General features: G+C 62.1%; 2 protein-coding genes and 1 long non-coding RNA gene across 3 annotated transcripts; 1 reads left to right on the top strand and 2 right to left on the bottom strand.

Annotated features, from left to right (window-relative positions):
- The first annotated feature begins 2,488 nt into the window (after positions 1-2,488).
- LOC123036085 lies at positions 2,489-4,479 on the top strand. The gene is made up of 3 exons (XR_006417089.1): positions 2,489-2,614; positions 3,568-3,675; positions 4,396-4,479. It is a non-coding gene; the product is annotated as an uncharacterized LOC123036085 (long non-coding RNA).
- Positions 4,480-28,314: 23,835 nt separating this feature from the next.
- On the bottom strand, positions 28,315-38,396 carry CDK5RAP1 (CDK5 regulatory subunit associated protein 1). The gene is made up of 13 exons (XM_044455635.1): positions 38,063-38,396; positions 37,848-37,951; positions 37,323-37,357; positions 36,878-36,978; positions 35,912-36,122; positions 34,939-35,059; positions 32,698-32,931; positions 32,513-32,610; positions 32,269-32,324; positions 31,350-31,480; positions 30,823-30,972; positions 29,598-29,738; positions 28,315-29,363 (listed from the first exon to the last, which is right to left on the bottom strand). Exons 1-13 carry the CDS (start codon positions 38,379-38,381, stop codon positions 29,283-29,285), a joined length of 1,782 nt encoding a protein of 593 aa, XP_044311570.1. The 5' UTR covers positions 38,382-38,396; the 3' UTR covers positions 28,315-29,282.
- A 1,729-nt stretch (positions 38,397-40,125) lies between these two features.
- Positions 40,126-58,052, bottom strand: LOC123036278 (bactericidal permeability-increasing protein-like). The gene is made up of 15 exons (XM_044455403.1): positions 57,916-58,052; positions 56,751-56,865; positions 55,787-55,915; positions 54,596-54,751; positions 53,045-53,105; positions 49,400-49,463; positions 46,555-46,646; positions 45,963-46,139; positions 45,331-45,390; positions 44,999-45,166; positions 44,810-44,877; positions 44,667-44,709; positions 43,491-43,554; positions 41,761-41,837; positions 40,126-40,778 (listed from the first exon to the last, which is right to left on the bottom strand). Exons 1-15 carry the CDS (start codon positions 58,031-58,033, stop codon positions 40,737-40,739), a joined length of 1,434 nt encoding a protein of 477 aa, XP_044311338.1. The 5' UTR covers positions 58,034-58,052; the 3' UTR covers positions 40,126-40,736.
- Positions 58,053-67,771: the final 9,719 nt, after the last annotated feature.

Raw genomic sequence — 67,771 nt, 5'->3', positions numbered from 1 at the left:
TTCCATGATGCAAATTGGTTGATGGGTGAAGCTGTAGTTTATAATGTAAATTCTGCTTCAGAGGCCTGAGCAAGTGAGAGTTTGTGGCTTAAACACTCAGCCATGAAGAACCCCTGGGACAATTCTTATTCATTTGAAATTTGGCTACATGCTCTAGATTTCCACCTGCAGTTCTATTATTTTCACATTTTAAATTTGAATGCCGAGAGTCAGATTTTTCAAAATCATGCTAAATCTTTACTGCCTTTCTTAGTATTTATTTGCACACTATTATGGTAAATCATTTTTCAGGCAGTGCCTTTTGAGCTCCCTAAATCTGGTTAATTATCTAGCCTTAGTTCTAGTGCTGATATCCTAACCAGGAGCATATAGACTTGACTTTTTCAGGAAGAATATTCAGAGCAGAAAAATGCCCCCCCCCCCGGCACCCCACCGCCTGGGTCCCCTGGGTTTCTCCAGCAGTTGCTTCTACCACGAGGCCGTACAACTGATGGCTCAGGACAACTAAGGCCATGGGGCTCCTCCATCACGGCGCTGGACCGGGGCCTTGTCCAGCACTTCTGCTCGACTGAAAGGACAGGACCCAGGGCTGCGCCCCAGAGGACACCGCGTGCCCCCCGTGGCCCCTGCGCAACGTGGTGCATTACACCAAGCCAGTCCGGGATGAAATGAATGGGGTTCCACTCATTCCATCCCCGGGGGGATGGTGGCTTTTGTACGCCAGATCAGGAATGGCTGGGAAAGGCCAGGGGGGCGCTTCAGAATGCCAGTTTATCAAGTTTGCAGCTCCCAAATGCCGGTACAAATCAGGAAGCGTGGAGGCATCACAATTTGCACTTCCTGAATGTTGCGACAACATGCACAGATTTAAAACATGTGCACAAACACTGAAGTAAGGGAGAAACACATACAAAAATGCATATAATAGGATTCCTACATTCTGTCTCAGGGGAATCACATTATATGAGGAGACATCACTAAAATGTGCATTTAGAAAAATGCATTCAAAAATCAAAATTCAGGCAGAACTTTGTAAAACAAATAGCAAACTGATACTAAAAGGCCCAGAAAGTTACCCTTGCCTTGTTAAAACTGCCCAGAGAACTTTGGCTGTGGGGCAGTATAGAGATGATGAAGATGACGATGATGATGGACAAAATGAAGTTAATGTAGGAAAAAGAAGAAAATGAGCGAAATCAATCACGGCAGATTCGTTCCCCTCCCTAGATACCAATTCAGGGATTCTGCAGAGCGGAATGACCTGGAATTATTGAGGAGAGGTTTTTATTCTTCATATGGTCTGCATAAATGTTAGAAGGATATCAGCGTAGTAAGAGCCTAAATGAATAAAGGTCCCTCTTAGTGGGACTAGTGGACCCGGGAAAGCGCTTGGAACCGGAAGCGCGGCAGGAGCCAAGGAGCGGCTCCCAGTGCCCCCCCGCCCCCCGCGCTGCCTGATCGTTTTCAAAACCAGCCCTGCAAAGCCCAGGCCGCACGGGGCGCGAAGGGAGGGGGAGCCGGGACGGCCCTCGTGAGGTGACCTGCCTCGCCGGCCGCGCTGCCCGCTCCGTTTCTCTGTGTCCGAAGCCCATGGCCTCCTTCTGTGCCCCCTCTTCTAGCACGGACAGTCCCTCCTCCACAGGCCCGGCAGCCAAGATGCATCCCCTTTTCGTCCTTGCCATGCTCTGGGGCATCTCCGTGGCCCACAGTGCCCAAGGAAATGCCAACCCGCTCGCCGTCGTGAGCTGCAGCCCAGAATTTTTCCAGCGCGGTAAGTCGACAGCGGGGTCCCCTGCCACAGGAGCCGGGGGGCAGCTGGGCTCGGCGGGGGGCGTCCTGCCCGTGACTTGCCCACTGTGCTTCTCCGCATCGCCCCAGAAGGGCTGGTCGCTGTGCCTCCAGCCCGGGTCCGCCAGCAGCTTCCGCACCTTAAGGAAGAGCTGCAGCAGAGGCATCCAAGCTGCCTTTGCCCTAAGGAGGAAGGCGCCCCCCCCGCCACGGCACGGCACGCCACGCCTGGCCACAGCCCCGGTTCCTTGCCTGCCTCTCCCACGCATCTGAAATTGTGCGGATTTGCCTGGCGGCGAATTGGCTTTCTCACCCTGTGCGCCTGCGCCCTGCCAAGGAGACAATCGGCATCCAGCCAGTGCTGGGCAGCTCCTTCCTCGGGCCCTTCCTCCGCTGGATCTGCCAGTCCTGGAGACTCCAGGCGGGCAGGGCTGGGGGGGCCCAGCAAGGCCGGGCATCCCTGCAGGGGCCACTGACGGGCCTCGCCGGGCTCAGGGGTCGGGAAGGATGCGTTCCATCCCTGCCTGCAGATGCCAGGAAGGAACCGGGTCCTTCAAGGCGGGGGCTCCGCTGCCGAGCCGCAGTGGCGCCCCGGCTCAACCCTCGCCCCGCGTGCCCCTGGCCCCCGCCCTCGGCAGACTCTAACCTGGTCCTTGGCCTGGACTGCAGTGGTCTCCAAGCGGATGGACGCCCAGATTTGGAAGCAGCACCTCCAAAAGCTGCCCCTCCATGAAACCTTGAAAGGCAGCATCAAGCCAGGCGGCCTGCTCGGGGGGATCCCCATCGTCGGAGGCCTCGTGAACAGCCTGCTGGACAGCATCTTGGGGTGAGCCCAGCCGTGTGGGGCACCGGCCTTCCCCTGGGAGGAGCTCTCAAGAAGCGCGGCCCACTGGGGGGAGGAACGGGGTGCCTTCTGGCGGAGCCTCATGGGGCACGTGCTCCTGCTCCCCCCACCCCCATTAATCACAAAGGAACGGGTGCCCTCGTGCCTATGAAGCCGTGGGGGGGAGCCTGTGGCGCCCTTGGGGTGCAGCTCCCATCCGCCGGGCTGCCAGAGAAGACTCGTGGGCTGCCGGCAGAGCGACATGTCCCCCGCCCGGCCACCCACCCGTGCGCATGGCCAGGGCCAGGCTGCTGGGCCGGAGTCTCGGCTGAGAAGGACTCAGGGGCAGAGCTGGGGCCGATCGGAGGGGAGGAGAAGAGGGGGGGCAGCGGCGTGCCGAAGGCACCCCATGGGAGGCCCCCGGCAGGCAGCAGGAGCAGTCCAGAGGGACGGGCAGGGCCGAGCACAGGGGCTGCAGAAGGAAGGGGGGGCCGGGGAGCATGAGGCGCCGTGCTGGTTGGCAGGGGCCCGAGGCTCCACCAGACGTGGCACAAGGCCCAGGCGCACTCTGAGGAGGCGCATCCTGTGGCCAGAGAAGCGGGGGAGTTGGATGCCTGGGGTGGCGGAGTCCTGGAGTTGAGGGGCCGGAGCGACCGAGGCAGCTGGGAAGGCGGCGGAAGTCGGCACAGCCCAGACAGGCCGGGCCGGGACACGAGGCTGAACACTGGCCGAGGATGCGGGGAAGGGGCGGGAAGGGGCTGGGAGGGGGCGTGAGCGGAGCAGCATCCTGCATTGGCGGAGGAAGACTGAGTGGGGGGGGGGGAATCCTGTTCTCTACTGAGTCTCCACTGGGCCTCTCCACCCTCTACAGCTCCATAAAACCCAGCCCTGGCCGTGCGCGGTTGGGGGAAGGATGGTGCCGCTCTTGACATCGGGTTTCTCTTCTTCTTGAGCAGAGTGAGAATCAAGAATGTGGAGCTCCTCAAGCTTGACATCCAGTTTGATGAAAGAGAGAAACATATTTTCATAACGATCCCGGCGGACCTGGAGGTGGAGATACACCTGTGAGTACCTTGCCGTGTTTCCTTTGAAGGGCGACCTGGGGGAATGGAAGTTCCCAGGGTTCAAAGAAGGGCAGAAGTGGAGCATCCCAGCGAGATCCAAACGGGGCCCGTGGGCCCATGCGTGCGCACTCCTGGATGCGTGCGGAGAGGAGGTGGTGCGGCGAGACCTTCCGTGGCATCCTGTGCGATCCTGGAGCTGCGCACTCAGTGGTGGCGCTAACAGGGGATGCCAGAGGGCCGGGCCAGTAGCGGCCCAGTGGGAATGGATCGGCTGCGACCACACAGCAGCACTCGCAGCCCCACCCGGCCGCCACGGTTCGTGGTCTTTCCCATGCTCTACCCGGCAGACCATCCAGCGATTTCCACACTGCCGTGGCTTCCCCCCTCCCTGCTCAGCGGTCACTTTGGCCGAAGAGTGAGATGTTGGGGGAAAGGCTTGCGTCCTCCATGGCACCTTAAGGGGAGCCGAAACTGCGTGAGCCTTGCGTTGGCTCTTGGTCACACGGACGATGCCTCTGCGGGCTCCCAGGCAAAGGGCGGGGGTTGCCCCGTGCGGAGCGCTGGAGGGGCCGAAAGGGATGGTCCGCGGCACAGGAGGGCCTCTAGCAAGGAAGTCCTTCTGCGAGGGGAGGGGCACGCGCAAAGCCGGAGTCCGAAGGAGGGTGGCGTCCCTAAAGCATGCAGAAATATTCCTTCATGCGCCTCTCTTTCCCCTTTTAGGCCACTCCACTTGGGCCGGCTTCTTCGCATCAAATTGTTCCTGGATGTCCAGGTTGGAGTCCAGCTATTCACTGACCCAAGCACTGGTTACACCAGACTGGTGCTTGGAAATTGCCGAAACAACCCCGGTCATGTGAGAGTCACCGTCCTCGACAAGTGAGTACGGTGCTTTCCCCGTCGCCCAGCCGGCCCAGCCCTTCCTCGCTGGCTCTGTGCTCAGGTGGCCGGCCATGTGCCCCTCTCGGTGACAAAGCCCACCGCTGCCTTGATGACATGGAGATATCACGCCTGAAAGCCAGAACTGAAACTGGAAAGGCACTGATAAGGCAGCACGGTTCTACAGGATATGAATCCCACACTACCAACAAAATATATCAGGGAACAGGGGCACATAAAGATAGACTAACTGCAGAGCTAGTTTAGAAACATATTCATTCATTTTATTTATTTATTTATTTAGAGTTTTTGTACGCCGTCCCATCGCTTATAATCTCAGGATGGCTCACATAAATAAACAAACATGATACAAAATAATACAAAATATAAAATAATACAAAATACAATTAAAATCCGGAAACACAGAAACAGAGCGAGCCAAAAGGGGTCTCCCAGGCCATCTAGTCTGACCCCCGGCTCTGCTCACGACATGCCCACCATGTGCATGTCCAGCCTGTCCTTGAACACCCTCACCAATGGGGCCTCAACCACCTCCCGAGGAAGCCCATTCCATGCCCTGGGGGTCCTGACCATCAGGATATTTTAAAATATCTTTCGTGCTAAAAGTTTTGGCTTCCACCTTCCTCAACATGCCAGCGTGCTAAAGCTATACTAAAAGTGCCAGTATTAGGTAAGTTCAGAACATAAGAAGGGCCCTGCTGGATCAGGCCCTGGGTCTGAGCAGCCCGGCATTCTGCACACACGGTGGCAGACCAGCTGCCCGCAGGATCCCTCCAGCCGGACGGGTGCAAGGCCTCCTCCTGCCCAAGCCCGGAGCAGCAGGTACATGCAGGCAGGCTGCTTCTGGTGGAGGGCACATGGCCAGCAAGGCTGGGAGCCACGGACACCCTCCTCCCTCGTGGATCTGCCCCACCCGTTGTCCCAGCCGCTCCTCACAGGGGAGCCTCCCCAGGCCCCCGGCCCTTCTCTTTGCCCTCCTCTGCTGTTCCTCCCACTCTCAGGCAGGGCAACCAGAATGGACACAGTATCTTGTATAACAGGATGGCATACAAAGCTTTTAAGAAAGTAATCAATGCTAAATATTCCACACCAGAAACTGGTATAAGGAGAGGTGCATTTGAGCAGTCCCCCCTCCCCAATTTCCAATTTCTGCACTGGCATTTCCATCGAGGGGTCCCCAGGACCTCTGCCCCTCGCCAGCTCCAGAGTCCAGCTGCACCATTCTGCTCCTGGACCAGTTCCACTAGCGCCATAACACTGAAAACAAATTCTTTCCTAGGCCCCTTTTAATCCTTCGGGGCTGGGCATCAGCACATGCGACAACCAAGCCAGAGTGCCTGCTGTTCTTTTAAAAAGCTATAATTTAGAAAGGAATGACTGGCCTGTTGCTGCATCGCTGCAGCCAGATTTCTCTTGCCCTGATTCCAGCACTCACGGCGTTTTTGTCCCATTAGACTCTGGCGGCAAAAGTTTTCAAAAGCTGTGACCTGAGCCCGCATCTGCAAGCTGAAGCCCAGCGCGTCTGGCTTTGCAGTGGGGCCACGCCAGATGTGGCTCTCCTCCAACCGTCTCCCTTTGTTCCAGCTCTCGACCCCTGGCCCAAGCCGTCAATAACCTTCTGCGAACGATAACGAATGTTCTGGAGAAGACGATCCCCCATCTCCTGCAGAAAGAGGTGACCATGCTGGCGTGCGGCTCGCTCGCCCGGCTTGTCCCGCAGGAGGCTGCTCGGCAAGGCGGCCCAGCTGGGTCAGGCCAGAGCCCAAGGCCGCTCCGCGTGAGGCCAGGCTGGCTCTTCCACGAAGTCTCGGGCCTGGGCTTCCTGCCATGGCTCTGGTGCTCCTCGCAGCCGTGGACCAGCTCGCACTGTGCCCGGCTCCTTCCGAGGACAGCTGCCTGCCTCGGCCGCCCTTCCTCTCGCCTGGAACTCTGGGCAGCGGCTAAGGCCAGTCCCGTTTAGGGAAGTCTCGTTGAAACGAGCTGGGCTAAAGTTAGCCAGATTCTGAAAGCAGCCCTCTGCGAGGAAAGGTGGCAGAAAATAGATCAATCAATGACTACATAAAGGAAGGGCATGGACTTTCCTGCCACTTTGACTCTGCCTCTCTCAGCCTTTCTGGACACGCTGCCAGGTGCACCGATGAGAATCATTCCCCAGTTTTGACCGCATTTCTGACCTCGTTTCTGCTGCCTGACCCTTGCAGGCTCTGATGGGTGGCGGAAGCAGAGACAACCTGCTCTTGGCTTTTCTGTTTCCAAAGGGAAATTCACTTTCCCAGCTTCTGGGCCCCCGTTTTGCACACCCCGGAGTCCGCTTGCCCCATTCATGATCAGTTCCGTGAGCAGGACTGCCACCTGACGCCTGCTCACCTGAAGTCGGCTCATTCAGCCCAAGGGGCTTCCTTCTGGAGATGAGCCCGGCGTTGCACTGCCAGTCTGCCAAACTCTTCCTGCAGTGGCGCCTTCCATCCCGCCCGGCAGAAACATTCTCGCCCTCCGGGGTCTTTCTTAGCTTGCCAAAACATCTGGGTGAACTCGGCTACTCGCCCTGCTGTCCATTTCTGACTGGCCCCCGCTAATGCTGCAGCGATGGTGTCACCCAGGCTGACCGTGGTCCTCGGGCCCGCTGAATTCCTTCGGGGATGGCCAAAACTTGTTTCTTTTTCAGCTCTGCCCACTTGCAAATGGGGTCATACAGAGCGTGCTGGACGTGTTTCAAGGTGAGCTCTGCCTGCCAGCGCGCACCTCCTTCCGCTTGTCTCCCTTCCCCTTCCCCTGGAGTTCCACCCACGGAAAGTGTCCCGGGAAGCTTTGGGTGCAACCCCAACATCTCCTGGGGCCGCAGGAATATTTGTCCCGTGGCTCTGCGGTCCTCCTCTGAGCCCAGGGCCAATGTGCATCCGAGCATCACCCAGGGATGGACGAGGGCTCGAATGCCACGCCGGCGTGGTCCCAGCCGGCTCGAGGCGGCTCTCCGGTTGCGTCCTCGCAGCGGCTCATGGGTCACCTGGCTAAAGAGAGCAGTTGGCACCAGGTCACCTAGAGCGACTCGTGCGTGGCTCAGCAAGGGTCCGAGTGGGCGCCTCCCCAGTCTAGCACCTGGTGCTCCTGACAGGCCCTGTTCTTAATCTGCTGTTCATACATTATGAGCCACGCTGAGCCCTTGGAATGGCTTCACCGAGATCTGGAATGTCTAATTAATACAGAAATAAAAACTGTGTTTTGATCACTCCCTCGCTCCACTGGGAGAAGCTGTGGCCCGCAAACCCAGCGAACTTCCTCGGGCTTTCACTGAGAGGCAGCGCAAAAGAGTATCGAACACAGAAAGCAGCAACAGGAAATGTGCATTCAAGCAGGAAGAGCAGAATTGCCCCCTTTCCTGCCAATGGCTGTTCTCTGTAACTGTCAGCATTTCTCTCCTCCGCCTTTTAAGTTTGTTTCATAACCCTCCATCATGGCACAATGTTAGTCCCACGCTAGTCTCACTGGAAGTAGAGAAATTGAAATGATGGAATTTAAGTAAGTCCCAACTGAACTAGATGTCGTTTATTTGGGTGGGTTTCCTCTAAGTGGGACTAACTGGGTAGCCCCGAATGGGAGCGAGACTTTGGGGAGGCCCCGGGCCCCCGCTTCCCCGCAGGATGTGTCCGTCACTGGAAGATGCTTTCCTTCTCCCCCAGGTGCAGTCTCGTCTGAAGCTCATGGAGAAACCATCTGCCTTTCTTCCAGCTCCTTTTCTATTCAGGAAGGAGTCATGGTACTGGGTTACCAGGTAAGTCTCCCAGTGGGAGACCTCTTGTGGGGCCAGCCCCACAGACGCTCTGGGCCCTTTGCTCTGGTGTCCACATCGCTTCCTTTGCCATGACGCGGAAGGCAGTTCCCCTTCGGGGGCTGTGCCTGGGTCGTGAAAACGCCTGTGCACGTGTGTCTGGCCTCAGTCGCACACACGAGACCCACTCTGGCTGCTTCCTCACTTTCGTGGGCCCCTTCCCACCAGCAGGACCCCCAGTCTCTGCCCTTTACATGCCAACGGTCTTTGTTAAACTCCTGGAATACTGATCGACCTTCCGAACCGCCTCGGCAGCTGAGCTAACAGTTAAAGAGGATTCGTGTCTTCAGAGCTCACTCAGCCAACACCTGCGGGGGCCTTTAGGGGAACAAACCTCCGCTTAGCTCCACTTCTTCCTCCTTTTTTGTGGGCTGGGGAGAACCCGTTTTGGGCAACCCTCTCCTGGGCAGACGGATGGGTGTTCTGACGATGCTGTGTGTCCTGGAATTTTCACTCAATGTTTCCTTTAACCGTCTCTGATGATGCCCAAACGCTTCGCCCAAACTTGGCGCTGACTTCGAGAAGTGCTGTGTAGCCCTCATGCCCTGCTCTCCTAGGCTGTGCCAGGGCAAGCAGCACCGGAACGGGCTTGGTGGAAGGATGGGATGGAGAAAATCGCGGGCTGCCTTTTCCTAACATGTTGATAGTATGTTGAGCTCCACTCAATGGCTAATGGACTCACAAGGAAATGATCAGGGCTGTAGCCACGCTTCTATCCAAGATATCCATTCTGTTTCCCATCCGCCAGCAGCTAGCCTGTGTTCTATGGCCACTGAGAACTGGGCTCTTTAAATATCCATATAAACCCCTATCGGTCTTTACATTTTACTTATTTGAAGAGTCAAGTTCACGGAACACTTTAAGCAGTTGAGAATGAAGCTTTTACTTTCTTTCACCAACCGCAAGCCAGTCCCGTTAGGGCTGTTGGCCTATCCGTCTTTACACTGGCGCTGAGTTGAATCTACATAGTTAAATTTAACTGCTGGAACTTTTAGTCTGTAAGCCAAAGGCTCTTTAATTAGCTTAAAGCTTCAGAGTTCCTTTTCCCACCTGCTTTTCAGCCACTGCCCCCCACTGAAGCGATGCCCTTTTCAGGGACAGGTGAAACATTGAGCTTATTTGCAATCAATCGATCAGAACCTCCTTATCAGGACCCTCCTCGCTCAGATCTCCTCCGCAACCAGCTCTTATCTCCAGGCTCTTCTTGTTCCTCTTAAGGAAGAGCTCTCTCTTCGCCTTCCGATCACAGCCATTAACCAGCCCATCCTTCAGATTTTGGACAAATTCTCCCGTGGCCCTGGTTGCCGTGGCTGTTGCTGCCCCCCGCCCTCTCCCCTCTGGCGAGGCACCCAACGTGGCCGAAGGCGCTCCGGCGGGGGGGGCTGAGAGCACCGGCATCTCCGCGGCCCCGATCCAGCACCCGCTCCCTCCCTCCCTCCCTGCGCGCCGGCTCCCGGGGCGCCTCCGCCGGGCGTGAGCTCCCCGCCTCTCGTTGCAGGGCAAGGTGCAGCTGCCCGGGGGGCAGGTGCGCCTGATCCAGCCCGGCCCCGACCCGCTGCCGCGCGTCCCGCTGGCCGGCTCGGCCCTGAACATGCTGCTGAGCGGCCGCCTGCTGGGCGCAGCGCTGCGCGCCTCGCTGCCGCCGCGGACCGTCTCGATCGACGCCGAGCAGGAGGTGAGCGGGCGCCCCGGTCCGGCCGGTCCGGTCCGGGACGGGCGTGCGCCCAGCGCGCCCTCGGGGGGACGGCGCCTGCGCCTGGGGGCACCGCGCCGGGCGGGCGGGCGGTGCCTCTCGCACTTCTGGGCCGCCGCCGCGCCGGCACCTGCACCTCCCGCTGGGGCTCGGCCTGCACACGGATCCGCCGCGGAGAGGAGTCCGCTCTCCGGTTGTGAGCAGGCCGCAGAGTGCTCCGAGCGCGCCCGGTCTGTAAAGACATCGTGTTGCCGGAGCCCAAGGGATCCCTGCGAGGCGTCGAGGGGTGAGGGGTGCAGAGCGGACGAGAGGGGGGAAGCCGCGCTGAGAAGAGCGGCAGCGAGTCAGACGGGGTCTCCCGGGCCATCTAGGCTGACCCCCAGCTCTGACCAGCCGGCTCTGACCAGGACATGCCCACCATGTGGCTGTCTAGTCTACACAATCAGTGCACGATTAAGCTATAGAATTTGCTGTCCAAGTCGTGGTGATGTCCGCCAGTCTGAACAGCCTTAAAAGGGGGCCCAACCAATTCCTAGTCCAAGCAAGACTCTTGATGGTGACCAGTTAGAAGGGACTGGGAGCTGCTGAGCAATAGGAGGAGATGAGGGTGCTAATTAATTAATTAATTTCTATACCACCCAACAGCTGAAGCACTCTGGGCGGTTCACAACGTATTAAAAATATAAAATATACCATTAAAACGCATTCAAACTTCATAAAATTTAACAGTACAAAATGTAAAACCGGATTTAAAACAACGTGAACATTATGATAGAATCCTAGAATAGTGGAGTTGGAAGGGGCCAGAAGGCTAGCGGGTCCAACCCCCCCCCCCCCCCGCTGTTGCAGGACACCAGTTTGCACCATCCCACTCAGATGACATCATCCCAGTCCGATAATAGGTTGAGAAGACCCTATTAAACCGCAGAAGGCCCCAGCAAACAATTAAAACCATTCCGGCAGGTGTTCCAGCCTGCGCTAAAGCTTCTCTCCATCACGCGTTCCAAAATAGCCAGGGGGACCTTTGGGGCTAAGCAGCAGGATCGGCTGCCCCAAAGACTTGGGGGGCTCGGCTGGCAGCTGCAGTTCCTCAGCGAAGGCCGTAGGATCCTTTCCAGGGAAGGTGTGCAGTTCTCTGAAGCTGTTTCTCTCTAGGTGGCCGCCTTCAGCCAGCAGATCGCGGAGGTGCCCGGCGCTACACTCCCAGCGGTCAGTAGGTTCGCTGCGCTCGCTCGGGTCTCCCAGCCCCCTCGGTCGCTCGCTGCATTTCTTGCTTCCTTATTCCGTGTGTCCCCCTGCTCCGGCTGCAGAGTTTCCGCCTGCACTGCCTGAGCCACCAGTTTTATTGTGAGCTGCCCTGGAATCAGTTGCGATGGAGAGTCGCAGATTTGTTTTGAAATAGCGGGTGGAACATTAGACCAACATTGGTCAGGAAGAGGAGGACAATCCTTGGGGCACCTATAAGGCCGCCCACTGCGAAACAGGGCAGGCTCGGAGCCCTCTTGTCAGGGCCCGAGGGCGGGCCGTGGGTGGCCAGAGGCGAGGCGAGAGCGAGAGGCACCGGCACCGGCACCAGGGCAGCGGAGCCCCAGGCAGGGCGAGGTCTGCGCACTTCGCTGCATGGCAGGCCCGGACCGCGGTCGGTCGTGGGGCAGCCGGGCCCGGGAGCCGGGAGGACAGGCAGATGCCCGGGCGGCTCAGGCAGGGCGGAGGCGCCACGCAGCAGGGGCCGGCCGGGTACAGGGGCTGAGCCTGGCCGGGTGGGAGGCATGGCAGCAAGGCACACGGACGGGCGGAGCAGGAGCTGCCGGAGGCGCGCGGGCGCAGCGGCACGCAGGGGGGCCTGTGCTGCTGAGGCCCCGCCAGGGCATGGCAGGGGACGGGGGGATGCAAGGGGCAGCGGGGGCAGGGGCCAGGCGAGGGGCAGGCGCCACGGCTCCAGCGGGGCTGCGGAGCTGAGGCCAGTCCCGGAGGGAAGACCTCGCTCTTACGCAGCTCCTCCCCCTGGACTCAGCGGACTGAGCGCTCCAGCGGGCGTGGGACTGATCCTGCAGATACAGAGCAGCCCAGATCCCGCCATCTCCCCTGTGGCCAAGGGTGGGCTCCCCACCTCTAGACGGGGGTGGGGCAGGCACAGGAACGGCCTCTGTGGGCCTGGTCTGGATCTTAAACCGGGACCCCGAAGCCAGCCCCTGCACAAGCACCGTCAGCCAGGAAGCCCCTGTTTCTGGCCAATCACAGCTCCACGGCCAAGCCCTGGGCATGTGGCAGAGCGATCCGGCACCCTGCCCAGAAGCCCCTCGCAGGAGGACCACCCGAAAGTGTGGCCGCGTGGCGCAATTCCCCAGCCGCGTGGCGCAATTCCCCAGCCGCGTGGCGCAATTCCCCAGCCGCTGTGCCGCAGGGAGACACTCCCGGGCGCCGAGCGGGCGCCTTGCACCTTGGGAGCTGGAATCGCCCGCCTCCAGCGTGGTCTCCGGTGGAGGGGCAGCCCGGGCTGCCCCTCACGCCCCCCATCCCTGCAGGGCACGGTGATCCGGGTGCTGCAGGTCAAGTACGAGGCTCCCACACTGCTCCTGGCCAAAGGGAAGATCCAGCTGCAGCAGCAGGTCGAGATTGGGGTCTACAGCAATCAGCCTCTGGGCACCCGCCAGCTCCTCCTCACCTTTGGCGCGGTGAGTATTCTCGGCTGTGGGGTGCTTGCGGCTCGGACCGCGCGCAGACTCCGGGGCCTCGGCATCGGCCCCAGACTGCCTTGGGGGTGGGCCCGCCTGTGACAGGCCCCTCCTCCACCACAGAGGAGCGGGGGGCTGCCTTCCAGACTGCCACCCCAGAATTGCCCTGAGAAAGGGGGTGCCCTGGCACTCTGGCCCTGTGGCTTCCTGTGGGTGGACGGCCGCCACGGCACGAGCAGGAGGCCGGACCGCGGGGCCCGGGGCAGCCGAGCTCCCTTCCACACCGGCTTGCCTTTGCCTCAATGCCGCAGCCTTTGCCTCGGTCTGCTCCGGCCTGCTGGGCACGCAGACCCCGGGCGTGCCTAAAGTGCCAGGAGAAGCCCCGCGCCGCGCTCGCCGAGGATCGCCAGGGGTCTCCCGTTCGCTCTCCACTGCTTGCTTTTTGGCAGGGGAAACCTGGTGCTTCATGCAAGAGCACCGGGGGATGAGACACTGCGCTTGGGACAGGGAAGTCGTACAAGTCCCAGCATCCCCCAGCCAGGCATATTTCTTTCTTTCTTAGCAATATTTGTACCCTGCCTTTACGGGATGCCCCATGACATCCCAGGACGGCTCACAACAACAGCACATTGACCTTCCCGGGCGAGCTGGGGAGCGTGGTTCCCTGCTCATGCCGGGACCCCCGTTCCACGGGCACTTGCTTGCGAACCGGGTGTCCGGGTTTGCCACTCCTGCAGGAAGGCGGGTCACCTGTCCGGGAAGGACGAGCCTCCACTTGCCTTGTTCTCATGGGTGTTTGTAATTCCTTCGCTGCTCTTAGGAAAACCGAGCTTGGAGCAGCACGGGAAAAAGGGAGGGAGGAGGCGCTGAGGGGCAGCCAAAGTGTGGCGGGAGGTAATTCACCGGAGGGAGCCGGTACCCGGGTGGACCGACCGACCCTCGATGCCTCAGTGGCGGCTGGATGCGTGTGGCCAGCCCTGGCCAGCTCCCTCGGCAGGGGTGCGGCTCGGCCTGGGGGGGCCCCCCCGCCTGCAAGCCCCCACTGCCCTTGGGGCTGCCCCTCAGCCCAAGAGGGGGACCGTGTGGAAGCAAGCAGTGCTGCCTTCCCCCTTTCTCCCCTCTTGCATCTCTTCCTGAAGAAGGGCACGTATCCGCAGGATCCCACCAAAGGTCCCCCAGAATCAGCACCATTCCTTGCGGGGGGGAGCCCGCGGGGGGGGGGGGGGTGAGTCGGGAGCGGCCCCCACCCCTTGTGACTTCCGAGTGCCAACGGAAATCTCCTTTTTCTTTTCAGAAAGTCTCTTGGCGCGCTGGTGTTTCTATTACTGATGGGAAACTGAAATTCACTCTCAGCTTCGAAGGGTAAAAAAAAAGAATAGAATTGTTTGCACCACTCCGTGGTTACAGTTTTCCTCTCTGGGCCTTTGAAGAGCAGGTGTTCATCCTGGGCTGATCTTGACGCCGAGCTCCTCCCGGCTTTCTGGATCTGTTCTGCTCCTGCGGATTCTTCACCGCGATCCACGACACCGACAGCAGCCGTGCCTTTGCCAAAAAGAGCAGCTCTGAAGTCCGTGTGTGCTTGGAGTCTGGAGGGGAAGAAAGAGGGGCTTTGCTTGAATACAAGCTGCAGGCGAAGGGGGGGGGGGCTGGGGGGCTTTCCTGGTCTCAGTTAAGAGGAAAGAAAACTCAGGGCAAACAGTCAGCCAGCATAGTCACCACTCTCAGAGGCTCCAACTTCTCCAAAGCCCTGGAGGAGGAGGAGGAGGAGGAGATCAGCCAAATGAGTCTCAGAGTGTTGGGAGCAGGTTTGGGGCCCAGCGGGCCTGGAATCCCCCACTCCCCAACCTGCAAAACGGCCTCCTTGGAAGCGTCAGTGCTGGCTGGGAGGGTCCGAGAGGCCCCTGCTGCCCCAAACCCCTCTGAGATCAGAACTTTGTAAGAGGCCTCGAAGGGAGTTTGTGGGGTCATCCTCTGACCCCGAGGGCACATGGAAAGCGCTTGGATTTGGGTCTTCTCCCCACCCCCGAGTTTAATCGCCAAAAATACCATCAGCAGTTTCCTATATTCAGAGCAAAAGTTGAGTGATCTTTTTGGGGGCTGTTTCTTGCTGATGGTGGAAATCTTCAGATTTTATATTTCTGCAGCTGTTTAGGGGAAATGGATTAATAAAACACTGGCTGTAGACTTTTAATCAAAAGGAAGGACAATAATTAGCAATGGGTTCAGGCTGCTGCCATGTTGATTTTGGCAGCGTCAAATCACAACCAGCCTGTTTATATTCCACTTCTTGGTTGCTGGTTTCCCGCTGCATCTGGCTGGGACCACTTTCGATTGATGGCCGTTACTCACTTCTTCTGAGTCTTTCAAGCATTTGGGTTCCATTCCGCTCCTTTGCACTGAATAAAGCGGCTACAGTTGGGCTTTATTTTCAACCTTTCCCCTTGCTTCCTGCCCACCCCGAGCTTTTCCTTCTGGGAGGTTTTGTATTGCACCTTTCAGGCTGCCTTTTGTTCCGAATGGCCGTTTAGGAAAGGGAAGCGTGGTGCGACATCATCTCCTGCTTTATTCTTTCTTTCTTTCTTTCCTTCCAGGTTGGAGAATCTCTCCCTGAGTTACTCTTCAATTAAAAGCTTTAATGTAAGTGCCAAGACACAGGAAAGTGGCTGGCCGGACGGCTGAGGGTCGGGAGGCCCCTCCATGGCGGCTGGGCAGCGCAACGCCATCCTTGCCGGCCAGGGGAGGCGAAGGGCCCCCCCCCCCCCCCCGGCCTTTCCTTCCTTCCCTTCCCCTCTTCTTTTTTTCCCCCCCCCCCCGCCCCCCCTCCCCCCCCGGGGGGGGGGGGGGGGAATGGTTCGGGGCACAATCCTGTTCCTGTTCAGGCGGGAAAAGGTGCTCCAGGCCATGGAGGACGCTGGGCACGCTTCTCCGCCCGATCCTGAGCGATGTGCGCCTCCTGACGAGCGCTAGGGCCGGCCGACGCAGGGGAGGGAACCCACCGCCTGGAGCCCATCAGGAGGCAGCCCCTCCCGCTTCCGCCCTCCTGCCCCCAGCCGCCCCCGTTCGGGGTTTCCCAGCTTTGGTGGCACTCCTTGCTCAGACCCATGCGCTGGGACGGCCGCGGTGAGCGCCTGAGGGGGAAACGGCCCTGTGTCGCCTGCCCGGGGCCGGGATCCCTCTGCCTTCAGCCCCGCTACCTTGCCTTGGGTCACGGCCCCCAGCGCCTCTCTGAAGCCGGCTCAGTCCTTGGGCGAAGGCGCAGCTCCCTTTCCCGGCCGAAGAGCCGCGCTCAGTGGGACGCGCGCTTGAGGGCCCCCGGAGTCCCCCTCCAGGAGCGGGGCCGCCTCCAGCCTGGGAGACGGAGAGGGCGGCGCCATCCCAGGGCCAGTGCTGCCTGAAGGACCGCACGGTGGCACTTTCCGGCCAGCAGCCGGCCTGTGCCTCATCACGCCCGGCACAGCGTCCCTCCGAAAACCTCGGCTGGCGCATGCCCGGCGTAAGGACATGAGCCAAGGGTGCCAGGCGAGCCTGGCCAGAGGCGATGCTGGGGCTCCCTGGGCCCCGACAGGCAATTGGCAGCGAGGGAAGCCGGGGCGGGGGGGGGGGCGTGCCCCTGACACCCAGCGGGGTTAAATTCACACCTGTTTGCAGAAGCCCACTTGCCTCCCTATGGGAGGTGCCTCGCCGCCTCCGAGGAGCCCTGCCCTTCTCTGCCAGCCTGTGGGCAGGCCTCTCCGGGGACGGCAGCAGCCCTTCGATAAGCCCCTGACTGAAGGATGACGTCTGACCCATCGGCTGTCCAGTCTATGCGCTGCACAAGCCGACCCAGCCGCTCCCCTCCCTTCATTTGTGTTTCAGGCTCAGTACCTGGGCAGCGCCATGTCCCACCTGGTGTCCACACACCTTTTGCCGCTGGAAAACAGTAAGCTGGGGGGGGGGGGGGGCTGGAGAGCAACATCTCCTGTGATGTGCCAACACGACAGATACAATATTCTTAGTTATTTATTTCATTTTCATACCACCTGATAGCGGAGGTTCTCTGGGCAGTTAACAAAGTTAAAAAATGAAATACACACGAGAGAATCAGTGTAAAGCAACAAAGACACAACAGCAACTGCAACTGAATCAGATACTGTTTTGGGGTGGGGGCTCTGATATCCCTGGCACTAAGGAGCCCCCACCTGCTCACCGCTTCATTGGCTGGATGCGTGTAAGGTGTGCAAAGCCGGTGAGAAAGTGCCTGCTGTGCGTGAAAGGGTGGTCGTGCCCACCAGCCCCGAGCAAAGGGCCGCAGCTTGGGAGCGCGGCTTGGTTTCGGTGGTTTTGCAGCAGTGGTGCTTGAGAAATAGTCCTCTTCTGCAGAGATGCTTGACAGTTGGAATATCGCGGATTCTGATCAAAACTGACCAGATTGGCGCCCTGTGTGATAATGTACAGACTGGAACTTAGTTAGACATGGGTGTTTGTGCTTCCCTGGATGTTCTGGTGCAATTCTCAGTCCAAAAAACATTTCGGAATCAGTTCAGAAAGGCGGGTGCTGTGAGATGTCTGTTGAGACATGTGTACGTTCGTGCGGATTAATGGCATGCGCAACTGCATGCAGAATCAAGGGAGGACACGCACAAGGGAGCCAAGCTCATGCACAGTGGCACAGACCAATGACAGGCAGGGGCAGAAAGGGTTTTGTTTCCCTTTACAAGTCATGCGAGCGTGCCCAGGACTCTTGCACTCCCAGGCGTGAACGCAAGCAGGAGCGATCGCATCTGAATTTGCAGTCACGTTTGTCTTCAACTTGTGCTTTGAAGTGCACATTTTCCAAAAAACGACACATTTTCACACTTGGCCAATGGGGAGAAGTGCATTCCTTGGGAAGAAAATGCACAGGATGTGTCCTTGTCCGGTTCACAGAGAGCCCTTCTGCCATTCCTGCAAGCGAAAACACGAGTGAACCAAAATCAGCCGTGACAGCAGGTGGATTCGCTTGTCCCTCTCCCACCCTCCCCGTTTCTCCAGGTGTCAGCTCCCAGGTGCTAAGGCGGCAGGGCAGATGAGTCTTAGGCAAGGGCCGGGGAGCATCCGCGGAGGGCCCGAGAGATGCTGTTGGTCTGAGCCCAGGCTGGGCTGGGCTGGGCAGGGCAGGGACGGCTGGCCGCCTGCCGAGCCCTCTGCTCGTAGCCTTTCCCCGTTCCCCCAACACCCAGGTGAAGCGCTGTGCGCAAGGGCAGAGCACGTGATTCCGCACACTCGTGCCCCGTGAGCAGCACCCGTGTGGAAGGAAATCGCACCTCCCGGTTTTCGGCTCGTGCAGACGTGTGCATCTTTCACCCGCAGGTTTGCTGGCTGTGGGGTTCCCCTTGCCGCTCCTGCATGGCCTTGGCCTCACCCAGCTAAACTTCACTCCTAGCCAGGTAAGGCCCGGGGAATGCGGCCAGCCAGCATCTCAGGCTTCCGGTTTGGGTGAGGAGACCCCACCTGTCTCTGCTGCGGCGGGCACTGGGGCTGCGCCAGCTGTGCAGGCCTCACAGGGGCGGCTTGTGCGCGGCTGGTGGTGCCCCGATGCTCCCCAGGCGGGAAGGCCAAGCAGCAGTGGGGGGCTTTCTCTGCCCGAGACTGTGGTGGGGCCCGACGCCCAGGCTCGGCGAGTGGCCTCGGCAGGCCCGCGGGCAACTTCACAGCTGCTCCACGTGTTCGGTGCTGCGGGGAGAAAGGGGAGGCGCGAAAGGCATCGAGGGCCTCTGCTCCGCCTGCCTGGGGAGACCCAAAGCTGCCCGCGATCGCCCCCCGCCTGCCACCCTGCCCGCTGGAGGGATGCACGGACTGCATGAAATCCACTCCCTTGCGCTGCGTGGACCGTGAGGCGCCTGCCTCGTGGGCGGGAGCAGGTGCTGCCCAAAGGGAGCACAGGCAGCTGGCCCCTCGTGGTGGACAGACCTTTGTCTGACGAGCCCGGGCGGAAGCACAAACCTCTCCCCGGCCGAAGGTTAAGACTCAGCCTGAAATCCGCTGGCCCGGAAAACGCTGGTCCGCTGCAGCGTCCGCAGGTCAGGTTGCCAGAAACCTGAACTCCCTTGAGCCCTGTGGAAAGGGGGCTGCGGCCACAGCTTCTTCCAAAGAGCTCTGGCAGCCGTAGGGGGAAAATGTTCCTCAAAGAGTTTCAGTCCTTGAGGGACGGGGGCAGCGACCCCCGTGGCACGTGTGGCACTAGCAATGCACAAGGACCTGCCCGGGGATCTTCCCAGCGGAAATTCAGTGCAAGCAAAAGCACGGGGAAGAGAAGCCGACGCAGCCGGGCGGAGCAGAGAGGGATTGGGGGGGCGTGCGACCAGAACTGACCCCCCGTCGCGTCTTGTGGCCCGCAGGACGCTCTCCTGGTGTACGATCCGCCAAACCCGGGGTCCGGCCAGGCTTCAGCGTGCGACGCAAGACCCTGACCGGGGACGAGGACTGAGCGCGCGCCGGGGGACGCTGCCGCTGCCCCCCGCCCAGGTCCTCCACCGCGCGTGTCAGTGCCCTCTGCTTCGGCCGCCTGACCCAGCACGTCCCTCGGCCTTGACCCTCTGGAGCCACACGGAGCCGAGACCCTCTGCCAGCACGAAGCCTTGACTTCCCGGCTGCCCTCCTCCTGCCCTTCCCAAGCGGCGAACGTGCCCTGGGGCCGCGGAGCCGAGCTTCCGGTGCCTCTGCCGCTCTCGCCGGGCCTGTGGGGTGCGTCCTCCTGGACCCCCGCTCTGGGAGCAAGGCTGTGCGTTCCGAGGTGCTCTGCTCGCTTCTCCGATGCCGACAATAAAGCTCCCCTTCACAACTCCGTCTGAGCTCTGCTCCCTGTCAGTTCGGCACAGGAGGGCAAGACCCTCGCTGTGGGGCTGCCCAGGCGCAAGCGGCGCAGAAATGCAGAGCAGGGGGACGTGGGCCAGAGCAGAGGAGAGAGGGGAGGCGGGGCTGTGGATTGGCAGCCTTTGCTTCAGCCTCGGGGGTCCACAGCTGGAGGGGGAGCAGCAGCACTTGCTTGGGGCGTCCCCGGGGGTCTCCGGTCCAGGGGCTGCGGAGGGGGAGACCTCCTGGCTGGAGGCGGGCTTTCGGTCCAGCTCGGGGCTCAGCTACTTGCATCCATCTGCTTCCGGCGCCCCGATGTGGGGCCCAAGCCTCCCCCCACCCTTCTCTTGGCAAAAGATTTATCAGGGATGGGTGGATGGAGGTAGGCAGGCAGGCAGGCGGGGGGGATGCTTCCCTGCGTGCCCCCCTCCCCTGCAGAGTCACCCAAATGCAGCCAGGGCTGCTGGAGGAGCCCAAGTGGCCCGGCCGCTTCTCGTGGCCAAGCGTGGCACCCAGAGCCCCTCGGGTCAGGCTGGGGCACTCGCTCGGCCTGCCACTGGGCTTGCCACAGAAGCCAGGCACGGGGCGAAGCCCTTGCATGCCCAGTGGAGGACCGCCCTCCCGACCCCCCCCCCCCCGGTGCCGGGAAAATGGCCCAGGTGGCTCTTGCAGGGATGCGGGAACTTCCCCAGCCAGCCAAGTCAGGAAACATGGGTATCGATCGGTCCAGACGTTCAAGACAGAGTCGGAAAACTCTCGTGCCTAGAGGATGAGGATGCCCACTTATTGATTAATTTGTCTGTCTATCTGTTTTTGAATTTTATGCCACCCACCAATCCAGATGGATTCTCTAGGTGGCCATTTATGTACCACTTGGTATTATCAAAAAATTTATCTTAAGTGGTTGACAGAAACAGATTAAAATGCAACATTACAAAAATAAGGAGGCATCAGATAAGAGGTTTTTAAAGTTTACAAGATTTAAAACCAAAGCTAAAAGTGGAATTGATAAGCGTCACATGCTGGAAAGGCCACCTGGGTAAAGGAATGGGTCTTTCATTCGTACCCAAGACACACCATACTAAATGGGGGAAGCAGGCAGGCCCCAAGGTGGTGCCACCACAGAGCAGGCCCTGTCCCCGGGTTGCTGCAAGATCATGCCACAGCCGGGCCTCCACCAGTGACCTTGGAGGTCACACGGGTCATTTCCGAGGAAGCTCAAATTCAATCTCAGCAATAAAGTCGCATGTGGGAGTGAACTAGAAGAAGCCCCCTATTCTCAGAGTCACTCTGCCGCTATTACAATAGTTACCTTATCTATGTTTAGCACAACTTTTGGCCCATCCAAGCACCTTCTAGATTAAAAATACAAGGATGCAATGTGAATAAATTCAGTCATTCCAGCCGCCGTATGGAAAGGCATCACAGAGTTGGCCCGGCTCAAGCGCGCTCTGGCCAGCGGTTTCCAAGGGGCAGCTGCGTCAGCTTTTGCCACGCAAGCAGCCTTGCCCCCCCCCCCCCCGTCGGCCTGCACGCATTCCTTGTGCACTCCCCTCGGTGCACCCCTGCCCCCTCCTCGGACAAGGGGGAGTCGTGGGTTGCGGCAGGACCGATTTTCAGGACCCGCACCATGGATGGCCACCGGGGAAGACGCAATGGTTCCCGCCAGAACTTCCGGCACCAGTGCATTCCCTCCTGACCCCCGTGCGGGCCAGGGTCCCACCGCCCCATTGATGCGGGGGAGGGCAGTGCGCGTCAAGGGCTGGGTGGGGGCGGGGGGGCCCAGGGGCCGGGTGCTCCGGGCTTAGCTGCAGCTCTCACCGGTGCGAGCGGGAAGCGGATTTTCCAGCAGCCATCCGTCGCTGCTGGTGGAAGTGCTGACCGCGGCAATTCGGGCGTTACAGGCGACCTCACTGACAGGCGCTGATGCAGGGGCCTGCTTTTTGGCCTTTCTTCGGGGGGGGGGGGGGGCTGCAGGGGCTCTTCCTGCCGGGGCGGCATTTCCAACTGGACCGTGGCGCCACTGAAGCTCAGCGGAACAGTGGGGGCCTCTCTGGTCTTCTGGCTCGGAAGCAAAACCCTTAGAGAAGCGGGGCCCAGCAAGAAGGAGGCAGCACAGAGGTCAAGGCTTGCCTTCCCACCAGGGGTGCCCCCAGATGCGTGGAGGGGGGAGGGAAACCCCTCCCCCAGGGGCGCATGCAGGCGGAGGGACCCAGGCGTCGTGCAAATGACAAAGGACCAGGGACAGAGCCGGCTACTGTGCAAGGACCACTGCAGTTGTCGCTGTTACGCATACTAACGCAAATGTACTTAATGCAAAAAGAAGCCCGGTTATCCTTTGAAATGTGGACTTCTCTGAATTTCGCAGAGGTGCTCTCCAGGCTTTTAAAACTGCATATATTAGAAGCAATCGCATTAAGTTGCAAAGTGAGCCAAGCCGAGAGGACTCTGAGAAAGCTGGGGGAAGGAAGTCGTGGGGGGCTGCTTGCTTTCTCCTGCATCTCACGCGGCAGCACGAACGAGCGGCTCAGTGCTGCACCCGAAGCCCCTTTTCCTCCCGTGCCAGTGGGGCCACGCAGCAGGAGTGGGAGGGAGATGGCAGGCCCGGCACTGGGGGTTGCGGGGGGGGGGGCGTCAAGGGCTCGCACCTGCACCCGGTGCCCCTGGTAAAAAGGCACTGGTGGGGAGAGGAGAGGTTGCCATGCGAGCGAGCAAGCGGGCGAGCAAGCAGGGACAGCGATGAAGAGCTGGTGACGCGGCGGCCAGGAGAGGGGCTCCCTGAGGGGGCCTGGCCCAGCACCCCCAAACCGGAGCCCACGCAGAGAGACAATGAGAAGGAGTCCGAGAGCAGGTGCGTCCTTTCAGGGCCTTTCGGGCTCCCCATGGGGCAGGGTGGACAATCTCTCAGTGTCCTGAAGTCCCGAGACCGCAGGCAAACAGGCCGCTTGGTAATCAGGTGAAGGAACCGGACGGATGAGGGGCAGAAACACTTCGCCCTTTGTCCACTCCAGGCTCCCACTCCTAATCTGCGCCTTATCTAAGGAAGCGCGCACGAGGGGAGCCCGTGGCGGTTGGTGTGGCCACTCAGAGGCACTTCCGGGTGTAAACACCCCTGGGCTTTGCAGGTCTCTGCACACAGATGCCCCCCCCCCCCGCCCCTCCCCTGGTCTGTCCTCAACGGAGAGCCAAGAGCGGCCTCTTCCTGCGGCATTCGGGAAGCTCCGAAGAGGCACGTGGCTGGGCCGGGGCCAGGTGGAGCCGGTCCTGCCTCCGCCGTGGGCAGCTGCGTGCTCCCAGGGGGTCCCCCAGTGGAGCACAGGGCGAGGCCTGTGTGGGTGCCCCCCCACCATCCACCTCCCCCACCCCCCCAGTCAGGGCTGGCTTTGGAAAACCCGTTGGTGCACAACGGAGTGGTCCTCATGAGCAGATTAGGCCAGTGCAGTGACGTTTCGGTGACCCTTGGCCCATCACTGGGCCCAATTCAAAGAGAGTCACCTAACCCTGAAAGCTTTTTAGGATTCGGGGCCCCTCGGGGTCTGGAGGAGGGCCTCTGTCCTGTGCAGGGTGCCCATCGCTGCCTTCACGCAGCCTGCGAGGCTCTTCTCAGATGAGGCACGGCCTGCAATGCGACTGCAAGAAGCAGGGCCTTTTCACTGGAGGCCCCTTGACTGAGAATTACCTCCCCAGAGAGGTTTGCCTGGTGCCCACTCTTTTAAGAAGTTTCTACCCTGCCCTTCACCCAAACAAAAAGGCTTCCAGGCCAGTTTAGAAAGACTTCAGCCCTGGCCCTCAAGCCTACATTCTAAAAAGACACAGCATAAGAGGAAAGAATAAAACGTGTTCTTTGCACAGAAAAGCCCTTCCAAAATCCAGTTTTCAGCTGAATATCCCTGTGCTTACAACCAGGAGTCAAAGAGGGCAGAGCTGAGGTGGCTCCTTTGCTCAACGTTTTCTTGATGCCTGTTCTTCCAGCAGGTCTCCCCAGAGCTGTTTGGTGGTCCACAGTCGGACCTGGAGGAACAGACACATCGCTTGGACACATTACTAGAAGGTCCTGGAAGTCTTGGGGTCATGCAGCCAAAGCCAAGCCAGGGCTGAGTCCAGAGAAAATCCTACTGAGGAGCATATTCGGTCCTTAAAACCCTCATCTGCGTCTGTGCAAATATGCCTGGATCTCTGGGTCTTTTTGAACCCCAACCTTGATCCAAAAAATTGGGGAAATACTTTTTTTTTCACCATGATCAATGCCTGCATTTGAATGCGAGAGCCGGGAAATAAACACCACATCGGGCGGAAGATTTGTTTGGAATATGCACCAACACGAGCCGTCTCATGTTTGGCCTTCCTCTTCTTCGGCCTTCAACCTTCCAGAGCTTTATTGTCTTCTTCAAATTTTGTCTTCTCATAATGTGCCCAAAGTAGGACGGCCTCAGTTTCTTTTTTTTTTTCCAAGGAAAGTTCTGACTTGACTTGATCTAGGACCTCCTTGCTCCTCTTTCGCAGAGCTCTCCTCCAGCGCCATGTTTGGACCACGTTTCAAATGCAGCAGTTCCTGCCGGCTCTCTTCCCTGTGCAGCTTCCCCACCCGGACATGGAGATCGGGAGCACGAGTGCGGATGAGCTTGGCCTGCTCTCCGGTGAGACGCCCCTGCGCTCGACGGCCTCCTCGGGCTCCTTCGCTGCGGCCCTCCCGCGCCTCGGCCTTCTTCGAATTTCTGGGCTGCAGCCTCCCTTCCAGAGCGTGGCTGAGCCCGACGATGCGACATCTTTCTGGGTTCTGTTTCTTCATTTTAACACTGAAGCTCCGCGCTCCGTCTGCGGAAGGACTTTTGCGTTCTCAATGTTCGGCCGCAGTCCTGCTGTTGTACTTTCTTCTCGCACTTGTGCCAAGACTCATTTCAAGCCATCGCTACTTTCCGCCAATAGTCTGGTATCTTCGGCGTATCTTGAATTAGCGGTGTCTCTTCTGCCAATTTTCACCCCCCGCCCGATCCGAATCCAGCGTCCTTGTGCTCCGTTCTGCACCCCGCCTGGCGCCTTGGCCCCTGCCGGGCCTCCGCGTCCCGCCCTGGCTGTGGGGCAGGTCCGGCACCTGGACAGCCAAGGGCTGAGGCAGCAACTTACTCGGAATTTAAACCACACTATTATAATGCTCAGTAGAACAAGCAAGCCTGGGATCCTGTGGATCAAAAGAGGCTGCTGAGAATATCTGATCTGTGTCTGCATGCAAACTCCAGATTCTTATGCAGAGGAGGCAAGCGCAGAGGTGGGCCGGTGCGAACATTTTTTTCGGTGCTCAGAGGCAGAATGGGAAGCTGTATCACAGATGCTGCTTGAAATACACCACCCGGGCCTCCCTCCCCTGGCGCCACGGCAGCGCATCAGGCCTCCTGGGCCATCCCCACTGAGAGCGAGCGACTGGGAAGCAAGGGCGGGGGGGAAGGACCAGTGATGGACTCCCATTGTCTGCCTGCAGGATGTGCGTTTGAAAACGGCTCTTGAAGTTTCGGGAAGCAGGCGGATTGCCAGGCCTTCCCTAGACAGGTCAGGCCTTCTCATCGTCTAGCAGACCCGTTAGCAGCTCGTTCCATGGGGCAGCCACGGGCTCGCACGGCCTGGCACCACCGCATCGCCTGGGGTTCCAGATGGAGCGCTCCCAAGCCCTCACCGGCGAGGCTGCCGGGGCCGGAACGGGGACCAAGGACACGCAGGACAGTCACGAACCACCAAGCTCCGGGGCAGCCCAAGTCCAGGTGCTTTAGGAGCGCCGCGCATGCCTGTATCTTGGCACGCATGGCAACGGCCTTGCGAGGCAGGCCAGGACTCCCACGAGAGGCCTGCAAGTTCCGGGTGTCACCAGTGTGAGGGTCAGCAGCCTCACGCATCTCCTTCCCAGGCGTGAAGCCGTCGCTCGCAGTGCTGCCCCGGGCTCACTGCCACCCTCTCGGGGGAGGCCAGGCAAGGGCGAGGTGGGCTGCGGTCCCCTCAAAGGCAAGGCCCGCGTTTCCTGTCTCCCGAGCCAGCACTGTGGCCGCTGCTCCCGTTCCCAGCTCGCGCAAAGGACTGCAGTTGCAAGCCAAATGTAGCCCCCCCCCCCCCCCCCCCCCTCGGGGGGGGTGGCTTGCCCCCCGGTGGCTCTGAGGCTCGTGCAGAGGGCCGGGCAGCTGGCACACCTGTGCTGGGTGCAGGCGGTTAGTACGGCAGAGGCCATGACAGGCCGGCCGGCCAGCCAGAGGCAGCTGTCGCGCTAGCGGCTGCTCCCATGGTGATGGCCAAGGGGTACGCACGTGGCCAGGGATCCCACGGGAGGTGCGGTCCGGCACTCTCGGGGGGCCTCCAGCTCGGGGAGGGCTGAAAAAGCAGATTCCATCTGTGGAACCCGTGCCTGTGCTGCTTTCCTGAGCCCAAACTCTGGCGCCACAGATGGGTGGCCAGGAGGAGTAGGGACCAGCCCCCCCTAAACACAGACCAGGTTGGTGGGCCGGCTGCAGGGGGCACACGGCCTGTTAGAAACATAGAAAGCAGAGCGAGTCAGAAGGGATCCCCTGGGCCATCTAGTCTGACCTCCTGACCTGATCCAGTTAGACAGAGGCTTGGCTGCTGCACTGGACGGCAAGTGGCCCAGAGGGGCGACCTGACCTCCGGCGGGGCAGCTGGGCTGATTTTGCCTTTGGCTTGCTGCTCTCACAGTGGCAGCGACGTGTTAACTTCCACACCAAAAGCAGGCATGGTTGCAAGTGCGTTTCTGCTCTCCGGCTCTTCTAAGACGCAGCCAGTCGTGTCTGGGGAAGGGTGGATCCAGCTCTCCTTGCAAAAAGCCCCGTCAGCCTGGGAGGTTCTGCTGGCAGCCACGTTTCCCAGCAAGCCCCTGCGTGCGTCCAGGGTCCCGGGGGGGGACTCAGTCGAGAGATTATGGGGTTGAGAGAGAAAGGAAACAGGAGGGCGGCAAGAGGAGCAAGCAGGAGGATCCCGGTGGCTCCTCTGGGTCCTGAGCAGGCCACCTGAAGCACGTGAGACCCCCCGGTGCCCGCAGCCACTTCAGATGCGGAGAGCAGGCTGTGGGTGCCACCAATGCAGAACAGGAGCCTCGCCGGGGAGGGCAAACCCGGGCGCCCTGCCGTGGGCTCTGGCTTGCTCTTTCGAGGACGACCTTCCCCAGCGCAGTACCTCCAGATGTTCTGGGCATGCAGCTGCGATTCAGCACATCTGGGGGGCCGCAGAGGGGGTCTTTTGCTGCACCGCAGGTCCCTCGGCGCTCCCCCACTTGCCCGCCTCATCCCTGGGCTGCTTCCAACGGGGAAGCGGCTGCCTAGAGTAAATGTCGCCGCGTCTTCCCTCCAGAAGGCGCAGAACAAGCCCTGGGCGAAGCCGTCGTGCGCAAGACCCTCAGCGTGCTGAACCGTAAATGCACCGGCCCACTGGGAGCCCCTCACCCCCTGCCCTGCCCCGCCCCACGGAGCCTGCACCCGCACCGGGGGCAGCGGGGCTACGAGGCGGCCCATTCCTGCCACGCGACGGGGCTGTGCCCGGCTCTCCCGTGAAATGGCTCTCGGGCTGCCTCGCATACACCAAGGCAGAGGCTGCGGAGGGAGCCGGGGCGCTCGGAGGCAAGCCGGGAGCAGGACCCCCAGCATCCCCTCACCTCGGGGGCTCGTGCGCGACTTCCTCATCCCTCCCTGAAGGCGCGTTCCAAGAGCGAGCGCCAACCCTGTCGCCTGGCGGGGCATCTGTGACCCGGAGGTGGCCACCTCCCAGGTGAGGCACTCCCGAGGCCAGAGACGCTGCTCGCCAGAGCAAGGCCCCCGCAGAGCCGGGGGGGGGGAGTGCCTTGAAGGGGAGAAGCTCAAGCCCTGTTGCCCCCTCTGCCCTTCCGCTGGGTCGACTCAACGGAGCGGGGCCTGTGCCCCAGACCTTCCTGCCGCCTGGCGCCCAACGGGGCCGGGCCGGCCCTCCCGGTGCCCGCAGCATGCCCGGGGCAGCCCCCCCTGGCTCCGAAGCAGGGCCGGCTGGGCACAGCGCCTGGCCTAGTCCCACCTTTCTGAAGTGGCGGGCAAGCTGCCGGCTTGGGAGAGATGCCTTCAACGCTCCCACCGGCCGGCCAAGCGCACGGAAGTCTTCCTCGCCTTGGGATGACCAGCCCTTCCCAGAGCTTCACAAATGGGGGGGGCGGGGAGAGGTTGGGGCTAGGACAGGGGTCCCAGAAGTTGAGGACTGGGAGGGGGTGCCTCCACTCCCCACCACTGCGGAGGCAGCGAGAGGTGTCTGCTGCCGTTACTCGTGGATCCATTTGCTAAAGGGCACCCACAGCAGGGAGGGAGGGAGGGAGGGAGGGACTTCCTGTCTGCGCTGCCCCAGGCCGTCCTGCACATCCGAGAGGGCCTGATCCGGAGAGGAGAAACAGCTGCGCCAGCAGCACCCAGAGCCAAGCTCGCCCACCGCAGCCCGGTGTGGCCCAGAAGCCGACAGCGCGGCCCGGGAGGGTCCGCCGGACTAGCAGCCCGCCCCGGGCCCCTGGCTTCCCGCAGGAGGGGCGCGGGGGCTGCACCGCCTCACTGGCAGAACCCTCTGCCCACAGTGCCAGCATGATCACGCCAGGAGGGCGGTGCAGGCGACCCCCTCCTCTGGGTGCCGGGGGGCCTCCTGCCCCGAAGATTGTAAGCCGTGCTTGCTTGCCTTGCGGTGTGTCCTAATGCTGCTGCTGTTGAATCAGAGAGGCCTGAGCCACGACGGCAGGCTTGTAAAGCTGGAAAATACGTTTTAATTATCACGAGGTGCGACATGAAGGCGCACTCCGACTGGTTGCGCTGTCTCTGGGATCACGGGGCTCTGGCTGAATAAATACATTTTGCAAAATCAACTCCAAGCCTGCACACGCTCTTCATTTACACGGCTTATGGGGTGTGTCTCGGGGCAGAGTCGCGGGAACTTGGAAAGAATGCCACTTTCCCCCCAGCAGGGGGCACGCAGAGCCCCTTCCTTGCGTATGGCCGTAAAATGCGCCCAACAAGCCGTTCCAACATCCTTTCGGGATATCCACACACTCATTTGTTCCGCTTCCTTTCGCTCACAAGCCCTGCCCCAGTCAGGCTGAAATGTGCCCCGGGGCGCACCCCGTCATGGTGCGCCAGCCGGTTGCTGTGGGAGGAGGCTGTCGGACGCTCAGGCACGCTTTCCCCCAGGAAGGATCCCCTGGCCCCACATAACGCGGGAGCAGCCTCGGGGAGGACTCGGGGGAGACGGGGCTGTGAGCACGGACGGAAAAAGCACTCCAGCAGTCAGGCGACCGCTGCCAGGAGACCCACGGGAAACGTCTATAAATGCAGCACACAGGCCGGAGCGGCAATAGCGGTGCAAATGCGAGGCCCACGCTGCTTTCTTCCCAGCCGGCCGGCCACCATCTTCCCACCCCGCTGCTCCCCGCGTCTTCCGCCACAGCTCCTGCTGCGCGTTCCGAGCGCCTCGTCTTGCTCCTTCTTGCCAGGACGGGCAAGCTTCGCGCGGCACAAGAGCGCAGGGAGGAGCAGCGGCTGGACCAGAGCAAGAGCGGGAGCCCCGGAAGGCCCCCCAGGTCCAGGCCGAGGTGCGTGTCTGAGCCGCCAGTCCATCTCACTGTGCCGGACCAGGTCCAGGGAAGAGCCGTGGCGGGGTCCCAGCCCGGGAGCCCTCCGTCCTCCGAGCCACCGGCCTGACCTCGCTCGGGGACGCATCAGAGAAGCGCTGCGGACTCCCTCAGCGACGTCCGGCGTAGTGGCGTCCCCCTGAGCGTCTGGGAGTTTGCGGAAGAGATCTGGACGGAGGGGGGCGGGAGACACAGACAGGCAGAGAGGGGGCGGGTTGTGCGGGGTCACCAACTGCAACACCAGCCAGGGGAGCTCCCACCTCCCTCACACGGGAATCGCCCTCGGCGCACCAGGTCTCCCCCGGAAAGATCCCGCCGACCGCTGCCTCCTTCCGTGCAGGGCGCGACGGCGCGAGGCGGCCCTCGCCACAGGGCGGCTTCTCCCCGGGGCTGGCAGCTCACCTCCACCAGGACGTAGTCGCCCGGCTGGGCTCGGACCGTGGCCCCCGAGCCGGTGCCGTCCTCCACCTCCACGTCTGGAAAGATGACTTTGACGTTGCCGTCATTCCTGCCGCACAAGTCGCGGGTGGAGCGCTTGCTGTGCTGGAGAAGAAGCCGCGCGAGCCCCTTCAGAGCCGCTGCCGGAGTGGGGCTTCCCGTGCCGCGTGAGCGGGCGGCCGTGGGGAGCCGTGGCATCGTCCCACGGGTGCCGGGGGGGCAGACGTGCACCCGAGGTGGCGCTGGAATGGCCTGCGCTCACCCCACGTGGCCTGTCTCCTTCCTAGCCTCCCCGCCCCCGGTTCAGCCCCCGCTTCGGCCAGTCCCAAGGCAGCCCTGGAATCAAAGCAGGCCCAGGGCGGTGACGGGCTCCGCTGGCTGGCTGGGTCCGAAGAGGCAGGGCGTCGTCACGGGCCTGGGACCCCCCCCCCCGTTTCCTTCCAGGCATGGCCGGGTGGCATTACACCCCCAACTCTGGCCCTCCAGCAGTGCGGGCCTGCAGTGCCCATCAGCCCTAGCTGGCTTAGCCAGGGTGAGGGATGATGGGACCCGCGGCCCTCCAGACATCCTGGCCTCCGAGTCGCCCATTCCCGGGTGCGCGATCCGGACGCACACTGAGCAGCAGCTGAAATGGCTCTGCCCTCGCCCTGGGCAGCCCCTGGCCCCTCGGGAAGGGAGAGCCACAGCTGGAGCACGAGAGGTCGCTGCCCTCGGCTTCCCACCCTCAAGCCGAAGGGTCCGCTCGGCTCCGAGAGCCAGGCCATGGGCACCGACGGCTCTGTAGCCGCCTGCTCCTATAAATGCCGCACTGGCGCCACGGCTTCAAGCTCTGCACGAGGCAGCGGAGCGGCTGCCTGGACGGGGCCTCTGCGTCGAGTCCAGCCCAGTGCAAAGCGTCCCTGGCGGGGGCTGCCCGTCGCCCCTTTGGTGACTCCGACACGGCGCGCCCCCCACACGCTGGCTGCTCCTTCCATGAGGCGTTTTCCGACTCTCTCGTCTCAAGCCTGCCGTTCTGCGGCCAGCAGCCTGGGATGACCCAACACATGCCGGGGCCCGTTCGCCCCCCAGTGTGCTCTCCGGCACGGCCCACCACCCAGTCTGGGCCCGGCCTGATCCGGGGGGCTCTCGCGTGCAAACGGCTCCCACCCGCCCTCCTGGCTCCAGCGCCATTCTGCCAAGCGACACTCACCCCCTCCACCAAAACAACCTGCCTGCGCCCCACGGCGGCCGCGTTGGCCCGGGCGGCCTCTTCCCGGAAGACGGCCGCGAGTTCCCGGAGGCGCCGCTGCTTGACTTCCGGCAGCACGTCATCCTGCAGCCGGTGGAACGCCCGGGTTTTCTGGGGGAAGAGGAAGCCGGTGACCCAGAGACAAGCAGCACGGGGAGGCGGGGGGGGGGCTGCATTTTGCAGTCACGTGTGCATCACCCCGGGCTCAGAGTGTGGACGGGGACACACGCAAGGCATAGCCCAACACCTCCGGGACACTGACGGGCTTCCAGCTCAATTATTCCACTTCAGGCAGCTTTTTGCTAGAAAGGGGGGTTGGGAGGGGCGAAGCTCATGGGAGGGGCTCCCCCCAGCCGAGCACAGAAAGCTGCGCTCGGTTTTTGGAAAGCCGGGCCGAGGAGGTGCGGGAGCGCCGTCGCCTAGGGCCGGCCTCCCAGGTGCACAAGCCTGGGGAGCGGTTTGCCAGGAACGCGAGACTCGCTCCTCACCTGGCGCTCGCTGTACGCGAAGATGAAGGCCACGTGGTAGCGGACCTCCCGCATCAGCGACACCGTCTCCAGGTGCTCGGCCTCCGTCTCCCCGCAGAAGCCGGTGATGAAGTCGCTGCTGAGGTGGATGCCTGGCACAGCGGGGGCCGAAGTGAGGCGCTCGCTGGGCACTGCCACTGGGGCACCGGCCCCAAACCGGCCGCAGCACCCCAGCCACGCACGCGCCCGTCGCACAACTAGGCCTGGCAAGGCGCATCCCGGCAGCTCCGCACCAGAATAAGGGCGTCTGATGCTCCTTTAGAAAAAGCCGAAAGGAGATGCCGCCACCCCACTCACCTCCCGCCCCTTATTCCCAAGGGGGGAAGAGGCACCCTGAGGAGTGCAGGAACACACACACTTCAGAACAGTTGGGGTGAATTCCCAGAAGCCAGAGTGGTGGGCTGCCCTCCGGCCAGCCGCCCACGTGCTCCCTCGCTCCCCGTCGGCCCTCCACAGCATGTTGACCTCTGGAGGCACGTGATGGACCTTGCCCCAAAGAAGGGGGCTGCACAAAACGGGGGGGGCCTTTCCTGGGGGGTAGGACACAGTCCCACACGCAGCCCCACCTGTGGGCTACGCTCCGGTGCACCAGCGGCCTCCCCAGGCTCAGGGTCCCGGAGGCACGAGCGCCGACAGAAGAGGCTGCAGCGGGGCAGCCTTCCCCAGCCGGCCGCCCCCGCGATGCGCCGGTGCCCACGGGCGGCAGTCCAGCTCCTCTGGGGACGCCCGGCAGCGGCACGACCTCACGCGACGCAGCCCAGCCCAGCCCAGCCCAGCCCAGCCAGACCCCCCCCTCTCGCCCCCCCGCCCGGGGCGGCCCCGGGGGCGGCCCGGGGCGGGGGGGGGGGGGGCAAGCGGGGAGCGGAGCTGCAGCGCCTACCTGGCAAAATGTCCCGGACGTGGCGCACCAGCTCCAGGTAGGCCTCCCGCGTGTACCTGGGAGGAAGGTGCACTGTGAGCAGCAGCGGCCTGAGCAGGGCCCCTTGCGCGGAGCCAGGCAGCAGGGCCACGCCGACCCGGGAGCGACGGCACGCTTCTGCGCTTGGCCAGCCTGGCGAAGGCGCCCGGGGCCGGGGCCGGGGCCGGGTGGGCTGCGCTTCAGGACGCCCCCCCCCGCCACTGACCCTCTCCGCATGGCCTCGAGGACGCGGGTGCTGCCGCTCTGGACCGGGAGGTGCAGCTGCTTGCAGACGTTCGGCCGCTCCCGCATGAGCACGAAGACCTGCCGAGAACAGCGAGTCAGGCGAGGCCCGGCCTGCGGGCCGGCGAGCGCTCACCCCCCAGGTCCCCCAGCCCACGTCACACCCACCTCGTCCGGGAAGTCCTTGGGGTGCGGCGAAGTAAACCGGATCCTCATCTCGGGGTCGATGGCAGAGACGCGGTCCAGGAGCTCTGCGAAGCGCAAGCCGCCCCGCTTGGCTTTGTAGACAGTGCTGAAGCCGTGGCTCAGGCGCGTTGGCGTCGCCGCCGCGAGGAACTGGGCCTCGGAGGTGTCCCGGTAGCTGTTGACGTTCTGGCCCAGGAGGGTCACCTCCTTCACACCCTGGGAAGGGGAGGCCGGCCGGACAACCAGCCGGTCGGGGTCAGAGGAAGCGAGGGTTTCCAAGGCAGCCTTCCCGGGGCTGGCCGGAGGGAGCCGGGCCGTGGGCCAGCGCCTCTGGAGATGCCCAGTGGCCAGGGGGTGCTCCAGGAGGGAAGTGAGGTGCCACGGGACCCCTGCCAGAGCAGGACCCCAAACGCGGCCCAGAGGCTAAGAGCTGCCAGCCCAGGGGCGCCTGCGTGAGAAGCACACGGCCAAGCGCCCAGCTCGGCCCGCCAGCTGCACCCTCTGCGCCACTCAGCAAGTCCAGACAAAGTGCCAGGACACCCCCGTACAAAGCACGTGGCAGCAATCCAAGCATCTCGCTCTTTTCTGGATGGTTTCAGAAACCTGCAAGAACCATCCGTCTGGAGACAACCACCGAACTGAGGAAACCGGGCTGGGCGCCACAAGAAGGAAGGTCTCCTTCACACAAGGATGCACAGACCAACAATGGTCGAGCATCCCGAAATTCTCCAAATTCCCCCTCAAAGCTTGTACGAATCCATGATCAGTTGGTGAGCTGTTTTTCTTTTCCTCAGGAAAATCTGGGCATGTTTCCATGCAAACCTTTCCAGAGCTGTGCACTTCTTCGAAATGCACACATTCTTCTCTTTGTCCATCAATGGACTTTTTAGAAAGTGCTTGTTTTTCACACGCGCACACGCTAACCACCACGTTGGTCCAAGAATCACATTCCGAGTCCGGAGATGCGCAGGCATCAGCCGCACCTCGAGCCCAGTTTGGTGTTCTGCCTGGAAGGTGCGAACTAAGTAAATCCGGACCAGAAGCGAACTGGGCCAGGTCTTGCCTGCGTCTCCGATCTCAAGACTGGTAGGAGCAGCAGAGCGGGGCCCTGCCAGCAAGGCCAGCCAGCCCCCCCCCCCCCCCGCGGAAGAGACTCCGCGCTCGGCACAGCACGTGGCAGGATTCGACCAGAAGCACCCGCGGAGCTGCCAAGCCACATCGGCCCCTCCACCGCTGGTATTTTGTTAATATCGCGCAACCGCAACATCGAACCTGCTTCACACCCCACAGGCAGAAGTAGAGGGGGCCGGGGGGGGGGCACACACAGCTGAGCCATAGCTCTGCATTGCCAGGCACGCTTCTCCCACAGGACTTGAATGGAGGGGAAGATGGGCACTCTCACGACACCCACTTCCGTGTTTCCTCCATCCCCCCGGAGAGAAGGCATCTCTGCCTCTGTCTAACCCGGCTTCAAGCAAAGGCAGCCTTGTCGGAGGGCCCATGACCGCCCCACAGCAGCAGAGACAAAAATAAGGACCCCCCTGCAACCAGTGAGATCTGTAGATGGCCACCGGAAAAAGGCATAGAAACAGAGCGAGTCAGAAGGGACCTCCCAGGTCATCTAGTCTGACCTCTGGCACCAGCCGGCTCCGCTCACATGACCTCTTGGTGGGGCACCCCAGCTCTGGAATGCCTCCCCCAGGGAGACTGGCTGGCCCACTCCAGCCTTCTGAGCCTGTTTATTCTGGCTTTTGTGGGGTTTTGTTTCTAGTAGCATTTTATGGTTTGATTAGCAACCCAGAGAACCCTGCTACTGGGCAGCCTGCCAGTTCCACGCGGAGCTCGGTCCTCCCACAGCTGGGCTGGAAGGTCCTTGGGTGCCCCATCCGCCCTTCTGCAAAGCCCCTCAGCCAATACCAAGCGGGCACCAACACTGGCTGGTTTCGGGCAACACCCGATCTTAAAACCTTTCATTCTGCATCTTGACTATTATTTTAACGCTACTGCTATTACGGTTTTCTCTTTCATTAATCCTTTGAATGGATGCAGATTGGTCTGCAAATTGCGCAAATAAATAAACAAACAAACAGATACAGATATTCTTAGCAATAACGCAAAATCAGCATGGCTGGCTGAACTCTTGCAAGCGAGTCAGAGCCCGTGGGGACGGGGCGGCAAATAAAACCCAGCCAAGCAATCAGTCGATCCCACGCGAGCGATCACCTGATCGGAGAGCATCTGCACTTCCTGGAGGATGGAGGCCAGGGGGCGGCTCCGCTCGCGGCCGCGGGTGAAGGGCACAATGCAGTAGCTGCACATGTTGTCGCAGCCGCGCATGATGGAGCTGGAGGAGGAAGGCGTCCGGGTGAGCAGGAGGGCCGTGCGGCCACAGGCTGCCGCGCCTCGCGGCCTGTTCTCACAGAAGCCCCCCGCGCGGCCCGGAGGCAGCGGCGGACAAATACGGGAGGAGCCGAGCCGGCGCGTCTGAGAGCGCCTGCTGGGTTGGCCGGGTTCAGACGGGGGGCGCTCACTCAAGGGCCTGAATGCGAGTGGGCGCCAAACCAACCGCGGTTGAAACCAGGGTTATTATGGTGTCTGGACCCAGAAAACCGACCATGGTGAACAACCCACAGTTCGCAATCCAACAAACCAGGAGTTGCCTTCATAGGTTACTGATGGCTTGCGAGCAATGGCTTCTTAGCACAGCCAGGTTCACGGAATCATAGAATGGGAGAGCTGGAAGGGGCCATGAAGGCCATCGCGTCCAACCCCCAGCTGTTGCGAGGAACCAACTCGCACTATTCCACTCCGGTGACTGCCCAGTTTCTTTTTGGATGTCTCCAGTGTGGGAGAGCCCACCGTCGTGTTGCTCTGACAGTGAGGAAGCCTTTCCTGATGCCCAGCCTGAATCTTGGGTGGTGCAACTTGACCTGACTATTCTGTGTCCTACGTTCTGGGATCAGCAAGAAGAGATCTTGACCTTCCTCTTTGTGACAGCCTTGGAGGGACTTCCAGAGGGATATGTTTGTTCAAACAAGCATAACCCATGTTTCAACAACAACAACCCGCACCAAACTCTTGAATTGTTGTGCTGTCTGAACGGAGTCGTTCTTGGGTACTTGTAAGCCCCTGGGGACGCGCCACCCCTCAGCTCCTGAGCCCAAACGGAGCAGCAGCGAGCCCACCCCACTCTTACACAAATGCTGACGTCGCTCTGGCGTTGGTCTGAACAGGCAAGATGTCAGCGTAGGTTTCATCCAGCGAGAGGAGGACGTTGGCGGCTTGCTGGCCAGACTCGGCCACCGCCAGGAGCCGGGGAAGGTCCCGGTAAGCATCCGGCCCGGCCACTACGTCGACCAGCTTCTCCTGGTCCAGGATCCGCTCCTTCAGCCGCTCAGCCATGCAGCCTGGGGGGCGGGGGGGCAGAAGCAGCACCAGCTGAGCAGAACGTCCGGTGCCCCAGCAGAGCCCTGCGTGAGACTGGCCAAGAAGCAGAGCTCCCAGAAAGGGCAGCTGAGCCGCACGCTCAGGAGCACCTGGCACAACGGCGCACGGACAACCCACGGGGCTGCCATGTGCAAATGGGCACGTCCACCTGCTCTGCCTTCGCTCAAGAATAACGGAGATACTCAGATCTGCCCCATTATATTTCCCTTCTGTCTGAACAGTTTTGTTTCTTTGCAATTCACAGCTGAAAAGACAAACCCGAGACCCCAGGGGGCTCCTCTCCCGCGTTTCAGCTGCCTAGGCCCCTGTTCAGGATCGAAAGCCGCAAATTACCCCAATGAAAAGCGAAAAGGGTGTTCAGCCTGGGGTAGCTGATCCACCGTGGTCCATTCACACATGCGCAGCCCTCCGGGTGCTACAATTATCGCAGGACAAGCGTGCATGTGGACCAACCCAAACCGGCTAATGACCTGGAGACAGGTAACTGCGGGGCAGAGAGGCCCAAAGCACTTCTGGGCGTTTCGGCCGCAGGGAGATCCAGCCCCTGGTCCCATCACTGGCACAGTGGTCATGCAGACCTCGCTCCCCCCAGAGGCAGCTCTGAAAGCCACCTGCCCACCCTGTGACTGTCGGCGCAAGGTGGTCCTGCCCCAGGTGGGTTCAGGAGGGCTCCCAAGCCCTTTGGCCTTGCCACAGTATCGGCCACGAGCATTACCTAAAATCCCGATCCGCAGAGGCACACTTGACCGAGACCGCTTCGATTTCAGCACTTTGAGGTGACGCAGCCGGTTCCAGATGGTCTGCTCGGCCTTCTCCCTGAAACGCAGGAAGCGCAATGCGCGCACAATCGCCTCCAATCCACCCAACGGGCCTCCAAGCAGAGTGTGAAAAGACCCACTCCGAACGACAGGGCAACCTGCCATCCCCACACCTGTCTTAACTCTCGATCCCTCCGATTCTGGGAGTCCATTTCTGCTGAGGTGCTTTGGGGTAGAGCCAGTCCCCACAGAAGTCTTCTCTGCAGCATAAGAGCCGAGCAGCAATGGATCCTGGAGGATGCGCCCCCCCCCCCGCAACACCTGCATGGTTACCTTACCTTCTGCTGGGGGACACAGGCTGGGTCCTTTTTTAAAACCAAAGAAACTGAAACAGCCTCTTACCTGATGGAACAGGTGACGAGCAATATCACATCAGCCTAGGGGAAAGAGGGAAACAGGGTCGGCGCAGGGGAAGAGAACCGAAGGGGGAACGTGATCTCTAAGCCCAGCAGGTCTGGGCAGCTGCCCTGCTTTGCTCCTCGCAAAAAGGGGAACGCGTCTGCGCCAACGGGCCGTGCGTTCGCCGTAAGCCGCAGGGAGGACACAGGGTCCGGCCCCTGGGCTGGGCTACCGAGAGCAGGCCTGCAGTGCAGCTGCTCGGCTTACGGATACAGCTCCTCGTAAGCAAGGCCTGAGTCCACTGCAGCGGGGAAGTCATTACTGGATTTTCAGCGCCTTTCCCAGCAGACCAACGAGGCAGCAGCCTCTTGGGAGCTTCGGCACTCCGCTAGGACATGCCGCGCCTCAACACTCTGCCCAAGCAGCCACACTGGCACGGCCGGAGACCGGGCGGCTCTCTCAGGGCGCACGGCCCCGTCGGCTGCCCTGGAATACCGCTGCGCACACAAGGGCCGGCCCACTCCGCACCTCCTCTGGCCGGCTGGTCCTCAGGTAGCCCTGCTTCCGAAGGATGGACCAGGCGATCTCCGTGTCGTTGACGTTCATCTGGCAGCCGTAGCTCTCCAGGTACACTGGAAAAAAGAGGGGGCGTTCCTTGGGGAGATCCGATCGCGACGCTAAACCGAGGCCCCCACTGCTGCTCCGGGGAGCCCCCGGCCCGCGAAGGCGTCCGCGGCACAGACCTTTTCTCGAAGCGTCAGCCGGGGGGCCGGGGCCGGGGTCGAGGTAGGGTGCAGGGTCCTCCGCTGCGTCCTCGGACAACCGGGGCCCGTCCTGCACCGGAGCAGCATCCCTCAGGAAACGCAGCAAGGACGGCCCCGTGGCTAACTTGGCGCGGAAGCTCTCCAGGCCGCCCTTGCCTTCCGCTGCCATCGCGCGTGTCCCCGGATCCGGATCCAGACCAGCGGCGCCCGAGGCCCGGAGGGCGGCTTGCGCGGTCCAGCGCGGGGGCCGCCGGCGCAGCAGCCGGGCTCCCGCCAGCGCGGCCAGCGAGCGCTGCATCTCGGCCTCCTGGAAGCACCAGCGGGGGCGCCGTGTCAGCGGCTGTTCCGGGCGCCGGGCGGCGCGGGGCTCGGGCTCAGCCGGTTTCCCCGGGGGTCGCCCGAGGGGCCTGCAGCTCGCAGCTTGCTCAGATGCCCCCCGTTCTGCCCCAGGGCGACACAGAGCAGAGCGAAAGGGGGCCGGTCCTCGCACCCCCGCGCTCCCGGCCATGCCAAGGGCGGCCCGGCACAGCCTCCCAGTGCCCGCCAGCGCCACCCGCGGCGGTGGGGAGCCCGGTGCGCCCGGCCCCCCCGCTCCCGCGCCCCGCGAGCGCCCTTGCCCCGGAGGGCGCGCCGGCAGCCGGCCCGAGCCGGGAGGGGCCCCCGGGATGCACGGGCTCGCCCCCGAGCAAGCGCGCCCCGGCCCCCGGCCCCCGGCCCGGCCTTGCACAGCGACCCGGAGCCGGGCCCGGCGGAGGAAGGGCGAGCCTCCCGCCAGCTGCCCAGCCAGGCAGCCGGGGCACCGCTCGACCGACCCCCCCCCCAGGGGCCCCCCCCCCCCCCCCCCCCGGGGCCCTCGGCCGACCTGCCGCCGCTCGCGCTGGCGCCTCCGCGGCTTCAGGGGCAGCGCCGAAATCCGCCCGCCCGCGATCCCGGAAGCCGCGCCCGCGACTCCTCCGTTCCGCGCGCCAAACGTTCCGCCACGGCCTCCGCAGGGGCTTCGCGCCCCGCGGCAAGCTCGGGGCTGGCCTCGGAACCGGGCGCATTTGCGGCGGCCTTCCCAGCCTGGGAGCGGGAGACCGGTGAAGGCGGACTCCTAGCGCCTGCCCGGAATTTGCCCCGGCGAAGCTGCGGTATCCGGCGTCGAAGAGCCCTGTGGCGCCCGGAAGGCGGCGCCATTCCTCCCCGGGGAAGCGCCCGCGGGCTGCAGCGCGCTCCGGCCTGTGCGCTGGAAGCCTTGACGAGTGCCAGAGAGGCACGCCTGGCCGGAGACCCTGCAGACCGGAGGGGCCCAGGGAAAGCGACACGCAGAGCGTACCACCCTGCTGGGGCCCAGGTGTTCCTCCGTTCATGGCCCGGAGCCCCGTGCCTGCCCTTCCTGGCTGTCCAGGCAGCCTCCCCGTCCCCGGGGGCTTGGCAGGAGAGGCCTTCCCTCCCCCAGTGGGGCCCAAGCCCCTGTGCCCGGAGGACCAGCCCCCGCTGGCCCGAGCTCCCAAAACCGTGGCCTCAAACGCATCAAGGTGGTGGTGGGGGGGGGGGAATTTGGGGAGCGCTTGGCCACACTCCACAGATAGCTGTGGCAAAGGGGGGGGGGGTCCAAAAGCAACAGGATGGGCTCACGCCCACACTCAGAATATCCCCAAACGCCAGGTTTGGGCTGGAAGCTCTTGCTGCCAGGAATGGTCTTCGAAGGTCCAGAAGGGGGAGGACGTGCCAAAGCAGGAAGCCTGCAGAGGGGAACGGGGTGGGGGGTGAAGGAGAGGGCCTGTGGCTGGGTGGGGAGCCCAGAGGGCCAGCTCTGCCCCCTGGCCCGGGTCCTGCATCCTGATGAGGGCAGCCAGGCCCCTGGAAGGTGGCCAGCACTGGCCACGGCCGGGTTGAGGGAGACCCACCTCCCTCAGTCCAGGCACCCCGGCGTCCTTGGCACTCACACACCGCAGGGTTGTTGGCCGGCCCCCCGAAGACTCAGGTGGGTTTTCATTTCGAGGAATCTGCCCTGTGGATTCCTCAGCAGACCGGTTTTCCCAAGTCATTTGGATTCGGCAGACCGTTTAAAAGCATTTTATGTAACATTACACAAATTTAGTCATAGAAACATACATAAAATAGACCAAAATGCATGTTTTCCCAGAGGCTGAAGTGTGAAAACCTGCCCTGTTTCAGGGGTTCTATATTTGTGTGTGTGTGGGGGGGATATATTTTCAGGAGTGCGGATTTGCACAATTCTGAATTTGCACAAGTGTGTATGAAAGCCGACGACGGAACAGAAGGTGCGACAGCCCATGAGCCATCCGTGGAATGGGCTGCACAGACCCCTGGTGCCCAGTCCCAGATTCTGGGTGCTCAGCCCCCCCCCCCACACACCGCGAACATATCTGTGGTTTCTTACCCATCTGTCTTACCCACCCTAAGATGAACATCGGCTCGCTTTGCCCTTTCCTGGAACGCCAAAATGGCATTTGGCCTCGCTTGTTCCGCACTACGTGTTTTCTTGAGGCCAAGACAGCATGCCAGCGCGAAGGGAGGGGACTGCCCCGCGGGATCCTTCCTCCTGCCCCCCTAATTCAGAACATAAAAGCAGCAGCAGCAGCAGCAGCAGCAGCAGCGAACACGCTACGGTTTGCCTTCCAATGTGCTTCACTCCTGCTTTGCCTCCTCACAGACGGTAGCGGATGTCGGCGCCAAAGACCAGGCAGTCCTGCGGAAAGATCCGACGCACAATGCTCGACTCCTCGGCCGGATGGCAGAAAAGCTCCCCCCCCCGCCCTGCCCCCCCCCCCCCCGGAAGGCTCCCTTTTAACCTGGAAAGCTGGACCGCAACCACATTGGGCCTTCCAGGGAAAAGCCAGCCGGCCCGGCGTGAGAGGGCACTGCGATGCGAGCACGGCGGAGGGAGCAAGCTCGCCTCTGCAGCCCCCTCGCCATTCCCCGCCGTGCTCCCGTGTCGGCTGGGTTTTCCTGCCCGGGATTTTCCCGGTGAAGTGCAATACTGGGCAGGCGAGGTGCTGAGAGGGGCTGGTGCCTCCGGCGTCTCGGGCCAAGCACAAGGCAAGGCTCCCTGCGTGGCTGTTGGCCGCACATCAGAGGGCCGTGCGTGGCCGCTGCCAGCCCTCACCGCCTCCAAGCCTCTCGGGGCAGGCCAAATACCTCCCTGTTTGTTTATGCGAGGAGCGTGGGGAGCAGAGGGGTGGTGGGAGAGCCCAGCATCCGGGAATTCTCACACGGCTCTGCCCTGCCCTCAGCTTTGAAGGCGCCACTCGCAAATTCCCAGATTTCCGCTGAGGCTTTCAGCTGTGACTGGATGTTTAACTGTTCGGCGTCAGCACTGAAGCGCAGGCTTTCTGCTGGTTGCAGTGGCTACTGGCGGGGGAGGCGACACCCGTACTCGGGGTCGAGACGGCAGCCCCTTCTTAGGCTGAAAAGGAGGCACCCAGGTGCAAAAGGGGCAGCGGCACCCACGCTCGGGAGCTGGCTCTGCCATGGGGGGGGGGGGTTGCCCCAGGCAGCAGGAGCATGCAGGTGGCAGCCAGGTGTGGGCAGAAAAAGCTGCGCACGGCACCGTGCCCCTTGCGGAGGGGCCCGCTGCCTTCGGGGGCAGGAAGGGGCTGCCCACACAGGACTGGGCCAGAGTGCTGAGCGCTCCCCCCGAGAAGTGTGCTCCTGCCGGCAAAGGCGCCCACCTGCAGGGGCTGGATGACGAGGTTGTGCAGCTGCAGATTGCCGGGAATGGGAAGCGGGAACCCCTCCGAGAGTCCTTCTGGAAGAGAGAGGCCACAGGCGTGAGAGGGACGCCCTGAGGCACCAGGGCGGAAGGGTGGGAGGCATTACGCATTTCTCTTGAAAATGCTGCCCCCCCCCCCCAGAATGGTGGGAAAGAGCCAAGCTGGCCGAGAACCGAAGCAGAACCCACGTGAGGGAAGGGGGGTCCCCGGAGACGCGGCTGGCTGGCAGCTCCACACGGCCGGCCACGGGGACGGCTGGGCAGCGGGGCTGCGCTGTCCCTTCGGGCCCTTTGCCACATTTCGCCATCGCTTTGGCAGGCCAGCCTTCCCCAACGCCGTGCCCTCCAGGTGTGCTGGCCTGCCAGAGACGGTGGGAGCGTGCAGGAAAAAGCGGGAAGACGTGGGTGCTGAGCCACCCTCAGATCGGGGTGGGGTGTCGTCGTGCTCCCGCCAGGTCCGAGCATCAATGCTCGCTCCTCTTGGCGGCTGCAAAGGGGCTCTACTTGAACCCTGGCAAGTATTCCTGAGGCAGCCCAAGCAGCTCAGCAAGGCTGGCGGCAGCCCCCCGTGCCCAGGTGCACCCCCCCAAATGTGCGCGCGCATGATGACACAGCTGGCAACGCCTGGCACAACCAGAGGGACTCCCTGCCCTGTCGCCCCCGGCTCCTACCTGCCCAGGTGCGGAATGCATCCCCCTCCCCGCAGGAGCCACTCTCTGCTGGTGGAAGCAGGCCAGTGCGGCCCGGGCCCCACGGGTACGGCTGGGAATGGGGCGCATCCCTGCCCCAGCCCTGGGCCCACCTTGGTGCTTCCCTGCCAGGCAGCCCGGCAGGCCTGGGGCATCGCCCCCCTCCACCCACAGAAGCCCACGGGCACCCGCTTGCCCCATAATCCGGACGGGCGGCAAGGGCCCTTCATGCTCTGCTGGGCTAGGAGGCGTTCCCATGTGCCCCCCACCCCACCCACCCTCTCCTCCTCTCCACTGGGATGCGACCGGCGGGCCCTTCACTCTTTCCCCCCGCCCCGCCAGCCCCCAAGCGAGGCTTGGCGAGCCCACGTGCTGCATTTCAGGCAAGATGCGCGGGGTTCAAATGCAGCCACGGCTTTCCTCACCCCTCCTGCCCCGTTTCCGGCTGGCTGCATGACTGGCCGGCCTCGCAGCGTCGTCGGGCCCGCTTAGTGTGGCAAGGGGAAGGGAACACGGGACGCGCCGGGAGGGCGAAGGGCTGTGGCACGTGCCCCGCAGTCAGGAGGCCCTCCTGCCCTCCAGAAATGCCACATGGTCACAGGGGCAGCGAGGGGCTAGGACTGGGGCTGGAGGAGGACCCCAACCAGGGCCTGCTTCCATGGGGGAGGTCCTCAGGGGCCTGGGCCCAGGACTGTGGCCCTCCCTCGGTCTCCGGTCGGGTCAGAAGGAGCTCCCAGTGCAGTCTCTGATCTCCTTCTCCCCAGACTGGAGTGCTGACCGGCTGTGCTGTCAAGGGCCTTGGTGGTGCAGGGACGGGGGGATCTCCTGAAGGCCTGTCCGTAATGGCCCGGCTCAGCAATTCCATATTCCAGGCCGTGGCTGCCCAAATGGAGTCTGTCCATCCCACATCTGGTCTGCCTTGGACTCTCCCTAGCAGGAGGGTCTCCTCTGGGGAGTTGCCCCTCCCATGAGGAGCCCCAGGCAGGAGCCTGGTCCTCACCGTTAATTCGGGGAGCCAGGATATCCGGAGCGTACATGTTCAGGACAGCCGTCATCAGAGGCACCTGCCCGGTCGGGAGAGACGACGGATGTCATTGCCGCATCGCAGGACGTGCACGGCCGTGTCTGCCACACCCAACGCCTCTCTAGGGGAGCCCCCCGGCCCTGCACCGGCCAAGCCCCGGCCAGGCTCACACGGTGCATCCAGCCGCAGTGGCGAAAGGGCCTGGAGAGGCTTGTCGGAACCCAGCCAAAGTGCTGCCTGTTCCGGGCTGCTGGGTTCAGAGGGCACGTCATGCCACCCCGGCGGATCACCGCGCGTGTGTGGACCTGACTGCCGGGTCCGTGAGAAACCCGCAAGAAGGACACGCATGCCGTGGCCCCATCCTGCTCTTGCCCCGCAGCATCAAAGAGTCGCGAAACAGGCAAGAGCTCCGTGGCCCCTTCCAGCCCGGTGTCCTTCCAGCCGGAGCTGTGCAGCCGGGTTTGTACTACAAGGACCACATCGGACAAGCTGGCCAGGGATGATGGGAAGAGCAGTCCAGGTCTCTGGAGGGTGCCAGGTGCCAGAAGGCACCTGTCGCTAGTAAATATTCTGTGAAAAGGCATTTCATCCCATTTCAGGGCCTGGAAGTTTCCCTCCCAGCCTCCTTCTCTGCTGCGTCGAGAAGCTGGCAGCAGCTGAGAGCCACTGGTGGACCCAGCTGAAGTCCGGCCAAGCGCAGGCCGGTGACCCAGGGCCAGTGACCTCGGGGCAGAAGCCACCCCTGTGACGTGGCCCTCCACGCTCCCGGTCCCGGCTATTAAACGCACCCGGAAGGCTGGATGGGGGCTCTGGGGAACTCTCCTCGGCCGGCCTTCCGCTCACGCAGGGCTGCCCCCGGTGGGAAGCACGCAAGCGGAACACCCATGCTCCCCAGTGACCGGCGCGCTCAGACGTGGCACGGGACTCGCCGCGCCGCTTCCTCCTGCGGGAGTTTGCCCAGGCCCCCTTCAAAGCCCTGGCGGCCCTCCCAGCCTGCGGGAAGAGGCCCTCCCTCCGAGCCCCCGGCCTCCCCGCGCTCGGCAGGGCCACGGGACGGCCGCCGGGCGCCCCGAGATGCGCGAGGGGCAGATGGCCCGGCCCGCGCCCGCCGGGCTGGGATCGCCACGCGGCGCGGCGCCGAAGGCCGCTTACGTTGAACGCCCCCACCTGCGAGCGCGCCAAGGAGAGCTCGATCCTGCGGGGAAAGAGAGAGAGCGGCTGGGTGCGCGCCCGCCAGCAGACGCGCCCGCCACGCCGCGCCCCGCGCCCCGCGCCGCGCCGCCGCCGCCTCGCACCTGCCCAGCTCCACGCGCGGGACGAGCCTGCCGGACTCCACCGCCAGCCGGACGGCGACGCTGCTGGACTGCGAAGCGAGGAGGAGAGGCGCGCTGAGTCCCGAGCGCCGCCGGGCCCGATCCCCACCCGCCGCCGGCCACGCGCGCCGCCAGCCGCCCGGCGGCGCCCCGAAGCTCGGCCCGACGTACTGCCTGGAGCAGGAACAAGGGCGCCTCCTGCGCGTCGGGGAGGATGGCCAGCGCCTGGATGTCGAGGGCCGCCGCCGCCCGCAGGGAGCCCCCGTCGACGGTCACGAGCGGGGCCGAGGAAGGCGTGATCCACAGTTTCATGGGCGCGTCGGGGTACAGCTTCTGCAGCTGGGCCGAGGGGAAGCAAGGCAGGTCTCCAGGGCGGCCAGGAGGGGGAGCAGGCCCCGGCCCCTGCCCCAGGTGCTGCTCTGAGCCCGAGTCTGCACAGGGGTGACCCATGAGCACCCCCACCCTTTTGAGGGGGCGGGCAGCTCTGCCCAGGTGGCACGCACCTGTGGGATGAAGCTCTGAAAGGAGGCCGTGTTCAGCTGGACTGGGGCATCTCCGGGGATCTGCAACCAAAGAGCAGACCGTTCTTCGCGGCCTGAGCAGCCGGGAGTCTTGCAGCTCCTCAAAGGATGGCGGATTGGCCTGGGCGCAGGTAATGGTGCCCACGCCGTGGCATCCGTCGGCCCCCTCCTGGAATAAGGCTAGCCACGGAGACTCGCGGGACTCCACCGCAGCCGTGGAGTTGGCTTCGATGCCAGGGCTGTCCCATGGAACATGGGGGTATTTTAAGCAGAACGTGGGTCTTTTAATCAGGCTCAGAAGTGGCATGTCCTTCCCTCATGCCAGGACGAATTGCACATGAAGCTGAGAGCAATTGTGGGAAGAATCGTGCGCGGCAGCACAAACTCTTCAAAGTGCGGGAGGAGGGGGAAACAGTGCCTCTGAGCATGTGGCGCAAAGCCACGACGACACTGGCCAAAGCTTCTTTTGCTGTGTTGACTGCGTGCTTAGGTCTTCCCGGAAACGTGGATGGGACAGGACACGGCAGTGGCACCCCTTGGTCCCTGTGCCGCCGCCAAGGCAGCCCCGGGGCCCCCATTTCCAGGCCGGCACCGCCTCCCCGCTTGCCCTTTACCATGTCGCTGGTGATCTCGAACTTCGGCCGCCCTGCCTGGTAGAAGACCTCGGCGGCCTGGCTGAGGAAGTGACTGGAGGTTGCCAGGTAGACCATGCGGCTCTGTTCGGCCGGGAAGCACAGGCGAGGCGGTGAGGCCGGAGCAGCAGCGGGCCCAGAGCTGGAAAAGAATTCGCCCTGCAGGAAGCGAGTCAAAGGGGAGAGACGGTGAGTGACTTGGCCTGATCTTCAAGCGTTTGGGAAACACCGAGCGGGGAACCGTGTGCGTCCCACTTCCTGCTTCTCGCGAGCCGCTGCTGCACCGATATCCCATCTTTTGTCCTCCAAGGCAGCTCTCCATTCCGTCCTGACAACAAGAACCCTGCAAGGTAGGCTAGGCGGAGAGGCAGGGAGTGCATCAGCTCCCGAAGCAAGGTCTGCAAACACATCTCCGTGCAGGAAGAGGCATGAGCACCTTTTTGGGGTCTAGCAGCTTGTGTCCGCCTGTTTTAAGCCCCCTCCAACGTGAGGGCCGAATGGTCAGAGAAAGCAGTGCTCCTCATGAGCCGAGCACTGCAGGGACCCCCGTCCCAGAGAAGGTAGTTTGCCCTACCTTCAGGCCGATGTCTAGGGAATTCAGTGTTGTGAGAGGAGGGCCGACCAGGGAGAAGTCCACGCCAATCGCCTTGTCGATCATTGCTCTGACTGAAACCACACAAGCGGACAAGAAACACAATCAAAGCCGAGTCTGGGCAGGGGGACCACCACGCGGCAGGGCTGAGGGCCACTGCCAGCTCCCCAGAGAGCGTTGGCTCCAGCAGGCCGGAAGGAGAGTCATGCTTAATAAGGATGACAAGGAAAGTATTTGGAGGAAGACAGACGTCAGTTGCTTCAGCACAAGTGACTCAAGTGTTTCCCAGTGGGAAAGAGAAGCCAGAGGTGCTGCGGGAAGCGGAAGGCCGATCTCCTGGTCGCCCCGCCTGAAATCAGGGAGGCAGTGGGCGGCCCGCCGAGCGGACACCCCCACGGTGGCTGCCCTGCTGTGCAAGCTCAGCACGGATGGCTGCTGGCTGCGCCGTGGGCTGCTCCGTCAACAGCCCACCCACCGTGGCTTCTCCGTGGCGTGGTTTCCCCGGATGGGCAAGCCCTCCCGCGGGGTGCATGGCCAGTGAAAGCAGCGTATTGGGCTGAGAGGGGGCAGGAGAGAAGCCGGGAAGCCCCCGGCCGTTCTGCACCCATTTAAAGTAATTGCAAGGGGGGGAGCGCTTGCGATGGTGCGTCTGGACAGCAGGAGGGGATGAGCCGACATGAGCTGGAGAGGAACCGTGGGACCAGCGATCCGGACCTGCACTCATGGCCCCACCCTTGGTGAGGCTGGCCCCTCAGGCGGACGCCGTTGCCCTCCGGGCGCTTCCAAGTTGTCCAGCTTGTTTTGTTCTCTGGTTGTTTGGAGTGAGGGAAACCTGGTCTTAATTATAAATTGCAACAAACTGGAACAATCCTCATGCAAAGATAACCCCCTTCCTGCCGCAGCCGCCCACGCCACCATTTGCTCAGCTGAGAGAGAGAAGCTGAGAAACGCCAACCATCAGAAAAGCCTCGGGTGAAGCTCGTGTTTTTCCTCCACAAGGAAAGCAAAAGAAGATGCCTCGGCGTGGCGGCAGGTTCAGCCGCGTCAGAAGGATCGCTCTGGCCCAAGGCATGGCGCTCAGGCCACGGCGTGGCGAGGCCTGGCCGGACAGTCCAGCCGTGCTTCCCCTTGCGCCCCGTCTGCGTTCGCCACGTGCAGGGAAGAGCCCTCTCAGTCCTGAACTCGCCTTTCCAGCATGATCGCCCCAGGCTGGGAAAAGGCGCAGCCCAGGGGCCCTCGTCCCCACGACTCGCATTCTGGGGGCTGCAAAGACGTGGCGGACAGAGCACAGTCCAGGGGCAGTCCAAGCCCAAGCCCAAGCGCCCCTCAGTTACGGATGTGCAGACCACCTTTGCAGCCCCACCCTGCCCCACCCATGTGGCGATGAGAAACAGAGAAGCAGGGCGAGTCGGAAGAGGGCTCCCGGGCCATCTAGTCTGACCCCCTGCTCCAGCCGGCTCCGCTCATGACATGCCCACCATGTGGACTTCCAGTCTATCCTTGAACACCCGCACCGATGGGGCCTCAACGACCTCCCGTGGAAGCCCATTCCACATCCTCGGGGTCCTGACTGTCAGGAAGTGCTTCCTGGCATCTAAACGGAACCTGGGCTCCCTGAGCTTGGCTCCCTTGGAGCGTGTCCTGCCTTCCTCTGCAGGGGAGAACAGGTCTCTCCCCACCTCCGTGTGACACCCCCTCACATACCTGTGTGTCGCCAATTAGGGCATGGAGAGTTGATTTTGAAAGCCCACCTGCCCTGGGGGAACAGGCGGGGTAAGAAAGGGGTGCTGCAGGGTAGAAGCGGAGGGTGTGTCTGGCAGGACCCCCCCCCCCCGGCAACATACTGCCCCCGCCCCCCCCAGGCCTCCAGTCTGCTTCCCCACAGGAGCACGATGCCTGGGGCCTGGTGTGTAGCTCTCAGCGCGTGCCTTCCAGGGCACCCCTGCCTGTAACTTCCACGCCTCCAGGTGCGCCACCCGCAGGGATCCAAGCATTCCGCCAGTGCCGCAGGTCCCACGGGTGGGCCACAGCCCCACTCCAGGTGAGTCACACCCCCGCCGCTTCGGTGGCAGCTTCCAGGCCGGAATGGATAGGAAGGAGGCAGGCAGAGAAGGGGGAAGAAGGAAAGCAGGCAGAACAAATTCAAGGCTGCCACTCGGGGGGAAAGCGAGGTTGTGCACTGGGAATGGATAGTGAGGACAGAATTCCTGTACCGCCTTTCTGAAGACAACCAAGGTCGTTTGCAATGATTTCAGAAAATTAAACAAAAGCATTAAAAGCAATTTAAAAAGCTGCAATTGCGGACCAGCGTGTCGGCCTGAGTGCAGAAGAGCTTTGAGCACTGGGCTGGTGCAGCCAGAGGGTGGCAGTGCAGCTGCTACATTTGGCACTAGGGGAGCTTCCGGATCCTCGCCCCCCCCCCCCCGTGCCCCCGAGTGTGGGCCCTCCCCAGAACCTCCTTTTCTGGGAAGCCCTTTGTGAGCTGTCAGCCATGACCACAACGTACAGCATGGGAATCCTTCTCCTGGTCTCCCCCTCCCTGTCCTGCATTTTACGGGGCAGAACTCCGAGCAGGCGGATGGGGCTGCAGGCACCATCAGAACGAGCGCCTGGCCCAGCCGGAGGCTGGAAAGGGCCTGAAGGACCTTGGGATTCCTCCCCGCAGCCCCAGGTCGGCGACCGCTCGGAGTCTCCCGTCCCACCTGTTTCTGAGCCCAGGTCTGAAGTGGGCAAGGACTAAGGCGTGTTCTCGGAAGGGGACGTTGCTCTTCACCTGCCCAGGGGCCTGTTGCAACCGTTACCTGTCCGCCCCTTGACTGCTCCTTACCTGGCAGAGACTGTAGATGCGGATGCACTTTGAGTTCCACCACTTTGGTCACCACTTCACAGACCTGAGAAGAGAAGGAAGCAGGCAAGCGACTTACTTCCCGGGTGCCCCGTGGCTCAGCTCCGCACGCCCACATTCCCACACCCCCCTTTTCGTGGCAGGGTGGCCCTCCACATAATCAGTCCGAGTGGAAGTGCAAATCAAACAGCTGGTAAACGGAGCACCTTCCCTTTTCTCCAGCCCTTCTTGCATCACCAAACGCGGCCAAACCGGCGAGCCCGATTCACCCCTGTGGCCGCCTTGCGGCTTCCCCCGTGGCCCTGCACCGCCCCCTCTTCCTGCACCTCGCACAGGGGAGCGGAAGCCAGGAGCCCCCGTTGCCCTCGGCACGGGGCAGGTGGTCCGGCCACGCTCAGAGACACGCCCCACTAACATGGGGCTGAGAAAAGAGCAGGAAATCGGAGGCTGTGGATTTCTGCCCTGGCTTGGGAGAAACCTGCCGAGCCCCTTTGACTCGTGGGTGCCGGAGCTCGTGCGCGGAGTACCTGATGCTGAGCTGCGCCACTGCGCAGACGCCCAGCCACCACCAGAGGACGCGTGTGTCCATTTCAGCCTTTCTTGCATTCTTGAATCTGCACGGGTGGCCACAGGATCTGGGGTGGCCAGTGCGGGCTGCAGCCAAGGGCCCTGCTGGTGTGCGACTGGAGGGGCCACCCAAGAGCCCCCCCGGCCTCCCGGGCTTTGGCCGGGGCTGTGGAAGCGCCTCGCCAGCGGGCTGAGCTCCATTTTGGAGCACGGACCAACAGTGGGAGGGGCAGGAGGCAGAAGGGGCCAGGCAGGCCGGAAAAGCAAAGTGGAGCCACATATTTTGGCTGAATGCATTTCTTTAATCAGTTAAGCTACTTTCTATCCCGCCCAGCAGCTGGAGCTCCCTGGCCAGAAACTGAGCCTTCGCAGAGGCACTTCCGCCTTTCGGACCGGGGGAAACGCTGCACAACAGTCGGGGAATTGCGGAATAGGCAGTGGCTGCAGGAAAGAGGGCCGAGCCGGGGAAAGGGGGCAAGGCCACGTGAGGAAGCCCGAGGGCCGTCTCTGCCCCCAGTTCTGCACCCTGGCGCAGCGTCTCGCTCCTCGCTTGACCTGGGTTCGGCTTCGAGGGCTGCAGCTTCAGCTTGACCCCTTATGGGTATTGTGAAGCATTCGTTCATGCCGCCCTCGTGTGCCGCTGCAAATGCCAGTTTGGCAGAGAGGGTCCTCGCGGAGGGGGCGGCCAGAGGGAGGGCGGCCGCCGAGGGCCACACGCTTCTGTGCTCCAGGGGTGCCGGGCCTCCTTCCCTCCCAGCCGCGCAGAAAAAATGCCGACGGTGGTGCAGCAAAGAGGAAGGAGGATCGGGGGAGCGGATGCCGCTGTCGTCCCTCAGAAATAAAAAGCCTCCGGAGAGTCCGGATGGGTCAGAAAAGTCACCCCCAAGTTCCTTAAAGGGGAAGCATCAGAGCTGTAAAGATGTGTTAGCACATCAGCTAACCTAATTTTGCCAGGGGTCAGACTAGATGGCCCCGGAGGCCCCTTCTGACTCGCTCTGTTTCTATGTTTCTAATTTATGGAAGCATCATTGAAAAAGGAATGACCTGGCGGCGGGCCAGGAGGAAAGGAGGGCGGGGCAGGAGCGAGCGAGCGGCTCCTTTGGCAGGGAGGCTGTTGCTTGATCGGATTTCCTGGACAGTCCAGGCAAGGATTCGGCCGAGCGATTCCTGGTGCGTTTCCCTGCAGTCCTCCCTCCATGGGCTGGGCAGATCTCACTCACCCACCCCAGATTCCAGCAGGGAAGGCTCCCCGGCCAGGGCAGCACCGGGCCCCTGTGGGGCACAGGGCCGTTTGGGCCAGCACTCTGCTTCCTCTCCGAGGCCTTTGGGGCCGCCACAGGCAACGGGTGCAGGTGACCACGCTCCCGGCAGCTCCGCTCGAGAGGTGCCCTGCCTCTGAACAGGGGCGTGCCAAAGTACCACCCCCAGGCCTCCGGGAATTGCTCGTGACTTTCTGGCACGGATCGGGGCCCCAAATGCTCCTCCTCAGACCTCACGGAGCCCCGGTTGAAGCTGAAGCCTTACGGTGAAGAAGCAGCCCCCGAATTCATGGCCCGGGGCAGGTGCAGCCCTGGAGAGGCAGTGCAGGGCTCCCAGCTCCCTGTGACCCAGTGCCCCCCGAAACCCCCGGGCCAGCCCCCCTGTGCCCAGAGGGGTCGCAGGGCCGCCCTCAGGCCAGGCTGCAGGGGACTGGTCTAGTGTGCTCCAGCCCCGGCGCCTGCAGCTGGGCATTGGCGAAAGACCCGGCCCCTCGGGAGACTGAGTCCAGGGCCCCGAGGGCGCCGGGTCCGGCCAGCCTGACCGTGGCCACACGCTTCCGTCCGCTCCCGGTCTGGCGCGGCTGCTCGCTGCAGCAGCAGGCAGGCCGGGTTTGCACAGCGCGGGAATCCACACTCGGGGCACGGTGCGGGTCGAGGGTGGGGTGCCGTTGAGCCATGCGCTCGGGCAGAAACGTGGATTGCTGAACCGAGCCAAGATAACCAGCCGTGGCAAACAGCCCGCTGCTCACAACCCTGCCACGAACAGGGCAGCTTCCGCACTGTAGGATCCCGGTGCATGGGCCGTGGCTGGTGACCTCGGCTCAGTTCAGACCACACAACTTCAGCACCCATCCGTAATTCAGCAGCAGCCCCTGCTCAGCTCCTGGGGATGGGCTTTTTGTAGTCTGAACCCAGCCCTAGGCAACCCATGGTGTTGCTTGCTGGTGACCCTTCTCGGGAGCTGATCCGTGGCAGAACCTGGTCGTGCCCCGGCCCCGGCTAGCCCACGAAGAGCAGCCAGGGGTCTGTGGTGCTCACCCTTGGCTTCCTGCAGCCCACAGTGAGTGCGGCATGACCTGGCATTCCTTTGTGGGTTCACCAACCTCCAAGACAAGCCATGGGTGATCAAAGCGGCCATGTTGCCCTCAAACAAGCCACCCTTCAGGAAGGGGATCCAGGTTCACAGGACGTGGCAGCCCACTGTGGCTTGTCACCCACTGTGTTGGAGATTACAAGAGCGTAGCCGGCTGGAACTGGGGTCAGACTAGATGGCCCTGTGAGGCCCCTTCTGACTTGCTTCCTGTGTTTCGAATGGGTCATCAGCTGGCGATTCAAAGGCCAAGGAGAAGGGGAGTCCCCAGTGCCCCTCCGGACTGCCATGCAGAATCAGAGGCAGCCGAAAGAGGCCACCCCCTCCAGTCCCAGGCCAGGAGCCCCAGGAGAACATGGCCAATCATCTCAGAACACCCTGCGCGATCTGGCAGAGCCAGCGGGAAAACGTCCCTCCGGTCCACTTCCTAGCATACGTTGGCTAGCAGGCAACCAAGACGGTCTCGGTCTGGGGGCCAGACTAAAATGAGTCCGGAATGCGTCGTGTCCAGAAGAACCAGCCTTTGTCTCTCCTGAATCGACTCCCAACTGATCCATCAGCGTTTTGCCCCAAGCTCCAGCGTTGTGGAAACACCGCCTCCCAGCCGGCTCTTCCCACACCAGCCGGGCGTCACACGCCGCACTCCTCGCACCCTTTGCTGGCCAGCTTCCTCCCACTCGGAGGGAAACAAAGGGGCCTTCGAGTCCTTACCTGCTCTTCTAGTGCCCTTTTGACGTCCTCCGTCACGTCTTTGAGGAAGACGCTCAGCGAGCTGCGGGGACAAAGGCCGTGCGTGATTCGTGTGTGCGGCACAGCGGCTCCTTGCCACCTCTTCCGGGGGGAGCAGCCGTCTGGTCGCTGCTGCAGCGAGAATGGCAACGCATCTCGCTCTGTATTGGGCACGGGATTGAGGGAGAAACCCTGGTAAAACTTGGAGTTAGCAGGAAGTGAAATGCAAAAGGTGCAGTCCAGAGTTTCACGGTTCGGTTCTGCACCTGTCAGCTCAGAAGTAAACCCCACTGAGCAATGGGACTTGCGTCCAGACCGGTGTGTCTACAGTGCAGTAAATCAACACCAGCATGCGTTCGCTTGGCATATCTGAGCAGATCAGTACCGCTGGTGCCAAAGGAAACTGCTGCCATGATTTAAGCCTCATCGAATAAAATCAGATTTCTTGATTAGTTCTAACTGGGCTATTTCGAGGTCTCTGCCTTTGAGATTCTTCCAGTAGAGAATTAGTTTCTGCTCAGCGGTCAAGTAGGAACTGGAAGGTTCTCTCATGGGTTTTGGAATGTGGCCTTTTCTGATATAAGGTCTGGAGCCCTTGACCTCTTGCATACAGGCTGCCTGGTGGAAGGGATTCTGGTTCACCGTCGGCACATCCAGTGGCCTCCCCATGCTGTCCGAGGGGTCACGGGATTCTCTGGAGAAGCATCGCCAAGATCCTGAGAGCTGGGGTTCTGGAGGCGACCCCCCCCCCCGCACCCAACCGCCTTCCCGAGGTTGCACAGGCACTTCGGAGGGGAGCAGAAGGGGCGTGCTGGGGTGCGCCAGGGGAGGAGGCAGGGGCCATGGGCTTTGGCTGGTTCCCAGGCCGATCCCGGTGGGTATCTCAGCCACCAGTCAGCTGGGGGAAGGGGAAGGGGAAGCCCAGCATGATGAAGCAGCAACACCTGAGCTGGCAGCAAGCCAGCAGTGGAGGAACCCCACCCTGCCCGCGCATCAGCCCTGCAGCACAGGTGGCAGCGAGTAACTCGGGAACCCATCGTCTGTGGGGAGGATTCCCAGAGCATCTCCCTCTTCCGAGAGCCACCTTCCTCTCCACATCCTTTCGTAACGCTAAAACGTGGAAGGAAGATGCTTCCTATGTGCGATTTTCATCCAAAGCCAAACCGGGCCCCGGGCACCGGGCGGGGCGGGGGCTCGGGGGTCTCCCACTCAGCAGGCCCGCTTCCCCGGTGTGCGTGGCTGCTTGCCTCCCCCTCCCCTCGGCCAGCGCGCCTGCGAGCGGGAGGGCATGGCGTCTCCCGCCCTCCCTCCCTCCTCACCAGTGCCACCACTGGCCAGGCAGGCGAGCGCGATGTGGCGGAGGGAAGGCGGAGGGGACGCTTTGCAAGGGCCTGACTCTGCAACCTTGGTGCTGCCCCGGAGCCGGTGGGTGAATGGCCCAGGCGCTTAGGGCAGGGTAGGTTCAGCGGAAAGAGGGAGAGGGCGGGCGGGCCATCCTCAGCCCCCGCCCCCCCCCAAAAGCCAGGTAACTACCTCTGGCGGCTGGAAATCTTCATGCGGATCTCTGACACCTGGGTGATGCAGTACGAGATGGCAGCGGTCAGCTTCCCAGAAGAGTCGACACCCAGCCGCGGTCTGACGAAGACGGAAATGCCCTCGATCTCCACGGACAGGTGGCCGCTAGCTCGGCTGCAAAGGCACAACCAGCGCAGCATCACAGCTGCCCCCCCCCCCGCAGCCTGGCAGGCGGTTGATCGGGAGACCTGAGGCCTCCTCCTGCAGGCAGGGAACGGGCGGCTGCAAGCCCGTCCCCCACACTCCTTCCAGGCCAGCCCGCTCGGGACGTGTCCGGATCTGCCCGCCAGCCGCCCGCTTTCCTGCCCTGCTCCAAATTAAACTGCGTGCGTCAGTGTGAACTCTGCAGTGGCCGGACGACGCGTCCCAGCATGGAGTCTACCCCACCGCCGTGCCCACCAGTCGCCCCTCGCCACAGGAAGGGGGGTCCCCGGGCAGGACAGAATGGGGGCCAGCCTGGCGTGCCTAGCAGACTTTGGAGCGCCAGGGTTCAGAGTCGGAGGTCTTCAGAGGTGGGGTGGACCCACCCGGGAGTGAATAATGCACACCGGGCCTCCCCCCACGGGGCATCTTGGTGCTCCCCCAGGAGTCCTCTGGGGCTTCCGTCCACTTGCAAACAAGAAATAGCTGGGCACAGAACACGCATTTCCCAGAGGGCAACTGCTGCCCAAGAGCCTCCGCCTGAGGCAGGCCCGGGCATCGCGCTTTCGAGGCCTCTTGTGCACCCAGGCACAGGGGGTGCTGGGGGGCAGCGTTCGCTCTGCAGCAGCCTGAGCTCTGGGTTAGAGACACCGAAGCTTAAAATCAGACGGAAGCCAGAGAGGGCGTGGAGCCCGGCCTCGGGGCCCCGGCACACTTCTTGCGCCTGTTCGGTGGAGCAAGGTCCCGGAGGACAGGACGGCCCGCCCGTTAAGCGCACACGTGTTGATGTGCGTGCGTGATGCTCTGGGCAAGCGCTTTCTCCCCAGCAGCGATGCGCGGCCCTCCTCTCGGCCCCCTGCCTGTTACCAGGGCTACCGGGGCTCAGACCGCGCGCAGCCGGCCAGACCGGGTGCTGCCGCGCACGAACGCTCGGCCGACTCGGCTCCCCTGGCCCGCCTGGCAGTGCCGGCAGCCTCGGAGGCGGGGGGGGGGGCTTAGCACACTCACGCCAGGAAGCTGTCCACCCGCCACAGTCCTCTCAGCTCTGCGAAGGCATCGAAGATGGAGACGAGGAGCCCCACCCTCTGGAGCGGAGTAATCCTCGCCTTGGGCAGCTGGAAGTCGTGGATGCTCAGCCTGCAGGAGGGAGACGGGGCGTCGGCGTGGGGCTCGGGGCACCGGGGAGGGTCGCCTGCTGCATCGGGCAGAGCCGCCTTGGCCTCGGAGGCGCACCTCCCTAGGATGGGGCCCGCGGGCTAAAGGGGGCAGCTGAACTCGGGGCCTCAGCTGCGGGGCTGGATAGAAACAGAGCTGATGACGACCGTGAGGAGGACGACCACGACGACGGCCGGGTGCTGCCAGGGGATCCCACCGCTTTTGGCGCCCCACAGTGACGGGAGTCCCGAAAGGGTCCGATCTGCCTTGCAAACACACAAGGACTGGTCTTCTTGGCACTCTGCGGTGCTCTGGACGCCATGCGTGTACATGGATGCGTACGTGTACGTAAAAGCTTATTGTTGGAGGCCACTCAGCGGGCCGGGCCTCATGAGGAGCCACCCGGCCATCCTCCCTGGACCGGGACCCTAACCCTGGCAGGGTGCGTGGGGCAGGGAAGGAAGCGGAGGCACGGCCGTGCACTGGAAAACAACCAGGGCTCTCGCTGGCGCCCAGGCTGAGGCGCCCAGGAAATGCCAGAGCCTTTCAGCACCGGGCCAACTTGATGCAGGGAGTGCGGGCCAATGGGCCACTCAGTCCCCATGTCTGGAGTCAACTGCAATCCCTCCGACCTTGGAACGGCAGCCCCACATCGGGCCCCTTTGCAGTAAGTCCGCTTGGACAACCGCGGCTGGGAAGAGCCGTATCTTGGCTTTCACTTGTCCAGGCGCACACGCACGCACACCCGTGCAAGCAGAGCGCGAGAGCAGTCGGGCCATTCTTCTCATCAGGATTCGTTCTTCACGAAGGGTCTTACCTATGGAACTTGTACTGCACTTCTAAACCACGTATGATTTTGACCTTCCCCGTGACATCGGGCAGTCTCGTCTGGCTCAGCTCTTGCTGCAGGAGGGCGACCCCCTTCTGGAGGCCTGGGACAAAGCAGAGGGCAAGAGGCGCTGTCGGGGCACTGGCTGCGTGGCGGGCGCAAGAGTGGGCAAGGCCTTCCCCGTCCCCGCACACGCCCCAGCGCTTCCCGACTGACCACCCAGCTCGACGCGCGGCTTTCCACACTTGTCCCGGCCGTCGGGGGAACAAGAAAGGCGCCGTGAAAACTGCCCAGCTGACTGCGAAGTGCAGCAGTGGCCTGGCCGCTGCGGACACCCGGAGGGGGCCGGCCGACTGGCCCCTCTGCCCTCCCCGAGGGCAGCTGCTGCACCTGCCTCTGCCGACGGGGCCGGCCGGACCCAGGGGAGGAGGCGGGCACAGAGGAGCGGCCCCCCGCGGCTGCACCTGCGCCTGCAGCAGATGGGCCTCCGGGCCCTCGGCGGCTGCCCGCCCGTGCCGGGCCCGGGCTCGCCTTTGCTTCCCTCGTCGCTTCCAGCGCCCTGCACCTAGCCCCCTGAAGCACTGCAGGTGACCCATCGAGAGGTACATCTGCACTCCACAACACAGACAATTTCCCCACAGAGCAATGGGGGGATGCTTGAAAAATACAAAGTGTCAAAGGCCCCCCCTTGGGCCCCCACACCCTTTTGTCTGAGTGTTGGCAGGTTCTTCCCCTCAGAAGGGGCTCCTGTGTCTGCAGGTGCCATCCGATCCTGCCAAAAGATAAACAAGTCAGCAGGGCTTCTCTGGCATCTTTTAAAATGTACTAAAAGGACACGCACAACCGGGAGCCTCCCAGCTTGGAGGTCCCAGGATCTTGGAGCAGGGCTCCAGACACACACAACCGGGAGCCTCCCAGCTTGGAGGTCCCAGGATCTTGGAGCAGGGCTCCAGACGTGGCAGCTCCCCGCCTCACAAGGCTTGCAGAAGCTATCTTTTTACAGAGAGATAGCAAAAACTTCAGAAAATGTACTGAGACTCCAAGCCAAAGAGCACTTCTATCTGAAGTAGAACCCAGCAGGTGCGAGTGATCGCTCAGGAGGGAGACGTGAGAACCAGAAGCAGAACAGGTCTGGCATGCCCCGGACTCCTACCATACTCGAGGCCTTTGGTCGTGATCCTGGCCATGACCGCAGGGCTTCTGTCCTCCTCGGCCAGCACCAACCCGAGGCAAGTCAGCACCCAAAGCAGGATCCGGCGACATTCAGCCATGCTCACGGCCTTTGGAAGTTCAGAAAACTCTGCTCGAGCTGCTGTTTATATGCTTTTCGAAGGGGGAGTAAAACCGAGCAGCCAAGGGAAAGCCAGAAATAGCGATCATGTTGTCCCTGGCTAGCGGCACCATTGCATAATGGCTTTTGGTCCCAGCGGCCAGTACTTTCCCTGCTTCCTCTGGAGAGCCTGGAAGCGATCCTGGCTATTTGGTGGTGGGCAGAAAAAGCTCTGGGGGGGGGGGGTGGGGGCACTTCTTTTCCTAGAATCACAGGATCATAGAATAGCAGTTGGAAGGGGGCAAGAAGGCCAAGGGTCCAGCCCCCCGCTCTGTGCATGGGAATTCTCATTCTGCATCTTCCAGGCTGTGCCCTGGCACCGCGCACAGGAATTTTGCTGATCAGGAAAGCTGCGTCTCCTGTTCCTCTTTGGAGAAACGATCCCAAACCATTCTGCGGATTTGTATGCAAAGGTGCCATCGTAAAGCCCATGTGCCGCTGACACAGTTTGGGTTAACAAAAACGGTTCATGGGAGTTCTGACCCCGAGGCCCTCTCTGCAGATAGTTGTGGGGGTGGGACTGGAAAAGGAAAAATGGAGAACTACGGTGTATTTGTATGTGTGTGAACTGGCTTGGTCATCAGATGGCTGCACACCCCGGATATTGGGGAAGGCCGGCGCTCCCCGTAGCCCTCCTGCTCTTGCTGGAGTCTTCCTGGCCGCTGTCCTCCGAGCCTTCCAGGACATGGTGCCAAGAGCCAGGTTTAAACACCCAACTCTCTAGCGAGCCTAAGGAAAATGCCCTTTCACTTCAGCAAGGGAGCCCGGACAGCCTAGCGACGGGAGTGCTGGACTGGGCCCGGCGGAAGCGCCACTTGGCCACAAGGCGCCCGGGGTGACCTTGGGCCCGTCCCCGACTCTCAGCCTAATCCACCTCACAGGGGTGTTGCTGAGAGGAAGAGGGTTATGTCTGCCACCGTGAGTTCCTTGAAGCAAAAAGGGTGAGACGGAAACGTAGCAAACTAACAAGCGAGAGCGCTGTAGCCGTTCAGTGCTATTGAAACATAATAATTCCACGCGCACACGCATAATCGTTCCTGCAGCAAAGGCGTGATAGGAAAGGCACCCTCACTGGCACCTGCCAAGCTGCAAAGCTCACAAGGGGGAAGGTGGACGGCAGTGAATGACACACTTCCCACACTACAGGGAGCGAAGCCAGCAATATTTACAGCCCTTCGACTTTGCGGAGGAGGCCGAGAGGCAGTTTTCTTGGCCACATCGCTCCGGGAGAAGCCCCATTTCTGCCAAGCTGGGTGTGTTGACATTATTTTGGATTGACACTGGGGTAGTGTACAAACCAGTTAGAAACGGGAGCAGGTGGTGTTCACCATAAGTGTGACGTCTCCTGCAGCTGGCGAGTAGCTGCCTCTGCTTGCGCGTTTGCACTCCCGGTGTCCCGCACCTTCGTTGCCGCTTCCGAGACGTCTGCTGTCCGCCGCACCGTAAGCGAAATCCGTTTCCTTTAAATGGGTCTCCATGTGGGCCAGGTCTAAAACTCACTCTTTCTTTCTCATCTGCTTTGAATTTACTACCAATCCACTTCCTTGGGGTAATTCCCAAGCTTTAGGCTTCTGAGGGACGGAAATGTGATCAGCTCCAGTGATCGACACTCGGGTGAACTCTATGTTAGACCACGGTGTGCACTTCCTGTGGGGCTGCCCCTGAAGTCGGCCAGAGCCTGCAGCTCATGCAAACTGTGGGAGCTGCAGGTCCAAACACGCAAGGCCGGTTTGGCCCGCTTGCGTTCTGCTGCTCCTGCTGCAAAGCGCAGGTCCGAAGGGGGCTCCATTCTGGGACGGACTCAGAAGCACAACTCACAGGAGATGCCATCCGTGTGCCAAGAGGCCGCGCTGTCATCTTGTCGCACGGGGAGTTACTCTGGCGACCGGAGTGCCGCTCTTTCTCGGTCTCCCGACTCCCTCTTCTGGAGGGCTTCCACATCCAGCGCATCCTCCCAGGTGTACTGCAAGCAAACTGCTTATCTTGGAGGGGAAATCCGGAAAAAAAGAGCTGGATCGGCACTCCTGCTGCGCTTCCAAGGCCCCGCGCACAAGCAAGCTCTGGAGGGGAGCCCTTTGTCTTCCCCTTGGTGGTGCTTTCACTCAGCGCAGCAGCAGAAGAGGCTGGAGGGCTGGAGGCGGCCTCACGGGCCTGTAGGAATCCTCTCTCTCTCCCCCTCCCTCCACGCCCCCGGCTTCCTGTGCCGCTTGGTGCCAGCCTGGAGTGCCGCACTGGGCCACGCACCGGGCCACTTGTGCTGCCGACCACCGTCCGTGCCTTGTGCTGATCCCACCTTCGCTGCCACAGCTGTCGTGCCCCCGCCCCCCCCCCCCACACATCCGCAGCACCGGCCCGGGCCCTTCTGCTGCAGAGGGGGCTGCGTCCCTGCTGCTTTGCACGTCGTAAAAGGGCGCTCACGGACCGGCGGGGTTCACTGACTGAGCCCGCCTGCATTTCGGCCCGTCTTCACAGGCGCACGTCCAGGATCAGGTCCCACACCTCTGAACACAACATGAGGGACAACACAGGCAAGACCTGAAAGTGCGTTTCGTCGCCAGGCGGGGCGGTGTGACGTGGTGCCCTGCCACAGCGGGGGGCTGGACGCACTGGCCTTCCTGGTCCCTCCCAACTGGACTTTTCTGGGATTCTTCAAAGGCTCCCCCAGTGCAGATGGGCAAACGGGTGCATTTTCCGTCACGTGTTTTCCTGTGAATTCCATTCTGCTTCTGTATCCAGTTGTGATTTAAAAAGAAAAGTTGCCAAAGCTTGTATTCCAAAGTGTGTTTTCACTCAGAACGCATAATTTAGATGCCTTTTTGATATGTTTACAAGGCCAAAACATGCACCATATTAAAAAGCCCACCCCCGCAAAAGGGAAAAAAGAAACAAGAAATCAAATTGCTGACCCACAAGTTGCTCCCCGGGATCCTTGGGTCTAGGAATTCGCGAAGACAGAATTCCGCAGCCAACGGACTCCCACCCTCTGCGGCATTAATAGCGTCCTGGCACGGCACCCCAGGGAGGGAGCAGCCGCACAGCGGCACGAAGCTGGCCTGCCGCGTTGCCAGGGTCTCGCAGATGAAACGGACGAGGATCAGGAGCGTGTCTGGACGCCAGGCAGTCTGGGCGAAGGAGGCAGGCTGAGGGGGGGGCGTGGTGGGTGACCCCCCCCCCCCGTGTTGGACGCAGACTCGTTCCCTCCTCCTGCAAGGGCGAACCACCACTTCCGCTGGCTCCCTCTGAGGAGGGGGCTTTCCACAGGCTAAGCATGTGTGTTGCGGGCCGGGGGGAGGCAGCAGGTGCTGCATCCCTGGGCGACCTTCCTAAATTGCTGCTGAGCCGCTCGGTGAAGGTGTCCCTCAGGGACCGGCTGCCTGTGACGCGGAAATGGACGTCCTGCCGAGATAATCCAAAGGCAGAAGAGTCCGCAAGCAGTCCTGAGCTTGGTCTGGGCTCACCCTGGGACCTCTTTTGGGTGCAAGCATCCAGTTCTGGGGCATGTGCAGAGTGGCTTTTCATCAGCACCACGGCTGGAGGCAGGCACGGGCATGGAGGGGCTGGTTTTGCATTTGTTCCTGGCCCAGCAGGGCCAAGGGACTGGGGCACAAGTCCACCAGGGGTCAGCCGCTGTCCCCATGCAGGAGAAGAGCCTGCACGGGGTTTCTGGAAACCGAGTGCCCGTGTGGCCCGGGCAGCTTTGGAGATATTTTTAAAGGCACAGAGCAATCCTACCCTCCCAAGAACCAACTTCCCGCCACCTGCTCAGCCCTCCATTCAGCCCAGGCACTGGAGGTGGGGGCCGTGGAGCCCTCGTGGCCTGGTGGGGCAGCCTGCCACAGGGCTGGCCACGGGGAGTGGACAGCTCTGCCGGTGGGGATGCTGAGGCATCAGCCTCCCCCCTTGCCTTGCAACAGCAGCGGCTTCCCCAGGCATAAGGGGAAGGGGGAGCAGAGGGGTGATTCCTGCCCCACAGGGGACAGTCAAGGGAAAGGCAGCGAAGGGGAGATGGAGCCACGGACAGAAAGCGGCACCATCTCTTTCCCCATACGGGAGTCCAAAGAAGGAGCCCGCCTGCTCGCTGCTCATTAAGCAACATGGGTGCTCTTGACAAAAACAAGGGGGGGATCGTTGTGCTCGGGGGCTGCGTTTGCACCATTTGAGTAGTCCTGGGGAAATCTGGCTCTGGGGGTGGGTCCGTCCTATCATCTGCGTCCAGCTCCACAGCTCCTGCGCTGTGGAATTCATTTCCCAAAACCTTCGAGACAATCCACAGCCCGCTCTCAGGTCTCCACACCCCAAGCTCCACAGCCGCTTCTCCAGCCATCCAGACCCCGGACGGCCATTTCCCGTGGCCGGTTTGGAAACACCATAGAGTCCCATGGCAAGAGCAGCAGTGGGTGGGGCCACTTCTAGCCTTCAATTTCTACTGCCCTCAGCATCCTAGCAATGGGGGGGGGGCTCACTTAATTCCCATTGGCTGAGTAATGTGTCATCCATGGAGGGCAAAGGGGGGGAATCGTAGCAAAACTGTTTATTCTCATTTAGTAAAAATCTCCGTGGGGCTGGAGCAGCTGGGGAAGTGCCAGACAAGCAGGGCCACTGGGAGGGGAAGCCCACCTCAGGGCCACAGGGGGCCGAGCAGGGCAAGGCTGCGGTGGTCCCGAGCCGAGACTGGAGCCGGAGGGGCGGGGGCATCATTTGCAGGGGCTGCTGGGAGATTTGGCGAGAGGTGGAGGACAGAGCGAGGGGCCCGGCGACCGTGTTGCCATGGGAACCAGGCAGCCATCTGACCAGTCCATTTGGGCAAAAATCCTCATGCCACGGAGGCCGTGCGGTGGGACCCAGCCAACAAGTTGCACCCGTTGCTGGGGAGCATGAGTGGGAGGCTTCCCGTTGGGGCTGCTGGGTGCAAGCAGAATGCTGGGCCAGGTGAGCCCTCGCGCCAGTGCAGGGGGCTCTTCGAATGCCCTGGATGGGCCCCGGCTGCGTGGCTCTGTGCCAGCTCTTCCGAGGTTCGATCCCGATCATCACAGCCACGAGTTGTCAGCCGGATGTAGAGGAGACCCATTGAAAGAAGCCACGCAGGACAGCGCCTGCCAGGGCCCGTCGGACTCTCTCGCACCAAAACCTGGGTGCCCTTGGGGGGATGACGCTCTGGCTTCAGTTGCTTCCGAGCCCTGGCGGGGGCATTCCGGGAGGGAAGGAACCTCGCCTTTCCGATGCCACATGCCCGGAGCGGGGGGCCCTTCCTGGGGGGGCCTCCTGTCCCGGCGGTGAATTGGGGGAGCAGACCGGGCCCTGTGCCCACCCCCCCGTGGCAGCCCGCAGGTGCTCCGGCCGGTCTCCCCGCCGCTGTCGCCCGACAAGAGAGGCGCTCGCGGCTGAAGGCCACGTCCCACGCCAAGAAGCGGGGAAGGCAGGGCACTGCCAGGGGGCGTCTGCGGGCAGGTGGTGCTGAACGGCCTTCCCTGGAAACTCCCCCGGGGAGCAGCAGGTCCTCCTTGGCCACTGGTGCCTCGTCCCCCAGCCTGGGAAGCTGGTCTAGAGGGGCCTGACTCCCCCGGCAGCCACCGTGAGGACGGCTTCTCCGGGGGCAGGTGGCCTGGAGGGGGGGCAGGCAAGAGACTCGGTGCCCCCCCCCCACTGCTTTAGGGAGCGCAAAGCTGTGTTGACGGACTGGGCCAGGCCCAGCTCTGCGTCCCCCTCCCACCCCGCCAGTAGGGAAAACTCACCTCCCTCATTTCCCCTACATTCAGTTTAAAAAAGGAACTCCCATGCTCTTTCTGTCCCGCCTATAAATACATTCACGACTTTGGGTCAGTTTCTATTAAAGAAGCGAAGACCGGCCCAGAAGGACGCCTCCCAATTCGCTGCCAAGACAGGAGGCCCACCGGCTACCCCTCCCCGGTGCACTGCTCAGGCAGAGGTCCGGGGCCCGGCTTCCACCCCAGCCCGAGCTGGGTGCTTGCGGGAGAGCCCAGCTCCGCTCGCCAGAAGAGGCCCTCGCCAGAAGAAGCCTCTGCTTCCGCCTTCCACCGTGCAGGGATGGATGGATGGATGGATTTCCAGGCTGCCTGAAAAGCCAGTCAAAGGGGGGGGGGGGGGGGAGCCCAAGGGAGACAGCTCATCTTTAAAGAACCGCTTGTCCTTTGCGAGAAGTCCGGAAGTCTGCGGAGAGGAGCTGCCGAGTTGCTCCAGGCCGTGTGGGGCAGAGGGCGACTCCCCGCCCCATGCCGGCTGTGCGCGTGGGATTTCCTCTGGGAGCCCTTGCTCAGCCGTGGAGCCTCGCTCGTCTATGGTGGAGGGGTGCGGGGCTTCACTGTGCATTTCTGCTTCGTGCCCATCAGCATCCTGCTCTGTTGACGACGGAAGTTCGCTCTCACCGGCAATCGCTTCGTCAGCGCGAACGAATGATCTCCTGAAAGCCCACGTCTGTTTTCCAGGCCTGGCCCACACAGGCTCCGCTTCCATCCTGGACGGGGGCCATCGGGCAGGGCGGAGGGTCTGGAGCGCTTGCGCAAGCGCATCACCCTGGGCACAGAGAGAGCGTGCGACCTCTAACAAGGAGAACGGCGCCGTGGCTCCGCGTGGCACTTCGGGCCCTCAAGCCTGGCGTGAAGCCCCGCGACATGTCGTCATTCCACCCAAAACTGCTTTTTCTTACCAACGTTTTGTTCCACTTCCACAGAAGTGGCAGCAGCTGGACCAGGGGACCGAAACATGCGGGAAGGGTTACTGTGTAAGGAATAGAAGGGCTGGAAAGCCTTGGCTCTTCCTGCCAGCGAGGTGGATGGGGAAGTCAAGGGCCCCCTAGAACAAGCCATTGTGCGGCACTCCAAGTTGGGGAGCAGCTCGGTGGCCCCTTTTGTCCTGCCGTCTGTTGCATCGTGCGCCCAGAGCCCAGCCACCCCTCCGCTATCTCTGGCAGCCCATAATCGCTCACCAGCCAGCAGCTGCCCAAAGATGCTTGCCGGGGAGACAGGTCGGCCGGCCCGGCCCAGCACTGGTTTTCCCGGCGGCAGCTCTGGGCTTTCCCTGACCTGTCCCTGGGCCCAGAGCTCCGGGTCGGGCTGGAGACGGCTTCTGCGTGGGGGACTGAGCAAGCCGGAGCAGCGGCCAGGACCTCGGGGGCAGCAAAGCGCTATTTGGGGGCATAATTTAAGAAGCCAAGCAGAGAGGAGAGCGGCCTTTGCCTCCCCAGCCGGGCCAGCGGTGCCGCTCCATTCTGCAGGTTGCTGCTACACCTGGAGAGCTGCGGAATCGTGCCTAGGAAGCACAGATCCGGCCCGAGAAATCCTCACGTTTGCTGCGCCACAGTGGCCGTGAAGATCGGTGGCTAGGATCATGCGAGCCCGTGTGGGGCAGAGAACCTCGGAAGCGCTGGCACAGAGCCACGCAGCCGGGGCCCATCCAGAGCATTCAAAGAGCCCCCTGCACTGGCGCGAGGGCTCACCTGGCCCAGCATCCTGCTTGCACCCAGCGGCCCCAACGGGAAGCCCAAGGCAGGGCAGGGCAGGGCAGGGCACAGCCTCCCGCCCATGCTCCCCAGCAACGGGTGCACGCAGGCGCTCTGCCTCCGCGAGTGGCGCCGGGGCCGCTTCCCCGTCCCACTCGAGAATCCTCTTGGCAGCGAGAGAAACAAAGCCCGGGGGGCAAAGCACGGGGCGCCCTGCCTTCCCGCAGCCCCCGAGGGTGGGCGGCGCGGACAGGCCGCTCCCCGGCGATGGCGGCGGGATGCGAGGAGCCTGCCAGCAGGACATCTGGCGGTCTCAGGGGACGCGGCCCGGGAACTCTTGCAAATTGTGCTGATGGCAGCAGCGTCTGTTTACCCTTGCCCTGCGCTCCCCTTGGCTGACGCGTTTTTAACGGATGGGATTGTTTTTCTGTTATAATTGTAATAGTGCATTTTATCTAAATGTTATTCTTCTTGGCTGTCTTGAGCACTCTTTGTTTTGGAAAAGCAGGATGTAAATTTTGTGAGCTATCTGGAGAACTTTAGCTTTGGGAGGGGTCTAGAAACGAGAATGCCGTGGAGCAGGTGGGACCCTTGCGCAGGGAGGCAAAGAGGGGCCCCGGGACCGAGCTCGTGTTCATGTTTCCCCGATGCAGCTGGCATGGGTGTGTTGGGTGGCCGATGGCCTTGCTGGCTGGGAATCATGGGAGGTGCAGTCCAGCACATACGCGGGAGGGGCACCAAGCTGTGGAAAGCTGACATGCTCAGAATGGGACATGCCTGCTGAGAAGCCAAGGCGTCTTTGCCTGCAAACCCCATTCCACCCTGGATACCGAATCCGAGAACCGTGGGGTTGGAAAGGGCTGAGAAGGCCCCCAAGCCCAGCCCCCTGCTCAGTGCAGGACCCCCATTTACAGCAACCCCGGCAGACGGCCGTCCAGCTGCCTCTTGAGGGCCTCCAGAGCGGGAGAGCCCACCACCTCCCTGGGCCTTGGGCTCCGCTGCTCACTGCTCTGCCAGTCAGGAAGTTCTTCCTGACGCCCGGCCAGAACCCGGCTCCCTGTGGATTGAGCCCTCCGCGACAAGCCTTCACGTCTTTGCAGAGTGCTATCCTGGCCGTGAAAGCTGGACCATAAGGAAGGCTGAGCGCCGAAGGATTGAGGCCTTTGGATTGTGGTGCTGGAGGAGACTCCTGCGAGTCCCTTGGACCGCAAGGCGATCAAACCAGTCAGTCCTAGAGATCAACCCTGACTGCTCTTCAGAAGGCCAGAAACTGAAGATGAAACTCAAATGCTTTGGTCACCAAATGAGCAGGAAGGACTCCCTGGAGAAGAGCCTGATGCTGGGAACAACAGATGGCAAAAGAAGGAGGGGACGGCAGAGGATGAGGTGGCTGGATGGAGTCACTGAAGCAGTCGGAGTGAGCTTGAGTGGACTCCAGGGGATGATGGGGGACAGGAAGGCCTGGAGGAATGTTGTCCATGGGGTCGCGATGGGTCGGACGCGACTTTGCAACTAGCAACAACAACATCCTGCCTCCCCTCAGTCTTCCCTTCTTGAGGCTAAACATACCGAGTTCCTCTCAGTCCCTCCTCACAGGGCTTTGCCTCCAGTCCCCGATCGTCCCTGTTGCCTCCTCCGAACCTTTCCCAGCTTGTCTCCGTCTTTCTTCAATGGTGGTGCCCAGAACTGGACACGGGACTCCAGATGAGGCCCAACCAGTGCTGAGTGGAGGGGAACTAGCACTTCACGGGAGTCGGAAGTGATACTTCTCTTAATGCACCCTAAAATAGCCGCATCACATGGTTGACTCATATTCAGCTTATGATCCGCAACAGTTCCATGATCCTTCTCACGTGCAGCACTGCTGAGCCAAGTATTTTGCAATGGTGCATTTGGTTTCTTTTTCCCAGCTGCGGGACTTGGCATTTGTCCCTGTTGAATTTCCTTCAGTTGTTTTCAGCCCAACGCTCCCAACAATCAAGGCCGCCGTGAATCTTCTTTCTGTCTTCCAGGGTATTTGCTGTCCCACTCAGTTTTGGGTCATTTGCATCTGTGATCATCGTTCCCCCGCACCTCCTCATCCAAGCCATTAATACGCACATACGTTGAAGAGCACAAGGCCCAGGGCTGAGCCTGCTTGCTCTCCCCAGCCATTGAGAAGCGCTGTGTGAGCCGCTTTCGTAGCCAGTCATGGGCACCCCTGAGCCTCCAGTACCTGGCGCA

Source organism: Varanus komodoensis, unplaced genomic scaffold (assembly GCF_004798865.1).
Source record: "Varanus komodoensis strain SLA01 unplaced genomic scaffold, ASM479886v1 scaffold8, whole genome shotgun sequence".
In the NCBI taxonomy this organism is placed as follows: domain Eukaryota; kingdom Metazoa; phylum Chordata; class Lepidosauria; order Squamata; family Varanidae; genus Varanus; species Varanus komodoensis.
Note: the sequence above shows the minus strand (reverse complement) of the source record. Positions and strands in the feature narration are given on the sequence as shown.

Coding starts and splice junctions, on each gene's coding strand:
- LOC123036278 (XM_044455403.1), bottom strand. CDS start 58,033: ATGGCTGAATGTCGCCGGATCCTGCTTTGGGTGCTGACTTGCCTCGGG. Junction 46,647..49,399: donor GCATCTACAGTCTCTGCCAG/GTAAGGAGCAGT, acceptor GTGTGGTTTCAG/TCAGAGCAATGATCGACAAG. Junction 40,779..41,760: donor TCGTCATCCAGCCCCTGCAG/GTGGGCGCCTTT, acceptor ATCTTTCCGCAG/GACTGCCTGGTCTTTGGCGC.
- CDK5RAP1 (XM_044455635.1), bottom strand. CDS start 38,381: ATGCAGCGCTCGCTGGCCGCGCTGGCGGGAGCCCGGCTGCTGCGCCGG. Junction 32,932..34,938: donor TGCAGATGCTCTCCGATCAG/GTGATCGCTCGC, acceptor TCCCCTTCCCAG/GGTGTGAAGGAGGTGACCCT. Junction 32,611..32,697: donor CCAAGGACTTCCCGGACGAG/GTGGGTGTGACG, acceptor TGTTCTCGGCAG/GTCTTCGTGCTCATGCGGGA.